Genomic DNA, 72,089 nt, shown 5'->3' with positions numbered 1-72,089 from the left:
ACTTTGTAACTAAGTTAAAATTGCAGGTAAAGGGCTGTGCTTATGCAAATTCCAAGAGACTGTGTTTGTGGGGGAGTGACGTCATCATCTCCCCTCCCATTCACCTCATTTCGCTCTGAGCTGAGCTCCGCAGCTAACGCAGTCTTACGGAAGCGACTTTGTGATGCTGCCACCAAATACTCACAGAAAAATCCACAAGTTAATACAAACGCTGTCTCTAGAGTTTCTCCACACTCTTAATCCTCCAGGCACTACTTACAAAAGGTTACATTGACAATCGTGTTACGTTATTTTTAAAATGTTTCCTTTTCTTAGCATAAGCACAGCTGAGAAGCTTCGATGCATGTGCTCCATAACTCGTTAAAAAATAACGCATTTAATCACACTTTGCATTCCAAGTAAAGGGGAACTTCTTTCAATGCATGATTTCCTGGTACACCAATTACATTGATCAGCGCTTCCTGATTCATTTTACCCTCGCACCCCCTTGGTTTGAGAAGAACTATGAAAAAATATGAGGTTAACACAGAAAAACAGATCACCAATTGAAGCTTTATGAATAATCAATACTTTATTCGCCATCAATAATTGTTTTTGTAAAGCCATACTCAGTGTAATCCTCCTTCCATTTTATAATTTTTCCGCCACTAGCCATGATTAAATGAACGGTAAAAAAGTAAGAGTGAAGCGAGGGTGACTTATTGAGGCAGGCAGGCGACAGCTTAATAGCTCGAATTTGGATATAAGTAGGTTCTATTTAGTCGCCAGAAATATCTTTGGTAGGAATGGAAGTTGAATTTAGTCTTTAAATTTCTATGGTGAAGAAAAATGTATACAATGATGACTAAATTTAACTATATAAAGTCAAAACTTGTATATATAAAGTCATTCAGAATATATAAAGTCAAAACTTGATTATATAAAGTCTCTGTCGGAATATTTAAAGTTAAAACTTGAATATATAAAGTCACGTCAGAATATATAAAGTAAGCGCTGGAATATATAAAGTCAAAACTTAAATATATAAAGTCAGCGTCGGAATATATAAAGTCAGCGCTGGAATATATAAAGTCAAATCTTGAATATATAAAGTCAGCATCGTAATATACAAAGTCAGTGCTGGAATATCCATCCATTTCCCAACCCGTTGAATCTGACCACAGGGTCACGGGGGTCTGCTGGAGCCAATCCCAGCCAACACTGGGCGCAAGGCAGGAACCAATCCACATGCATCATTTTCAAAACATTAACCGAACAGTGTTTTTTTAATTTCATTTTTCTGATTACGGTTTTGTTAACTTAGTTCAGTTCAGAGTCGTTTCAATCAATATATTTTGACTTTGACTTTATATATTCAGTAATGAGTTTATATACTCCGATGTTGACTTTATATAATCAGGAATGACTTTATAAATTCCGACGCTGACTTTATATATTCAAGTTTTGACTTTATATATACCGACGCTGACTTTATATATTCCAGTTTTGACTTTATATATTCTGACGCCAACTTTATATATTCAGAAAATCAATATATTTGCCTGTTTGGCACCCCATAGTATATGTGTGTGTGTATATATGTACACATGTATGTACAGTATATATATATATATTACATTGTCAATCATGTTACGTTATTATTAAAATGTTTCATTTTCTTTTTCATTACTTCTTTAACACACTACTCCGCTGCAACGCGCGGGTATTTTGCTAGTTAACTATATAGCTCTTCAGACCAGGCCTTCTGGTCTGAAAGGGTCTGAATAAAGATGTCAGTTCCACTGTGATTTATACCTTTGTTAACTTTGGAATGTATTAGGATTGAAAAATTGCCATGTTTTGAAATTACAGACTGCTTATATTTAGTTTTCATTTTTTTAAATCAACCAAATGAACAGAATTTACTGGACTCCTGAAGCAATTTAACTACTGGGCAATAAACATATTCCACTGACAGACTAAAGAGATCGTTCCTCCCCCACACTATGCGACTCTTCAATTCCACCCGGGGGAGTAAATGCTAACATTAATTTTATTTTAATTCTTTTCATTTTTATTACTATTTAATTTAATATTGTTTCTTTGTATCAGTATACTGCTGCTGGATTATGTGAATTTCCCCTTGGGATTAATAAAGTATCTATCTATCTATCTATCTATCTATCTATCTATCTATCTATCTATCTATCTATCTATCTATCTATCTATCTATCTACATTAAGAGTAAAGCTGCTGAACAATCACAGTTAATGCGTGTAGTTAACGTATTAAATATTTGTGTTTAATTTTTTTCAAAACAGTCCCTAAATGCATAAATTTAATCTGGTTAATTTGATTGCACTTCACACACTGATAATGAAGCAGCAACAGATGAATCCAGGTACATTATATGCTTCTTTCACCTTTGACTAGCCCTATACTGAAATCTTGCTACGCTTTAATAAACATGCACCATTATCAACTGATAAGGAACCTAGTTGCCCATTTCCTCACTCTATCATACATGCATGTATTCCTTTGTATAAGCAAGCTAACCTCTTGTCTGTGCACACTCACCTATTTAAGAGGGTGTGGCAGTACATGTCCCACAAATGTCTACTTCACAAAGCAGCAAAAGCACACTTTTAAAAACTTAGCTGGCGCTTCCCTTCTTAGCGCTTTTAATTTAGCGCCAGCAAGTAAGCTACTCTGAAAGAATTGAGAAGATGCCAGGCAACACATCTTCCTGGGTACCTTTGAGGAGAGACAGCCTCAACTCTGTGCAAAAACTCTCCATCCCAATGATACTAACATTGTTCTACACCCCTTCATTGACACCTGAAAGAATGCCATTTCATTGATCATTATTTTAGAAACAGGAAACTAAAATGTGATTAATCAAGATTAATGTTTTTAATCGAACAGTAGCACTTATTAAAAGCATTCCATCCTTGTGCCTGCTTCAAATATTGCACCAGCAACTTATAACTTACGTGCATCTGTTTCAGTTGGTTTATAATGCCATGCATAGGAAGCGATGTTAGAAAACAAGACACTTTTAAGAAAGAAAATAGACCATTTCATCTGAATATCTATGAATGTAATCTATACTTCAGACCTATTGCTTAATTAAAAAGTCACTCAGGACAACATACACCCTCGACACCCTTGAATTTTCAGTAAGCTTTTCTCAGACTACTCTAAACTTTTGCTATTTTATATTCTATCATACTTACCTCTACTGGTAATTTTATATTTTAATAAATACCACATTGCTTACACAATGTGTAAGCTTTGTCTTTTTATTTAGAGTGATTGAAGCAATAAAGTAAATGTTAGAGCACCTGCTTCAATGGGAGTTTCCATGTGGTCATGTTTGCAGGGTTATCAAGGCTGAGAAGCCACACCTCAATAGGTAGAACAAGTGTAGTAGAAATAAAACCCATAGATAGGTAAGTGGTATATAACTAAAAAGTGTTAAGCCTTTCCATTTTGCGAGGACACCCCTGTGTTTGTTAGTGCTTGTGATAGTAAGTCTCAATATAGTGTACTAAAAGTGACGGGCATTTGGCTTCACTCCCATATGTACTTATGTGAATGTAATTCAATGTCGAATATTAGAGAGTGACTCGTTGAGTTGTGTGGCTTAGATCTCTATGTGTGTATATGTGTGTACTTGTGTGTATAGTAATCTTCTATCATGGTGCAGGAGAAAGTCTACCTAGTAAACAGACTTGGATAGTTTTACAACAACATTTATTTATATAACACATTTTCATATATGTAATATATGAAATGTAGCTCAGGTTGCTTTACAAGATGACAAAGAGAAAGTTACAAGAAATGAAAAACAATTAAGATTAGGCAATAATATGAAAGAATAAGTAACAACAAAACAACGTAAGGTCAAATGGCTGGGAGGACAGAAAAACAAAAACAATTTCAGTTAGGCTGGAAAAAAAAAACAAAATCAGCAAGGGTTCTAAATCCTACAATAATACACAATGTAAAAGGGCGATTAGTGAAGCTGAATTTCTGCATCCTTTCTAAATCTGCTGTCTTAATGGGATTTGTGTGCCACTAAATAGCCTAGCAGAATAGGCAATGTCCGATTTGTCCTACACAAGTTTATGTCGCGAATGACATTTCCCTTTATTGTGTTTATAAAAATGACCACAGATTAGAGTCCTTATGAAAACAAAACCATTTATCCATCAATCACACATGCTCACATCCACAACGTTGCCCATTCATGCAGCTGGTCATTACATACATGCTCTTTTGCACTAGACAGGCCAGGTCAGGTTGCTGAACCACACAACGAAACAGCTCAGGATCCTGGTTGGCAAATCCCCCAGACAGACACATGGTCCAGTCCCAATTTTCAGAAATGCCACTCTATCTTCCACAGCCAGGTGTTACGAGGGCTTCTGCTTGGCCTGGTCCAGCCACTCAGGTCCTCAACATTGAGGATCCTGCGAGCCAGATCACCCACGTGGTGATGGCGCCACATGGCTGTAGTTCCGTAACTGACGCTCCCTCACAATGCAAGTAATGTGCCTCATTTGAGACTCTGTGAGCAACCGCTCATTTGACACAAAGTCAAACCAGCGGTACCCAAGGATTCTCCAAAGAGACACAGTACCAAAGGAGTCCAGTCTTCATGTCAGGTTGCTGAATAGTGTCCATGTCTCGCAATATATATAACAAGCAGCCTACTATTACATCCCCCCACCGCCGCAGAAAGGGTAAAAAGTTCTCCCAGTTCAAGCCTTGATTATCTGGGAGTCAGGTACCTAGAGTTGTATAGGGAAATAATACATCATTATTTGGAACACATGCATTTCATTTGTGTTCCATTTCTACAATAATCTGTGTGAACACATTGTTAAAACAGAAATGTTTTTCATGTTTTGGTAATAAATGACAAAATGTAGACATAAACTATATATCGTGTGAAGCCTGAAGGCCAAAGATCAAATAAACACTTTCATAACAGGTTCAAGGATGATAGAATAGCAACAATTAAAATGTTTACAGTTCCCACACACCTAAGGACCGTCCTTCCTACATTTACGTCATGTGTACCTGTTGCAATGTACACACTTCTCTCTATGCTGTGGTTACTATTGCAATGAAGGGGCACCTGACACTGACTGAGTTTGCTTTTTTGGAGGTAATTTATGTTAGGTAGAATGCCTAGAGGGGGCTGGGTGGTCTTGTGCCCTGGAAACCCTGCAGTTTTTGTTTTCTTCTCCAGCCGTCTGGAGTTTTTTTTGTTTTTTATGTCCTCCCTGGTCATCGGATCTTACTTTTATTCTATGTTAATTAATGTTCCCTTATTTTAATTCTTATTTACTTTGTCTTTTTTCTCTTTCTTCATCATGTAAAGCACTTTGAGCTGCATTATTTGTATGAAAATGTGCTATATAAATAAATCTTGTTGTTGTTGTCACTTCTTATAAGAAAAGGCTTTAGGAAAAACAAAAGAGGATGCAATATCGACAAGCTTCTGTTACAAGACAGCCGCTTCCCCCAGGAAAACAAAATCAGCCAGTGTCAGGTGCCAAGTGTGTACATTGCAACAGGTACAGATGTCATAAATGTAGGAAGGACAGTCCTTGGGTGTGTGGCAACTGTTAACATTTGAATTTGATGATTGCATACAGTGTGGAACTGACCTCTCTGTACTATTCTTTACCCATGCATCAAAATGTGGAAACTGGGCAAGATCAGAAAAAAAAAAATACGTGGTTACTGATTAGAACAGTAAGCAGGAAGGCATGAGAATAAATATGAATAATATGAATGATATTGCATTTGTGCCACAGTGTTTTCGGAAATGTACTAAACAGGTCATAAAATGAATGATTTCAAAAATCATATATAACTATGTCTCTATTTTTTGTCAGTGCGGCTTTGACATCATGGACCATAAGTTGCATGCTAATTCAGCGTGAGCAGGAACACTCAATAAGACTGAATAAAAAAAGTGACAATGAGATACGAAGAAGGCAGATTCACCAGCGTTTGTATGTCAGCTTTTATCCATCCAGATTACAGAATTTCCAGTTCCATTGTCTCAAAACACCACTCACATCTACAGTTATTCCAGTTATGGGGGGGCGGTAGTATGTATCGTGATCGTGACTGAAAGGATAAAAGTTAAAAAAAAGCTAACTTTTACAAGTACTATAAATTTACAGACGCAAACCAAATGTATGTTTTAATTGTATAATATTAACAATAAGAGCAGCTCACTACTCAAAATGGTAAATTTGTGCAGCACCCAGGATCGATTCCATGGCCTCTTGATTACAAGTCAGCAATTTTTTTTTTTTTTTTTTTATTTATTAATTTTATTACAATCAATACATAGCAATCAATTTTTACAAAAAAAAAAAGAGAATTATGCTAAGAACAGATCGATCCCCACCCTTGAGAGAGAGAGCAAGCTAAATGGTGTAAAATTTAAGGCTTGTAAAAATACCTAAATCAACAAATTCTCTGTGCTTTATAAAATCATTTCAAAATATTACTGATTAGATCCTGCCATGTTTTGAAAAAAGTCTGCACAGATCCTCTAACTGAGTATTTGATTTTTTCCAATTTTAAATAATATAACACATCAGTTTCCCACTGACTTAAAAGAGGAGATTTTGGGTTCTTCCAGTTTATCAGAATAAGTCTGCGTGCCAACAGTGTAGTGAATGCAATCACAATTTGTTTGTCCTTCTCCACTTTAAGACCCTCTGGAAGAACCCCAAACACAGCTGTTAATGGGTTAGGAGGGATTGTGAGTCCCAGGCTGTCTGAGAGGTAATTAAAAATTTTTGTCCAGAATAATGTTAATTTTGTGCAGGCCCAGAACATGTGACCCAGTGAGGCTGGGACTTGGTTGCAACGTTCGCAGGTTGGATCATGTCCTGGAAACATTTTGGAGTTTTAGTCGAGACAGATGTGCTCGATATATAATTTTGAGTTGTATAATTGTATGCTTTGCATATGGAGCTTGAGTGAATTCTCTGCATTGCTACTTTCCACTCCTTTTCTGATATATTAATTGAGAGGTCATTTTCCCAGTGTCCTCTTGGATCTTTGAAAGGAAGGGATTGTAAAAGGATTTTATATATTGTAGAGATGGAGTCTAATTCCTCAAAATTGAGCAATATTTTTTCCAGCGTGGATGAGGGTGCAAGATGAGGAAAATCTGGAAGGTTCTGTTTAACAAAGTTCCTGATTTGAAGATAGTGAAAGAAATGTGTAGCTGGAATGTTAAATTTGGAATGTAATTGTTCATAGGATGCAAAACGTTGTCTATATAAAGATCTCTAAGCAAGTTAATTCCAAATTTTTTCCAGATATTAAAAACTGCATATGTTTGTGAGGGTTGAAAGAGGTGGTTCTTTTGCAGGGGTGCCACAGAAAGAAGCTTCTCCGTCTTAAAATGCTTTCTACATTGGTTCCAGATTCTAAGTGAGTGGAGCACAATTGGGTTATTAGTGTATTGCCGATAACGTGTGTTTGTTGGAGCACAGAGCAGGGAATACAAAGAAGTACTGCAGGATTTTACTTCTATTGCGGTCCATGCCTGTATATGTTCTTCTATTTGTGTCCAGGTTCTTATCGACTGTATATTTGCCGCCCAGTAATAAAACTGGAAGTTAGGTAGAGCCATGCCGCCTTCTGCCTTTTGTCTTTGTAGGGTCGCTCTTTTGATGCGTGGATGTTTAGAATTCCAAATAAATGAGGTTATTGTTGAATCTAATTGCTTAAAGAACGATTTATTAATGTATATTGGTATGTTTTGAAATAAAAAAAGGAGCTTAGGAAGAATATTCATCTTAACAGTGTTAATTCTTCCAGCTAGTGTGAGATGAAGGGTTGACCATCTATACAAGTCTTGTTTCATTTTTTCCATGCAGACGACGAAATTTTGTTGATATAGAGATTTATGTTTACTTGTGATGTTTACACAAGTCAGCAATTCTTACCACTGCGCCACAGAAGCTGTTGTATCATTCTTGAACCTTTTGTGAAAGTGTTTATTTGATCTTTGGACTTCAGGCTTCACACATTATATAGTACTAGCAAAATACCCGCGCTTCGCAGCGGAGAAGTAGTGTGTTAAAGAAGCAATGAAAAAGAAAAGGAAACATTTTGAAAATAACGTAACATGATTGTCAATGTAATTGTTTTGTCACTGTTGTGAGTGATGAGTGTTGCTGTCATATATATATATATATATAAATATAAATACATATATATATCTACATATATATATACATACATATACATACACACATAAATACATACACACACATATATACACACAAATACATATATATATATACATACATACATACACACACACATATATAAACATATATATACATATACATACATATCTACATATATACACACACAGCTATTTCGTATCAGTGCAATACGCTGTTTGTTAAAACGGATGACACCCGCTCTTACATGCAAGTCTGTGTGGATATTATGAACTATCGTATTTGTTCAAGTTCTATTTAAATTTTAAATAGAAGGAATTTTTATTTAGTCGACAGAAATATCTTTGGTAGGAATGGTAAAAACAGACAGGAATATTATTCCTGAATAAATCAACTCAAACCTTAAACAACTTATAATATTTTGCTCTCCATAAAAATATATCCTGTCTAAATTATACAAGTTAGAAATAAAGTAAACATTAAAAGAACAAACATTCAAATTTCTTTACTCTTATGTAATTTTATATTTTATAAAAAATAAACTTAGATTTTAAATATCCCAAAAGCTTTTGCTCTCCATAAAAAAATATCCTGTCAAAATTATACAAATTCAAATATGAACATGCTGCATAACAAAACCTGGAAATATAAATAAAATGTGTTCCTTTCAGCAATAACAAATCAAATCATTCAGTTGTCTTTACTCATATGTCATTTTAGAGCTGGACGCCTGGCATCTTTTTTTGGCAACAGGTTCGTTTATGTTTGGTGTGAGGTTCTGTGTTGTGGAGATTCTCAGGATGGATTGCAGGTGCTCATCAGTGAGGCGACTCCTGTGTGCTGTTTTGTTAGTCTTTATCACTGAGAAGAGCTTCTCACACAGATATGTGCTACCAAACATACACAAGGTTCAAGCCGCATGTAAACGGACTATTTTTGTTCTTCAAAGTCACCAAAGCGCCGTGCAAACTCAGTGCGCTCAGTTTATCAGCAAAGTGCGTATTTGGGAACACCGTAGTGACGACTTGGTTTAACATTACTTGGTAACAGGGAAAGTGGGGCAAGTGGTTGTGTCTCCCATAAAAGCAGCCTCAATTGAAATCACTTTGTGATTGTGCAGGTGTAAAAACGTCCGCTGAAGTGTCAGATTCTTATTTAATTCTTCTGCTTTCTGTATCTTCTGCATTGCATTCAGGTCTTTCAGGTTACCCTGATGTTTTGTTTTATAGTGCCGTCTTAGATTAAATTCTGTAATTACAGCCACATTAGCTCCACAAATGAGACACACGGGTTCAGTAAACATATACTCAGCCTCCCATCGGTTTTTAAAGGCTCTATTTTCAGAATCAACTTTTCTCTTCAGCATCGTGTGAGCTAGCTTCGCAATAACTTGCAGCATCATAAGGTAGACTTGATTAACGCGGTAAGTGTTTGGCAAGGCAGCTGAAGCGCTGCATTATGGGATCTGTAGTTTATTGTGTTACCAGCGCTTCATATACCCGGCTTTAATAACAATAATACAGTATATAATACATATCTAATGAATACACTGAGTATGGCTTTACCAAAACAATCATTGATGGCGAATAAAGTATCCATTATTCGAGTATGTAGATTGGGTTATATATATATACATATATATATACCCGCGTATTGCAGCGGAGAAGTAGTGTGTTAAAAAAGCTAGAAAAAGAAAAGGGAACATTTTAAAAATAACGTAACATGACTGTCAATATACAGTATTTGTTTTGTAAGTGTTACTAAATGTTGCTGTCATCAAGGATTTGATTATCATTATTTCTTTCAATCAGGTTCGTATTTGTAGGATGTGTTGTGTTCAAGTTACATTCTGTGTTTGTCAATCGTTGTAAAGATGACAGGTTTCATTCATCGATTCGTTTCTTACTGCATCAATAAACAGCTCGTCTTCTTCTTTATCTGAGACCTGACACACTGCATGCACGGGTTTTTTTTACACTGTCTTCCTTTAGCGGGACATTGACTTTTTCCAACGTGTGCTTTGTTTCCGCAGTAGTTGGATTTATGAATATGCTTGTATGTATGAGACGCTTCATATTTTTTGCTGCCTTTTCAATTGTGTAATTCAGTTTTGTTCAGCTCTTTGGAACTGTTGCCTTTTATCTGTGCACTGTGTCAGTTCACGTGAGCCACTCGGTGTACATGCATCGAAGGTTCCCAGCTGTGCTGGTGCCATCTCCTGCTATGTCCATGGCTGTATTTAATGTTACCTTAGTCCTGGCACTTAAAACTTTCTCTCGCAGTTTCGCTGAGTTTGTGTCAAACACCACCCTGACCATCTCATCTTCTTCTCCATAAGCACAGTCCTTCACCCGTGAATATTTACCCGTGGCAGTTTGCTATTGGATTGCCGCTGACGGACGGCCTTATATGGGCAGGCACTAAATTACAAACACCAGCGGCAGCCTGTCTATGAACTTAATTTAAAGTGTAGGTTTACATCGTGCTTTGTTTCCGAAGTAGCAGAACTCATGAATATGGTAGTATATGTCACTCGCTCGCTTCTTATTGTTTCGCTGCCTTCTCAATTATATAATGCATGTTTTCTTCAGCGCTTTTTTGAGGTCTTCCTGGTTTTTTATGTACTGCGTGATTACGTAGGAGGCGTGATGATGTCACACGAAACTCCGCCCCCACGGCGTTGAAGCTCATCTCCATTACAATAAATGGAGAAAAACAGCTTCCAGTTATGACCATTACGCGTAGAATTTCGATATAAAACCTGCCCAACTTTTGTAAGGAAGCTGTAAGGAATGAACCTGCCAAATTTCAGCCTTCCACCCACACGGGAAGTTGGAGAATTAGTGATGAGTAAGTGAGTGAGTGAGTGAGTGAGTGAGTGAGTGAGTGAGGGCTTTGCCTTTTATTAGTATAGATATGTCTAAATTTTTTCATTTATTACTAAAATATGAAAAATGTTTCTGTTTTATTGATGTGTTTACACAGATTATTATTATTGAAATGCATGTGTTCCAAATAACAATCTATTATTTCCCTATACAACAAGATAATCAAGGCTTGAACTGGGAGAACTTTTTGCCCATTCTGCTGCGGTGGGGGGATGTAATAGTAGGCTGCTTGTTGCTTGTCTTGATCGGCACATTTACAAGACAAAAGATGCTGACGGTGAGGTGTGAAGGGATTTAAGGTGGGCCGGGTTTACGAGTTTTTTCGTAGGCTTTGGTAATTCTTGTGCTAGGGCTTACATTCCCGTTTTCCTGCTTCCATTAATCATGTACCGGCTCTCTCATGCCTGCCCTTCTTTTTAAATCTTTAAATCCCCTTAACGCGCACATGTACCGGTCCCGGGACATAACAGCGTTTTAAAAACGTTACAGTAATGTGTGCATGTCCATCTGCCATGCATCTCGACATACTACCCATCAAATGAAACTTCAAAGTCTCGTCTTACCGATGATATAAACCATTTTGACACACAACAACCACAGCACTGACACTAAAGCCTTTTTTACAGAGAAGTACATACTTTTAAGAGTTGACTTTCCCTACCTTTGAAGACCCCCTGCAAGTCAAACATCAATATTTCCGAGCAGTATTGATCCCATTCTGTCCGTAAGGCTCCAGCGAATATAATCCAGTAAAACGATTTAGGTCCAAAACACACGATATATCCTCAAAGGGACAAAAACTCCAGAAAACGTTTCATAACTTGAGACCACCTACATAATTTTTTTTCATTTATATTGATCATATCAGACGTAATTTGTTTCTGTCGGTGATAACCATGCTACCGCATGAAACACGGAAGTGTTAGCTTCTGATCGACACCTAAGTTGGCCAATTACGACGGGTCTGGGGTTGACTGGCACCTCGTATAGCCAACGAGTGTCACAGACAGCTGAAGGATGACGTAAACTCCAAACGCTGGTAGAATCTACCAGTTTGATTGGACACTGTGACTGACACTCAAAACTTACAGCCAATGAGCAGCCGAGCATTTTGATATGTAACTTGCCATACTAACTTGTAAACAAAGCGATCGGAGCTGCGTGAAGGTGGCATTTGTGCCAGTCTGCAGAGTTGGTGCGTGGTTGTTTATTGTGATTTCGCCAAGTTTTTTCGTATTTTAAATATGAATAAACGTATCAATAAATGTAAATAAATGCTCGATTAAATAATAGATGCATGTACGTTGTGAAAGTATTCAACCGCCCAGGGACGTCTAATGGCAGAGAGCGACATGTGCCACGCCTTGTGCTTTCTGCTTGCTAGTGATTGCTGCCATCAAGTGGCACATGGAAAACGCTGAGCTGTGTTGTAACAGTTTGTAAAAGAAATGTATATAGTTTGTGTGCATTTTATAAAAAAAGTAAAAATAAAAATATAAATATATTTTTGGCCCATAAGACTTGTATTGACTATTTTTACATAGAAATGTGTATTTTTTATTGTTTTTATTATTTTTATAACTAATAGAGTGACACTGTGTGTAGATATAGATTCCTTTAGGTGTAAGCTTTCAGTAGAGCCCTCATTGATATATGTGGGTTGAAGCATTCAAAAGTTTCCATATGTTCCAAAATGTGGATAATGGTCCCTCTAAAAAGCCCCTGGGCATGCCCACATAAAAACTGGTGTAAAAAATGTCATTTTTACAGGTATTCTTTTCAAATTTGAAATGTGAGTAGTCAACAAGTTATTCTGTTGGTACATAGTGTGTTTCTGTCCCCACCTACCTACTGCAGCTTTATTTTCCTTTATTTTCATAAAAAAAACTTAGGCGAGAACAAAAAAAATCGTTTGTTTTGTGAGTTCTAATGTGCATAACTTTTGATCAGTCACACCTACAGTGATTCTGACTACTAAGGGTGAAACTAGAGAATGTTACCTTTACAAAGAGACCAAACATGTGTTTATACTCCAGATAGTTCAATAATAGCAATGATTCTAATTTGGAGAGGTCGAATTACAAGCGATTTAGCAAAAATGACCCCGCTTGATAAGGGCTCCATTCTCTTTTGTTCCTTTTCCTCTCATCCCCCTTCCATCCCTTGTAATCTCCTTTTAACGCTGCTGCCTAATTGGGTGCAGGTGCAAGGAGCCATCTTCTCCGCGGCCCAATTGGGGCACCTGACTGATCCACAATCCTATGCACGTGTGTGGCGTGATCAGCCTGTACCTCAATTAACCACCGATCGAAATTCACTTCCACACACCTGCACCCAATTGGAGTCCTGTACCACAAATAGGTCCTTTAACCTGTCCTGAACTTTACAGTTGGTAAGCACAATGTAGATGTTCCTTTTAATACTGTGTTCTATTTATATTCTTCAACATACAATATATTCTTCAATACATATTCATATACAAATATAAATACAAATACCTCCACACTTCAATAAAAATGTAGTCACTATATTTGTATCTGTTTTGTATGTTGATATGACCTCCACCCATTTGAAAAACATATCCATCAATCAATCAATCAATCAATCAATCAACATTTATTTATATAGCACATATTCATACAAAAAAATGTAGCTCAAAGTGCTTTACATAATGAATAGAAAAATAGAAGACACAATAAAAAATAAACATAAGTCAACATTAATTAACATAGAATAAGTAAGGTCCGATGGCCAGGGTGGACAGAAAAAACAAAAAAAAAAACTCCAAAAGCTGGAGAAAAAAAATAAAATCTGTAGGGGTTCCAGACTACGAGACCGCCCAGTCCCCTCTGGGCAATCTACCTAACATAAATCAAACAGTCCTCTTTGTATTTAGGGTTTTAATGGAAGGACTTGATGATGATGGTCACGTAGACTTCTGGCTTTCAGTCCATCAATGTTGGTGCATCATGATGCTTTGAGTAGGTGGTGGTGGCGCAGGCCGCCACCACAAAGAAACCTGAAAAAGAAACAGAAGAGAGAATTGGGGTCAGTATGGATTTTAGAGCCACTATGAATAGTTATTGTGATGAATTGAACATACAGAGTATCAGGATTAAGTTAAAGTGAAGTTGTGAGAAGGCCATGTTAAAGTAATGTGTTTTCAGCCGTGTTTTAAAGTGCTCAACATAAATACTAGTAGTATCTGAACAAAGCCAATCTGAATATATACTAAAGGGCATTTAGCTGGCTTCACGACATTCAAGCTGTTGGCATGTTTCTTTGCTGATATGAAGGTGAACACTAGGGTGAACTAATCTTCTTTTACTACATCATGATATCAGTCATTCGCCCCATTCGACATCTGTGTCAGTTTTGCTATAGGTTTCAGAGACTGATATGTATGGTTGAAAAACATGGTGTATACAAGGTTTGCACTTTCATTTTTGAACTTTATTGTCTGCTTTGGTGTGTTTTTCATTAATTTGCATCTACTGAATTAATGTTTTAGTGCCTTTGTATCTAATTTGTGATTTTTATTATTACATTGAAAAGTACTTGGCTTGGTGACCATAGTCACATTTACAGATTTTACATTTAGATTTTTATATTTATATTTAGATTTACAGATTTTACATTCAGAGTTACAGATTTACATTTAGACTTACAGCTTTATTAATTACATTTACAGATAATATTTCTTTCTTTCAAAAGTTAAACTATGTGTGATGCAGCTGTATTTTTTATCAGGTAGCTTTTTATCATTCAGTACATAATGAATCAGTAAGACATAAATGTAAAGCTGTGACTAAGTCTCACTCATGGCTGCTTCCTACAAAGTTACACTCTGCTCCTGGCCACTCCCAACAAAATAAATCCTGTTTTCTCCTGCTTCTGCATGTTTTTTTTCTACTCCTGCAAAAATTCCATCATGTTCCTGGCTGCATTCCTATTTTACCCTCTAAATGGCATATGAATGGGGCACCTAGCCTAATTGGATCTACAAGGGGCAGAATCTACAACAGGGGAGAGAAAGGAAATCAATATTTCAATAAGTAATAACTATTGTACATCTTAAGCTGCAGAGCATATTCACCGCAATTCATTTGAAAATTCAGTTATAAAAAAACAGATGCCTCCATCGTATAGGAGTGCACAAGGTATTATTTTCTTCTTTTTCAATTGCATTCACTTTTCCTGTGAAATAATATTGATCAGAATACTGAAGATAGTTTAATTTGTTTACTTTCAAGAAGCAATTTTCTCAGAAGATAGCTTACACTGTGATAACCTGTTTCTGATCACATGAATAAAGTCTAATTGTCCATATCTGTTTACAACTCTTCCATTTAAGTTCTTAACAGCAGAGTCTTAAGTTTTGGCCTGAGTTGCAATACCTCAAGTCAGGTCCTGAGGGTTCCATGGGTTTTCGGCAGGAATGCAGGCCTCTTGCTCGGACTATTGCCTACTGATGGTATCCTTCCTATAATAAAGAATTAGTTATTCCAGTATTATATTAGGTCTAATGTCTTGATCGCTGTAAGCTTTTTTATAATTTGTCCTTCATACTTAATAATTTTAAGACAAAGTTCCCCCTGTTCACAATTGTTCATGAAATGTGTTGTTCATCTGCTGCCTGTAGTGCTTCTTTCTGCCAGAAATCTCCTTACAGTGTTTAGAAGAGGACACTGTTGCTACTTCACAATGCAACTTTCACTTTACCATGCTGAGGAAACTACTGTAGTATTTGCAGTAAAGTGAAGCTTCAGCATCACCTACTCTATAAATATAAAAGATAATCAGCCACTATGTTTAAATATGTGCCTCTAACCCATATATGTACCACAGCTTCATTTCTTAATATTCTGTGGAGTGATATTTGACCTCATATGATAGATCTTAATCCAGTTCTGTTCCTAGCTAGGGCATGTCCTATTTATAAGCAATGTCAATTTTCAGACAAAACTATCACAAATGGTTTTTAAGATTCAAGTTCATATCTTTGCTGATTTTTTTTATTTTTTTTACTTTAGCAATGTGATATTTTAGTTCCATTCTACTAAACTTCTATCTAAATACATATCAGACATGGCACCTTTGCCCAGTTCTATGAGAAGGATGGCCCTGTTTAAATGCTATGTAAAAATAACATCATACAATTGTGACACATTAGTTTTGTGTCACCCAGAATCTTGGCATCTTGCTGAGCTGTATGAAACATGACTTGATGCTGTACTGTATTTAACATTTTATTTTATGGTAAAAAGCAGATTGGCTTTTTTTTAAAAGAAAACCACATGCAATCATATTTTCATAAAGTGCTAATGTGCTTTTGCACATCCTCTGGGAAGTCTAGGAATGTGAAATTAGCTCTCTTTGTAACAAGCAAACCACAGGACTCCATCATTGCCACTAGTAAGTGCTCTGAATAAGAAAGTGTGTGCTCCAAATAAGGTTGGAGATCAGAAGTGTTTACAATTCTTAATTACTTACAATTTCTCAGGTAATCTTATGAGCATCTCCCCCAAATACCTGGTGTCAATGAGGTGTAGGATTTGTTGTGTTAGGATTACTGCTGAATGAAAATGCCAGTAGATATGACAATCATATTTGTGTCTCATATGTTTGGTCTGCTGACCTCTGACTATAAAACTGACTGCATATACATGAAAGGCAGTGTGGTAAACTAAAATGAATACCTAATGATTAATGTTCTGTGAAAAAGGATGTTTTCAGCCATGTTGTACAGTAATTTATGGAGTCACAGTTTTTCAGTCACTTTTGTTCACCTTGTGGAAGACCCTTCAGTACTGAAGAATATGGTAAAAAAACAAATAAAGAAGACATCAGCAGCACTTTTTAAGCTTTTCTGTGAGTGTTTTTTATCCTTATTCTTTATTAGGTGCTTATTTCCTTATATTTCATTTTTATTACTGTATTTTTATTTGATCATAATAAAACCTTTAAAATAATTTTGGGACAAAGAAGTCAGGGATTTTAAATGTGTGGTAATCACAGTCGGTCCTGTCAGGTTTCTCTGCAGTTACAGTTCTGGAAGCAATGAACTGATGCCTGCTGCAAATTAGTTTAATTCAATATCAGGCAGTTTATACTTGTGATGCCAAATGAGTAAAACCTCATACCTTTAAGTATGCAATCATGCCATCAGAAGACTTTGCCCCCCCAGTGTTTAGCCTAAATTACTAATATAAATATTTTTCCTTCCTTAATGAAATATTTTGTCAACTGTTTCTCTTTGTTTTGTTATATTTGTTAAATTCAAGGTGCATTCTAATGAGCGTTATAGGTATAATTTATTCACAATTAATTTTCCGATTAAATTAATAGGACAAAAAAGAAATAAGAAAATTGTGCTAATCTAGACACATTCTTAGAGAGAAACCATGTCAGGACATTGACGCTTGGGCCCCCAGGCACTATGAAGCCCTGCCGACTTGGTGGGAGTGTCTCTTTAAGAAGCACTCTTCAGCTAGAATGCAGGCAGGAGGAGGTGCAGTGGTTTCCTGAGATAAAGTGTGGCGTGGGAGGGTCAAAACTGCTACCTATAAGACCCTCAGCCTAAAGTCAGACGCACCCAAGAGCTCAACTGTGAAGAAAGGTACCAGTCAGTCTTGAAAGCGTGTTTACCACATTCAGCATGGAAAGACAAAAGCGTTTCCTGGCCTGGATGGGGCAGATGTTCCACATCAAGAATAAACTTTTAAGGCAATCACTTGCTGAGTGTTTGGGCACCCTAATCTTGGTGGTGAGTGCCAAGTCAACTAACATATATATATATATATATATATATATATATATATATATATATATATATCACTTTTTATATGTTAAAGCAATATATGTTAATATGCAATTTGCTAACACCTAAAACTTATTTTAAGTAAATATTATAAATATTATATAAATATTAAAAAAGTATTGTGTTTTATATATTCAGACAAAAAATATTAAATAAACCTTAGGGTGCAAGACTATGTTACTTCAAGATGTGCATACACTGCTTAAAAATGTATAATTTTAAGACCTGTTCAAGTTAAAAAAAGCAATAAACGTTGAAACTTTAAGTGTAATTCTTATCAAAGCTCAGGGTGCATTTTTAATACTCTTACTGTTGCTTAAAATAGAAAGGAAATAGAAATGGAAAGAAAAAGCAACCTCCTAAACTTTAATGAGTAAACAATGTTTAAGTGGACCTATTTCCACATATAGGTTTGAACAGCTCACTTGTGGGTAAGTTTTTATTTGCACTTATAGTTGTTATTTTAAATGTGATTATGTTTTTCTGATTCTATTAAACACAGTGGGGGTGCATGGTTGTTGTGGGATCAACTTGCCTCTGAGGTCCTCCCAACTGAAAGGAATAGAATATCAATTAAGAAACGCATGTATTATATGAAGGTGTGTTTTCCGAGATACACTCGATTGATATTATTCAGAGGAATGTAGTTTAGCGGGAATAACTTATTGTCATTGTGACAAATTAAATTATCATTACACAATGGGAATCTTAATGTACCTGACAGGCGATTGAAAATCTGGACATTCTAATACGACCGACTGACTGTTTTAATGTTACTTTTATTTTTTCATTTTTTTTAAAGCATGAACTCAAGTTGTAGGCAGGTGTCTAGGCGTTGCACTATTATTTATACTGCACAAGGAAGCCACCTTAGGTTGATAAGGTTGATCTAGTTAGTTTAACAATGTCACATTAGATGCCTACTACGTTTAGAAAATACCATACCTTGAAATAAAAGAAATAACTCTTTTCTACATAGCGGCGCATGTTTACAGGCTGTGGAAGCTCAGAACGACAATTTGCGTACTGTATTATACACTGGGCGCGATTCCTATGCCAAATATGTGAAAAAGTTCGCGCTGCAGAATGACTGTATTGAATATTCATTCAAGGGTAGATTAAAACCTTCACCGCTCCAGCACGTCAGCCTCTAGGAGTTTTAAGGGCGCGATTAATCGTACAATTTACCGAGTGGGCTGAAAATTTTTGGGTTGCTGTTTTTGGGGTGTGTAGTCAGAGTATCAAGCGCGATGCTGATCGTTTAATCGTTCTTTATACCGAAAGGGTTTCGTATAGAAACGACTCTTTGGCCACAAGGACCCCGGGGGGTAAACCCAGGTTGCCTTGATGGTAGATCCCGCTATATAGGCTACTCTCTAGAGGTAAAGGTAAACTCTTCTGATATAAAACGAAAAATGTCTATCGTTCATTAAGCCATATCTCATTGGTTCTCCATGTTCAGAAATACATAAAATTGTTATTTACATTTGTAACAAATAAAAGAAAAAACACAATTTTTGGTAAGAAATTATAGATAACCTCGATAATTAATTTCTTATCCTCATTTTATAAACATGTTTTTTAAATTTTGTTCTGGTTTGTGTACAAAAAATTCCCAGCTATATATATATATGCTGTTGACATAAGCGCAAACAGTCTGAAAGCAGTGTCTTATCTTAAAGTGACGGCTTTAAATAAATATTTAGAAATGCTAACGTTAGTAAGATTAATCCGCAGGGTACAAAGCACAAAGCACGCACATTTTTTCTTTATTTCAAAAAAAGAAGAAGTTGGAATAAAAATTAGTGACATTAAGAATTGGGAAATATTGGTCAGGTTACTACCGTTTAATACTGTTTATATTGGTGTTCATGGTGTTAATGCTGTGAATATTTGCACACATTTATACTTGTTCTGGTTATTTTTTTTCAAATTCTAAACTGTGTAATGTGCAAGATATCATTTTAAAATAAAAAAGGATTCAGTTAACCTTTACATAACATTCTAATCTGATCTTTCAGAACTGAACATGATAATCATGCCAAGGAGCTGAACATGCCATTTTATTAAAATACCAGTGGGGACGGTCATTACAAAGCACTTTACAGTTTCCCTCTCATCTAACATCTACATTTATTGGTTTCAGCATGAAATTCTACATGTTATTGGAGGGTGAATAGAGCTAGTTAGCTTAAACTACACAAGTACATAAATAATATGAACATCCATCTGTTTTTGAATTCAGATAATAAAATTGTAGGGTTTCATGAGAAATTAATAGTTCACAGAACTCCAGTCAGGCTGAGTCCGACTCGCTTGCATTATCAACACGATGAAGAAATGCTAACTATATAGTTACAGTACGCTGAGTTTTCCTCAGTGTTTTTTTCACAGGGTTTCAGAACATGGGAAAATGAAAGGAATAAGGAGTACATCAGGTAAGTTGAGTTGTGTTTTCTGTTAGGTCAGTTTTGATGGTGATATTGTGGTGGAGTGTTTAGAGCCACTGCTTCGTGGATCCAACATTCTGGATTTGAATCCAGAGGAGTTTGATGTTCTAATCATATTCTAATTCTAATTCAAATATCATGTTATAACTTGGGCTTAAAGAGCAGCAGTATATTAAAAAAAAATTGAAATTTCTAGCCAAAATGGCAGCTGCTGCAAAATGATTAGCTTGGCAAACAGACATGGTTAAATATCATGAGTAAGAGAATTTCATATTTTTAAAACTAAACATGTTTAATTATATAACATTAAGCTGCAGGCATCTCAACAACATTTATTTCTTTTTACTGTGTCAGTTTATCTTCCTTGGTCTTGAAATAATCAAGATTCAATGGCCTACATTAGAAATCATAAAATATTGAATGTGTGGTCTACCCCATAAAATATACATAGCTACAGGAAAAACTGTGCATTATAGGTAAAATTTGTCTGTGTTGTGGTCGGTAGTATCACACTGTATATCAATCAATGAAAATCATTATCAGCATACTAGAAACTCAACATTTAGACAATGTCAAAAATTTTAGAAAGCAATATACATTGCATTCTCATAACAATGAACTTCAGGAACAAGGAACAAAAAAAATTAATATGTACTTTTTATTTTTGTAAAAAAAGAATTACAAGATTAGCTTAAAAATAACAAAATGTAAAATAAAAATATAAAGAGAAATATATCAGTAAATGGAAATGTAATGCAATTCGTATAAAAGTGCTCACACATGTACTAGTCAATCAGAGCAACCTAGCACCTGACTGAGGCTCGGGGCTTTTCTATCTTTTAGTTGACCGGCTGTTAACAACATTTTAAAAAAGGATCAAATGCATTTGTGATCAGTTCGATTTAACCACATACAGAGATGGCCAGGAATGAAAAGCAGCACCCTGTGCAACTAACAATCTAACCCTTTACTCTTATACAGCAAGAGTGTTGAGAACAGATGGGTAGTCCTCTCAATGTAATTTATCTTAGGCAAAATAAGGACACTTTAGGCATGTTAACTACAACACTATGCTGCATAAGTTAAACAAACAATGAAAAATTAACATTATTAACAGATATTTATAAGCCCAAAGAGAGTAGACAGCTTGAAGCATTAGTACTAAATAACCTTCCCAAAACTAACATGTAACATTAGCTTGGTTGGTAGAATTAATTGCATGTTATACATCTGCTTAATCTGTCACAGCAAATAGCTTTGCAAAGCAGACAATATCTTTGCCAGAAATATAATAAAGTGTAAGGCACAGAGAGTATATAACATGCTCCTACACACCTCTGTATCAGGTTAGGTCAGGTTAGAGGGTATTCACTGGTACAGCACATTGCCACAACCACCACACGACAAATCAACTTGGGATCTTGATTGGCAACCTCCTACAGGCAGACACGTGGTCCAGTTCCACCTTCCGGAAATGATCATCTATCTACCACAGCCAGGTGTTACGTGGCTTGGTCAAGCCACTTGGGTCCTCAACAATGAGGGTCCTGAGAGCCGGATCACCCTTGGGGAATCAAGCCACTTGGCTGTAGTGCTGTATCTGCCGCTCCCTCACAATGCAGGTAATATGCCTCATTCAGGACTCAATGAACAGCCGCTCATTCTACACAAAGTCAAACCAGCGGAACCCAAGGATTCTCCATAGGGCACCGTACCAAAGGAGTCCAGTTTTCATCTCAGGTCACTGGGTAATGTTCATGTCTCGCAACCATATAGCAAGACAGGAAGCATCAGGACTCTAAAGACTTGAACTTTCGTCATTTTTGCATAGTTTTTGCCACACACTCCTTTCCAGCCACCTCATCACCCCATGTTTTCCAAATCTATCTACTGAGTTCATAGGAAGAGACATCAGAGACATGAATGTCACTGCCAAGATAAATAAACCTCTCAAGAAAGTCGACATCTCTGTAGATATATAATTAAAGTGAAGTGTACTTTGTCACTTGACACTGTTTCTCATATTTGAGGTAGATCCCTTAACTGCATTATTATTTTTCAGAGAGGTTCCTTAGGATCAACGTATAATAAAAAATCAGGAGTGGTCTCCCCTAGAATTTCTTGTATACTCAGATATGGGGATGGATATTTGAGGAGTGAACTACAAGACAATGATTATATTTATATGTACATTAAAGAACCATATACAACAAACTAAATCAAATTAATAAAATATTAAAAAATTATGATAAAAGTAAAGTTGAATAAATCTGACTCAGTTACATAAATAAAAGGTAAAGTACCACTTACTGTTAACAGAAATAGCCCAAAAGATGACAGAAATCTTACATTTTCTACTTAATACTTGGATGCAAAATTTGGCTGACCTAAGTGAAAGCGTACTCAAGTTATAGTGTATAATACACACACACACACACACAAATAGACATAATTCCAAAAATGGTATTTCCAGACTCAGGGAGGTCTAAAATGTCGAGATTCATCAAAATCTTGACATCGAATCTTTGGACAATTACAAATGCAAAGTATATGAGAAAGTAAAAAGGAAAATAGAAAATTGAAAAATGTAAACTGAACTTCTTAAATGATACATCATAATTCATCCGCAAGAAAAATCTGATTGAAGAATAATAACCTACACAAAAACACAATTGATACAATAAAACAAAAGAGAATTTAAATAAATAATAAAAAAATTAGACCCAAGATCTAACACTGGCCACACCATAACAATTGTGAAATTCAGTTTTTATTTTTGAGTACCTGTTTCTTCCGGAGTCTGACACCTAATGATTTGATGAGTGAGCTTATGAACTTTCTTTAAGATGACTTCTAAAGTTTCTGGCAATGACATTTAAAGAAGCTTTCTGCCTCTTGTAACTTCACTATGTTTTCCTTTATCTTGAGCTTACATAGTAATCCATGTATATGCTTACCACACTGTGTCTAGAACATATTCATTGTCATTCTTGTAATACAGTTATGGGTATACATTTTATAAAGAGTCAGAGCCTCCTCCTCAGGTGTGAGTGAAAGTAAGGAACCCAACCCCCACGGTTGTGCTTGCCTTGGTATGTGAAAGGAAACTGAAAAACTCCAAGAAAACCACATATGAGCCTGAACACTTTGTACTATATGGCATTAATTTGTCAGTATTTTGCTACAATTAAGAGAACAAACTTTACAGGAAAAAATAATGAAAAAGAAAATGACAAAGTTAAGCATTTAAATATATGGTAAAGAATTAAAAATATTTCTTATTTTTTTTATAAATGTAAACCTAGAACTAAATGATTTTGCTGAATACAAAATAAGAGAACAAGTTAAAAGGAACAGCTATTTTAATAGGATGTTATGTAATCTTGCCCAAATAAAAGACGACATGACTGAACTGTTTTAAGTTATGAAGGAATCCAGGTTTTGACTTTAAAATTACTTCTTCAACATGAACACAAGGGCATAGATGGAAATGCATTAGGGATGTTAGAAAGTTTTTTTTCACAGAGAGAACCATAGAGACATGGAATAATTTACAGAATAGTATGATACATATACAGAAGTACTCTGCATGCCTTCAACACTCAGCTTGATGTCATGTTTGCTCCTAATGAGCAAATATAACCAAAACATAACCTTAACCATTATATGATATTATTGCATAGTATTCTATAATACTGTAATGTTGTTGAGAAAACCTGAAGTTCTTTCTTTAATTTAATTTATTGTTAGCAGTGATATTTACTTTGGAAGGTATTCATCTACTTTATTTGTCCCTAGCTGCTTTGTGTTTCAAAACTTTCATAACAGAGCAGCTTGGTTTGAGCCATTGTTTACTTTCATTTGCAAATGGATTGTACCACCACGTAATATGTAACCTTTGATAGCTGGACCATTCAAGTCTTAATTATTTTACCTTGACAGTACACTGCATAATGAAAAAGTCCCAATGATAGTAAAAGCATATGCTAAATCAAGGTTTATGGTAGGTTGTCACTGTTGAACATTCTTTTAAGAAAATTAGCATTCATTTTTATTATTTTCTTTGTGCATGTGTACTTGTTATTTTTGTGCTACAGTGCAATAGAACTCTCATTGTATCACCAAGTATCGCCAAAATGTGTTATTTTCCAAGTTATTATTAGTCATTTTATTGGTTTAAAAGCATAAAGCTATTCCCTAGTTGAACCAATAAATCAGAGGCTCCTGCAATGCAAGGATTATCTTTTTTCACTATGTCAAACTAAAGTACTTTACTTGCTTCCAACGGAATTGATCAATTCATGTAAGATTAGCAAAACTCTAAACTAATTCCATTGATGAAAATTGTAAAAATGTATGCACATTTTACAACTCTTACAAGGCATCATTCTGTGTACTTAATAGGATCAGGTATCAGAATTTCTACAGTTCCTTACACCAAAGCCCTGGAATTCAAGAGTTTTCAGTGCAGCACTAATTAATTGTGCAGTATTCACCCTCTTAGTTGCATAACCTGCAGGAAAAAATACACCAGTCCATTGCAGGACTTTAAAATCTCACCTCTAAACTAACTTATTCCAGGCTTTTAAGTCTCTGACTAACCAAAATTCACATCTTTGATATGTGGTAGGAAATTAGAGTTATACTTGAAAGTCCTGTGAAATGGTAACTAAGATGGAATTCTTCTCAACCCTTCAGAAGCTCTGTGGCAACTGTGCTCACCATTGAGCTAATGTATCATTGTACATTATTTGTTTTCAAAATCTCATACATTAATAATTTCTTTTCATATATTGTAAATATTCCATGCATAAACCATAACATATGTCTTCAGTGAGTGCTTCATAAACATTTTCTATGCAGGTGCACATAACAATTGATAATGCCCTGTGATCTCATTTGGCTTTAATAATAATAATAATGAAAGAAAAAAATGTAAAATGTTATCTTTCAAGAACAAAAATGACAAAGTCACCAGATGGAGCAGTGGCAAGTAAATCAAATATTTGTTTGCATGATGTAGTCACATTAAGTTCTAGAAAGCCAGTCTCTTTGTCATATAGTTTGCTAGTATTTTTTTCAGGATGCTTTTTAGTTCAATTCCTGTAATAAACACAGTCTTCCAAATTAATTTTCTCAGGAGCTTTTAATAATGCTCAACTGGTGTTCAATTTAGACTAGTCTGAATATATGTTTTCAGTAAATGCCTTTCTATTTGTGAAAGCAAAAATTAGAGATTTTAAAATGAATTTCATCAGCACTTTAGGCTAGAATGACATGTGTCTTTGAAGGGAAAAGGCACAAAATCCGATATATATAGAAAATAAAAAAAAATCTATATCGGAAAATTGGTGATTCCAAATTTTGTCCTGGTTGAATGTGAATGTGGATATGCATACTCTGTTCAGTACTGTTTTCTTCCCTGCACCCTATACTGTTGGTCTTCAACTCAATGTGATTTTTGAACAGGATGAAATGGTTTTAGTAATGTTACAGAAGGATAATTTAGTAACTAGTAGTTTAACAGCACTGTTAGAAATGGTTATGTTGTAACTGGGAATACACAGTGTATTACACACTTTTGCAAAGGGTAATTTGAGCAAAATTATATAAGATATTTATGTTCTGAGATTTTTTTCTGGTAAAAAAGACAAATGTTTTGAGATAAGATTAATTACAATCAGCAGTCATTTACCAGGGGAGTGGGCATGGGTTACATGTTGATTAGCCTATGCAAGTAAGAATTTTATTGTACATTGGAACCTCGGTTCACGAACGTCTCTGGATTACGACCAAAACGTTCGCCAAACTTTTGCATCTGTTCACGACCACACAGTCCGTTGATAAAAAAGCCAGTTTCCCTTCTGGTTCATGCGCGGTGATGATTTCTGCATGTGTTCAGTCTCTCCCTGTACTGTACATTGTTCTCGGTGCATCACACAGAGGGACTCTCCCTCAAAACTGTAACCTCCTCTCAACCCAGCTTCCTCCTGTGGCATAGCGGGTCCACAGCTCCCATCAAAAGGGCCAGTTTAATAAATAATCACCGCAATCACGGCTTAGCGAGTTAACTTAGTTAACTTAGCGGTTCCTGAGGAGTTTGTAATGTGGGCGTTTCTCACCTAAGTGCACAGGTGAGAAGCGGTCTGCATCCGTAATTGTTCCCAGGAGCTGCTGATTGCCTTTCTACCACGCCTCTTCATAAATTGAAGCGCAAGTCGGCTAAAGGGAAAAAGTAGAGAGCAGGAAAGAACGGGAGGTTGCAGGAGAAGGCAGGAGTAGGAAGAGAAAGCCGGTGCAGGAGAGAGAGCGAGAGCGAGAGAGAGAGAGAGCGAGAGTGAGCACATGAGAGCGAGCGAGTGAGAGAGAGAGAGAAGTGCAGGCTCGTATGCAGCTGAGAGTGAGCGAGATGCTGAGCAGGGAGCCTGGGTGTTTGTCTCAGTGTTATTCAATATTTTTACATTTAGTTGACTATTACACTGTGCATTCTATGGTATAATTAACTATTTTTGTGCTTAAAAATCTTTAAAGAAAATATATTTAAATACAGTTTGTACTTCAGGTTATGACCAAATCAGGTTACGACCAGAGGTTTGGAACAAATTATGGTCCTGACCCGAGGTTCCACTGTACTCTGTACACTGACGATAATGCCCTTTTAAAACTATAGACCAAAAAAGAAATACTGGATGATTTGTTATATAAGCATGTTGACAGTAAGAGACTGGCTGATTTGTAGGCTTGCAGCTCTTTACCCTTAGACATTCCTCACTGTTATTCTTTGTATGGAAAAGCTGTAGGTAATGTGTTGTAGTGAAATTTGTCCTGTTTTTAAGTAACATCTCTTTGTTATTTCAAGTCCTTTATGCTTGTAAGGCACTGAACCTTTGACTTTTTTCCCTGTTCCATGTTATACCTTTGCTCTAGTTCTGCTCTCCATCTAATGTATGCTTTCATTTGCATGTTACCTCTCACCAAAACCCATGATTTTTTTTCTTTGATACTGCAAATAGAACCACAAACAAATAGCAATAGTAAAAGTCCTTAGCATATTATCATATTCTGCTTAATACTCAGCAAATTGCATGTATATTTTAATGTTATACAAAATCTGTAGTACTGTCCTATAATTTGCTCTGTGGTGAATAATGCAAATACAAGGATATAAATAGCTGATCCACATTTACAAGAAACAGCACAGATCTAGGGGCTCCATTCATAAAGAGAATGGTCCTTTCTGATGTAGATTGCCCTTCAATGAAACACTGCCAATAAGGAATAAATGAAATTAAGGTGTGGTTTTTGGTCAGTGATAAACTATTGTTTCATGGGTGAATAAAGGTATATACCATGGTTGCATTAGATGCCCTCTAATAACTCAGCCTTTGAAAAGAATCTGTCACAAGAGGGACTGGGAGAGAAAAAGGTGGGTGGAACAAGCCAGGGCAGGACAGATAAGGGCAGAGGATCTGTGTGAGTGTTTAATGAAAGAAAAGTGTGTTGGAATCAAGGGCCCCCGATCAAGATGGCTTATGAAATTAAAGATGCTCATCAGGTATATGCTTCTTGTTTAAAATATGCACAGTAGTGATAACATTGCTGAAGCAATGATGAAACTAAACTTAGGTGGCCCGCTGTGTCTGCCTGACACCAAACCAATGCATCTCAACCAATGTCTATGTATCATAAAGGACCCATATAAACCAGTTTTTATATATCTAATCCAATAAATATGTTAAAGGATGTTTTCAAACCAATGATTATATTCAAGCCAATGTATCTGAACCAATATACTGTATACCGGTATATCTGTCCCAATTTATGTGTTTTTTTTCTTGAATGATGCCTCATATGAATATGAAATGCATATATTTATATAATATTTAAAATGTAATGTGTGTGTATTTCTTTTCATTTTTACATAAAGCTAATACAAGATAAACAAAGGTCATTAGATACAAAATCAAGCATATGTCAAAAAAGTGTAAGCCAAAAAAAATTAATATTCATGCTATGCAAACTGAAGCATTACATACTGTAAAAAGACATTTAATATTTTATATTGGATGGGGTGGTACAGTGGCCCAGCACTGCTTCCTTGCAGTGAAGAGACCAGCATTCAAGACCCGTGTTCTCCCTGCATGGAGTTTGCATTTTCTCCTTGTGTCTGCATGGGCTTCCTCCAGGTGCTCCAGTTTCCTCCCAAAGTCCAAAGACATGCATGTTAGGTTGCCCTTTTGTGTGATTAGGGTGGTTGTATATTTGTGTTGTGTTGTGTGCTTATTCCTGCCTTGCGCCCTTTTCTGGCTGGGATAGGCTCCAGCAGACACCCACAACCCTGTTTAGGACAAAATGGGTTAGAAAATGACTGATTTTTTATATTGGAAAATAAAATTCTGAAGTAAAACTTTCAACAACATACTTCTGTTGTGTGTACCAATGGTTAGTTGGAAATGGATTCTAGTTAAAAGCAAGAAATAAAGATACACTAGAATTGTATTTTGCATACAGCAGAAAGGGCAGATTTGTTAATAATAATAGTAATAATAATAACTTTAATTTAAATTTAATTTAACTTTAAATAGCACCTTATCATACATTTACATGCAAGTCAAGGTGATTTTCATGGGTTAATCAACAAAAACAAAGATATGCCACATTTACCTGGATTTTTATCATTAATGAATACAATGATAATTTCTAATTAATGTAAGTACACTAAATACAAAATCAGATCTAATTAATCTATATATATATATATATATATATATATATATATATATATATATATATATATATATATATATATATATATATATATATATACATACAGTATATATCAACATTTTACCTAGGCATGTGTACATGGCAACCCATGAAGTTGAAACGGTTTAATGTTATTAAAATTAATTAAAATATACAACAGCAAATGAATCAGCCCATAGTGGTTTCAGTTTATTTAGGATGTAGATTAAGTTCTTAACTCCTAAATTATGTATTAGGCACTTTCTGCATACTTGACCTTTCCTGACTACTTTTAGTTGGTTCATTGCAGTAGGATGGCTGCCTATGTGCATTCTCTGCAGTTTTTAGATAGATGTTTGTGCCTTTTGTAAAGTATAGATAAGTTACAGAGAATTGATATCCACATTTTCTTTGCTGTGGGGTAGATAAGAGACCAGGTTTAGGGAGTTAACACTGCTAATAATACTGATATTTCTACATTTTCTTCTAATATTCAGTATTGACTAATGAAGAATATTTTTCAGGATTTTTTTTTTACTGTTACACTTAACATTCAGTAATGCCACACAGAAGGAAATAAGGTTTTTTATGTCTCAGAATGGCATACAGAATACTATGATTTGCCCACTTGTCAACATTGACTTTTTCCTCAGTGCTGAACTAGATAATAAAGTAAAGAAGATGGATTAGTGCATTCATCCGTCAGCAAATAACTTCAAATAGCTGATTTTTTTTTTTTTTTTACTTTTTGGGTATTCATTTGACATATTAATAGAATGCTTTCATAGGTGTTCCCAGTAAAACTATTTTCAAATCATGGGATTGCTTTTTCTTGAATATTCTTTCAATTGTGTTACTATGCTTAGTAAGATTAATAAAGTATGCAATTATATAGCACTTTCAAACCCAAATCGTTCTTATTCAACCAACACATTCCTTATTCGGTATTCCATCCATCCAATAAATTTTTCTCCACTTCATTTAAATTCTATATGGCTCTCTGGGTAGGGACAACTTACCTGTTTGGTTAAATGACATGGCAGCCACAGACAGCAGTGGTATGCTACACAAAGTAACAATGAGAATGTGATGTTTTGTCTTCATATTCTATTGTAATTATATACTATTTACACTTTTAGCTAGTATGTCTAGGAATGTAGATACACTTTAATAAGTTAGCATTCACTTTGTCTCATTGTTTGTCTTACTTTCTGTTAGCAATGGTTTTGAGTTATCAGGGCCTCCCTGTCATAGAGTCTGTGTTAGAGGTTAGGTTGTCAAAGTTCAGTAATCCACAGAACCTACCAATGGGGTTTGTCACCCTTTTTATTTACATAGATTTGGGATTAAATATGCATCTGATTTTAAAATCAACTGCAGTAAAGTACAGCAGTGAAGGGAGGCATATGGGCACTTCAGCTGGAGCATTCAAAGGCCAAGCTGCATATGAAGAGCAACCCACAATGGAGCCAGCCGTGCTGTTCTGCCTACAACCCTGGCCATCTTTCATGTAACAACCATCAGAACCAAACACATTTGATGCACCCAGCTGTGTCTGTGAGGCCCAACTTTGAGGAATCTGAAGAAACCAGCTGTCCTTATCTTTACTTATCCCTGGAGTGAATTTCTCACCAGTTTTCTCTAACAAGTAAATTAGCCATCCAGGCAGTTACAGTGGGTTAGAGTACTGCCTAGCTTGGTTACATGAGACAAAATATACGCATATGATATTTTTTGCATGATTTATGTCCACCTTTCCAGTGCTAGAGTATGAATCTTCAAGTTCTTATACAAACATACACTTTTTCTTATGTTTTTGCTGGACTTTATTCATTATATTCATTTCTTCATGCTGACGGTGTATGCACCCAAAAAGAAGAAGTCTGTCTGCATTTTCAGTACCATGCACCATAACATGGAGTACAGGCAAGATCAAAAAAAACATGTTGAAATGACAACTCATGTTCAAATGGCATAGCATTTCAAATAGTGACATGCATGAGAGAGGCAGAGACAGATTTGATCTCATTCAAGTGGTAACTGGAATATAAAATAAACACTTTTGCAAAGATATAATGAAACAAGTGTGTTTTTATTCAAGAATAAAACTGAATAACAAAAAATTCAAGTGACAACAAGATACCAAGAATACATGATTTAGTAGCATTTGTGTGTCTATTTATATCCTATCTATTTATATATTTTTCAAGTAGCACTGGCTGTTAGCCAGCAAAAATGCTGTGAAGCTTTCTGTTGTTACAGTTCTGCTTTTGTTCAGTCTGATTGCGGTATCAGGACATCATATCTTTGATTGCTGGTACAACAAATAATTCTGAGCAGACATCAACCACAGTACCAACTGTGGTCATCGCTGCTCTTGTGAAAAAAATCGTGATAAATGGCATTAACTCAGAAGGAGAGGCAAGTTCGTTGTACGAGGTGAATGTCACTGAAAGAATAAAAGTGAATAATAAAAAAAGGGCTAACTTTTACAAGTAGCCAAAATTTACACCGGGTGTTACAGACTCAAATCAAATGTATGTTTTTATTATATTATAGTTCAGACTTGCTTTTTTACCCAAATATACTGACCTATCTGTGTACATATTCTGTGCTATAATACAGGTGGCAATTATATTTAATTTGTTGTTGTGCTTTTCAAGATATGTTACAATGATTATGGCATCAACCCTTTGGTTTCTGTAAGACCACTTAAGATATGTCCTGTTATTGGGAAAGAAAATATAAAGGAAAGTGAAATGAGTTTATGCAATGGTCTAAAGTGTAATAAAATTATGATATAACTAGTCTGATAAGTTTTTTTTCCAATTCTTTATCACTCATCTGTGTTGTAAAGAATGTAATGGTGTAGTGTAGCGGGTCCACAGCTTTAAATGAATGGCCAGTTTTTAAATAATCCATTTGACCATGTCAGTCTCCGTGGGCATGATTGTTCAGCCGTTGGGAGTTAATGAGGTAATTGGGGCGAGTTGCACCTGCATGTGAGGGTACGATTGTTCTCAATTGCTTAATTGGCTTCCTGCGGTGCGTGATTGAGCTACTGTGCCCACAGAGCCGTAAAAGTACGGGCCGGCACAGGAGCTCGGTAGGAGAGATGAAAAAGAAAAGCAAAAGAGATTGTGAGAACGCCAGCTGATTATGTAGATGAGTGGGTTTGGGTGAGGTGGCATCCTTCCTAAAGATTGGGGGGTCAACTACATGTGCGAGAAGGAAGACGGGAGGACAACCGACCCTGTTGTCGCAGATGCTGAAGGAGGCAGCCAAGTAGGGGGTCGGTAGCTAGAGGATCGCAGCGGCTGGTCTGTCCAGCTGTGCGAACCATGGAAGGAGCTGTGCTTGGCTGATTTGCCTCAATGACGGCTGCAGGTTTGGTCCCGTTTTAGTCTTGTTTTTAACACTTGGACTTTTACCTTTTTATGGGTTGTTTATTGGAACTGCTTTGAGAACTGCACTATGGACGCTGTTTTGGTTTTGTTTTTGGTTTTAATAAAAGCGCTTTTTTGCTAACTCCTTGTTCAGTTTGATTTGTCTCCACCAGACCAGTTCATCTCTTAAATTATCGATGGTCTTGGGTTTGAGGGACTCGTAAAAGGGAAGTGGGAGTATGGCGCAGGACCCACACCATCACAAATGGCTGTGAATTTGTTATTTAGTCCTGGTTTAAAGCTGATGTTTAATATCTATCAAGAAGTCCAGTATCTAAGTTATGACTTTCTGAAAATGTTTCTCTAACTAAGCAAAACTTGAAAGCAATGCCATAAGTTTACTTGGTTTTCTAGAATGCATGTGGTGTTCAAGGCTTATTTCAACTTCAGTTGTGACCAGGTTACATTTATTAGACAAATAGGATTCTGTGCCTATAAGCCTCAAACAGTTATAATCTCTCTCGATACTTAGGTTTTTTATTTATACTCAGATGTGTGGTTTTTTTTTTTTTTTGCTTTGCAGTAGACTGTTTTTAATTGCAGTTTTTCTTCAACATATCAAAGATGTGTGTTTTTTGATGGTTCAAAAGTATGTGTGTTGTTGCTAATGGGGCAGGCAGCAGTCTCTCATGACTCCTAATTAGATTTAGTGCAAATATTACATCTGTATTGCATGTATAACAAATTACCACCTACTCTAAAGTTTAAGTTATCAATTCTGTTTTATAGGAGACTCTTATTTTTTCCTTTATCATCCGAAAGACATAAATGTTTAAATCGGTGACTCAGAATTGTCCCTGTATAAGAAAGATGAGTTTGTGCATCAGTGTGCTTTGTAATAGGACACGCCATTCATTATTGGCTCTAACCCTTGTGCTAAATGCTGCTTAGATGGGCTCTGCCTCACTAAAACATTTAAGCAGCTTCAGTCACTGGGATTTGAACCTTTTTGCATGAGTAGATTTTTAATGGATAAATTAACTGGAATTTAAGGGTTTTTGTTTTTTTTAAACAAAACATATTTCAGTTGTTTGTCTAGGTCTGTGTTTCAGGTGGTAGCGATTTAATATTAGAATATTGGAAGGCTGAGGAAAACTTTCTTGTATAAGTATCACACATTCTGTATGTTCCTTTTTTTCTATTTTGCAGATGTTTGGCTGTGGCTCTGTGGCTCAGTTGGTCCTTAGTGGCGGCACCCATGGCCAATTTCTTACAGTCAACTTTGCATTTGGTTTTGCAGTCACACTTGGCATTCTTATTTCTGGACAGGTGTCAGGTATGTTTTGTTCAGACCATTTAAATTTTGAAAAATATTAATTAGTTACTGCTTTGTTTATCAATGTTTTGATTCAAATTCAGCTTTGCAGTTTTGAACATTGCCATAAACAACAAAGAGAGAGAGAAATATAAGGGATATTAAAGGTTACAGTTCTAAAGTGGAAAGTTCTTTTTAACACTGACTAAATTGTTTGGTGTTTTAATTGGTGATGGGTTTAAATAGGTGATACAGTGCAGTGAACTTCAGATTAACCATTACACTTTGGTTTTGAATTGTGTCAATGTCAAAGGTCAGCCTGTTCTAGTTATCAAGTTTCCCAAAGAACGGAAGACACATTTAGCATTTTTGGGCCTGATTTTTGTAGTATAAAACTGGAGGGTATCTCACAGTTCCTGTCTGTTCAAGTGAATGTGCTGGGGAGGGGTGAGTTTCTTAAGCATTTGTGTTTATTGCATTTTGTGAGTTCATGCTCTGCTTTTGATCTTGTTTTTGGCCTGGCTTTTGTTCAGAGCATTTTTGCTTTAAATATTTTTATTGGTAAAGATTCTATTGGGCCCTCTATGATTAGCCAGGGCTTTTGGTTGGGTTTCCCCCTCTAGTGAGTATATTTGGAAGTTTTTGGGACTCCTACTCATAACAGCAAGGTGCCATTTTTGCCTAAATTTGGAGAAGCTGGATTCTTTTTCAGCTGATTAAATTCGGCTGTCTCACTCAAGTGGTCAAGATGTTTTCAGATATGGTAATTAAGCAATTATGTAAGCCCTTTCTATAAACACTATAAGGAGAAATTGTGAAAGATCCCACTATGTCATACAAAATGAACACCAAGAATTTTGGGGGATAATAGAGTTAAGTTTCAAGTTAAACTGTAAAATTTTTTATATTGTGCTGCTAGTTTATATGATGTTTGTTTTGTAGAAATTTTGAAATGTAAAACAAGCCACCATACAATAACTCCTACTAATAGTAATTTGATTATAAAGTAATATAAAGAACATTTACCTAAATGCAAGCTTAAGTCAGGTGGTATTAGACAAGATTTTAAAAATCACAGCATACATGGATTTATAATAAATTAGACCTTCTTGATTCACAGAAATTCTGCCTGAGATAGGTGATCTGAGTGGTGTGTTTCTGGAAGACTAAGAAACCGAAGCTCATGAATGTTCCTATAGGTCAAATGTAAAGTGAGCCCCACCTTGTCTTATCAATGCTGTGGTAACATTGTCATAATCTTAATTATGATTCATGAATCATGATTCTGCAGTTAAACTCAAGTTTTCTCATTAGCATTCTCTGTACACATTTCCTGACAACTTTCACAGCCTGTCTGTTCAGAAATATGATTTTTGTATAGTGTTCATATTTTACTAAAAAAATCACATTAAAAAGTCAAGCACAGAACTTGCTTCTTTACAAAATATTTTGCACACATGATTGTTCTAGTTTTCCTGTGTCTACTTTAATTCTTTGTTTTAACTGCGTGCTGAGAATTTTGTTTATTGGTTGAAGTAAGCAAGTATGTGGAAAGATCATGTCATTCTTGAGTATTTTAGAGACAACATCAGAAATATATAAATTAGCAGAACTTCACTTCTGCATGTTAAACTATCATCTGAAATTTCTTTAACACGACACTGTACAACTTAGTCACAATGTAGCCAAGCCATCAGGGTGCTTAGCAATATAATACTGCTACATAAAGCTACTATGTCTTTTTGCAATAGGCACATCTGTCATAAGTGCACTGTTACACAGGGAGCTTAAACAGTAACATAGAAAAAAGGTTATTTATATGAAAGTGATTTGTAGCTGCATGGTATTGGGATTCAGTAAATGAGTTGCTGGCTCCTTGGACAGTTCCTACATCCCACCAAAAATGTTCCCCTGAAAAATTTACTACACACATCAGCAATGCAATGCTGCTTCTGTTATCTATCTGGCTGTGTGCAGCACTGTACAAAAATGTTAGGACATCCAAGAAAACTATTAGTATGTTTTTTGATTCGGTTGTAAAAATACAGTGGCATACGAAAAGTCATTCCTTTAATCATCATTTATTGTAACAAAAGATTGTACACATAATTATTCAATATTGTATAGTGAACTCTTATACTGTAACAATACATTTCCAAAGTCAAAACTAAACCATTTTCTGTAGATATTGAACAGAAGAAAATCTCTAATGTTAATGTTCAAGTATTCAAGCCATATACTAATACTATGCCAAGAACTCTTTTGCTGCAATAACAGCCTTAATTTTTTTGGGGTAAGCATGTACCAGTTTTGCACATTGTTCAGGAGTGATTCTTCCCGACTCTTCTTGGCAGAATTCATAGAGATCCTTTAGGTTGGTGGGATGGTGCCACTGGACAGCAGATTTCAAATAGTGCCACAGATTCTCATTAGGGTTAAGATAATGGCCTTGACTTGGTCATTCCAAAACATTCCCCTTTCTTTTTTTGAACCATTCCAGTATCACTTTGTCCTTATGCTGGGGGTCATTGGACAGAGGCAGTGGTGCAGTAAGAATTATGTTTCTGAAATTCTCTAGCGCCTTCAACACCATCCAACATCTGCTCCTTAGAGACAAGCTGACAGAGATGGGAGTAGATTCATACCTGGTGGCATGGATCGTGGACTATCTTACAGGCAGACCTCAGTATATGCGTCTCGAGAACTGCAGGTCTGACATCGTGGTCAACAACACAGGAGCACCGCAGGGGACTGTACTTTCTCCGGTCCTGTTCAGCCTATAAACATCGGACTTCCAATCCACTCAGAGTCCTGCCATGTTCAAAAGTTCGCTGACGACACTGCTATCATGGTCTGCATCAGGAGTGGGCAGGAGGAGGAATATAGGAACCTAATCAAAAACTTTGTTAAATGGTGCGACTCAAACCACTTACACCTGAAAACGAGCAAAACCAAGGAACTGGTGGTGGATTTTAGGAGGCCCAGGCCCCACATGGACACCGTGATTATCAGAGGTGACTGTGTGCAAAGGGTGCACCTGGGAGTGCACCTGGATGATAAATTGGACTGGACTGCCAATACTGATGCTCTGTGCAGTGCTGACTATACTTCCTTAGAAGGCTAGAATTCTTCAACATCTGCAATAAGATGCTGCAGGTGGTTGATGCGGTGATGTGCTGGGGAGGCAGCATAAAGGACGTCTCACACCTGGACAAACTGGTGAGGCTCTATTGTAGGCATAGAGCTGGACAGTTTGACATCTGTGGCAGAGCGACAGGCGATGAGCAGGCTCCTGTTAATCATGGAGAATCCACTAAACAGTATCATCTCCAGACAGAGAAGCAGCTTCAGCGACAGACTGCTGTCACTGTCCTACTCCACTGACAGACTGAGGAGATCGTTCCTCCCCCACACTATCCATCCATCCATCCATCGTCCAACCCGCTGAATCCGAATACAGGGTCATGGGGGTCTGCTGGAGCCAATCCCAGCCAACACAGGAACCAATCCTGGGCAGGGTGCCAACCCACCGCAGGACACACACAAACACCAAGCGGCCAATTTTAGAATCGCCAATTCACCTAACCTGCATGTCTTTGGATTGTGGGAGGAAACCGGAGTGCCCGGAGGAAACCCATGCAGACAGGGGGAGAACATGCAAACTCCACGCAGGGAGGACCCGGGAGGCGAACCCGGGTCACCTAACTGCGAGGCAGCAGCGCTACCACTGCGCCACCGTGCCGCCCCCCCCACACTATGCGACTCTTCAATTCCACTCGGGGTTAAACTTTAACATTATACAAGGTTATTGTCTGTTTTTACCTGCATTTTTAAAACTCTTTAATCTAATATTTTTTTATCAGTATGCTGCTGCTGGAGTATGAGAATTTCACCTTGGAATTAATAAAGTATCTATCTATTGTCATGTTGAAAGATGAATCTTCTCTTGAGCTATAGATTCATAGCAGACTGAAACAGGTTCTCCTGCAATATTGTGCTGTATTTTTGTCCATCCCTTGTCCCTTCAACTCTGACAAAATTCCTAGTCCCAGCACATGGAAAGCACCACCATATCATGATGTGACAGCCCCCATATTTCAGCGTATGTATGGTGTTTCCTGAAGCATGGGTAGTGTTACTTTACACCACACATCTCTTTAAAGTCTAGCCAAAAAGATCTATTTTGGTCTCATCTGGCCATAAAACCTTCTTCCACACCTTAACTGGGTGTTTCTCGTGTTTTGTAGCAAATGCCATACATGGTTTTATGTGGACCTTAAGGAATGGCTTCTTTCTTGCTACCGTCCTATATTGGCCTGTTTTATGGAGAGCTCTTGAAATTGTGAACCCATAAACCTTCACTCCAGTTTTACTCCAGAGTGTGAGAGTTGGATTTTTAGTAGCCTATCTCATCAGTCGACATCTTTTTCTGAGGGACGGCCTGTGCAGTAATGAACCTTTTACTTTCTGATGATGAATCTAACCATGCTTAATGGGACCTTCATACTCCAGTATTTTTTTGTAGTAGTTTCCTGACACAGGACTTTCTTCCACAGGTTGTTAACTACATACTTTTTGGTATATTACAAAGTTCAGTATGTTTCTGCAAGGATGTGTTCTTAAGGGTAATACACCCCACAGTACTTTTATTTCAAGATCTCTTTGAAAGTTTGAATTGTGCCTTGGTGACAGATGATTCATTTCCAGAGCAAGCACTTTATTGGATTACCTTTTGTCCTCTAAAGCAAATGACCTTTATTACAGTTGATGCAACACAGACAAGTGTCTGGGTTTTCCATGTTTTTATTTTTCTTTCAACTTACTTACTTTCTTAATTTCTTTATAAGGGCATCTTGAAAATTTGGTTTGGTGTTTTGTAGCCTTAAAGATACAAAACTATAATTTCATGTCTGCCAAAATGTGTTTTACTTGGCTATTTCCTAAGCTCTTTTTGAGCTTTTTGATTTAAATTAGGTGAGCTGTTGGTGGAACCTAAGGCAAAGAAATTTGCTGTGATGGCAAATGATATTGTCATTTAGCACTGCATTTCATGGCCATTGCCAATCTAATTCAGTGGGGCTGTGTATGTCTGACTTCAGAGCTCTGTGAATTAATGTACATTACATAACATTTCTTTTATTAATTGATATTACAAGTTGTACAGCATATGTTAAGGCAGTGCTGTGGTTGGAGCAAATGCCAGACTGAATATTTTTATACGCAAGTCTAGATTTTTTTTAGGCTGCAGTATACTTCAAGATTTTAACACTAGAATCCCTGAAGCATACAGAAAAAGTCGTAATCCCAGGCTACCTTAAATTCCTTTGCACCTTCCATCTGCATATATTGTTTTGCAAGTGTGTCAATCAGCAACTGCAGCAAGCAGCTTGCTCTCCCATCCCCCACAGAAGCAGCTGAAAGTCTCTCAGCTCAAGTCTCTTTATTTGGATGTGAGGTGCCTGAAGCTATATAGGGTACAGTAAATAATATATCGTTATTTGGAATACATTTCATGTATGTTCAGTGTCTACAACTATCTAGGTAAATGTAGGATGACAGGAAATGTTTGGCAAGAAATGCTGAGCACATAACTAAAAATACGTCATTATTACTATTATTATTATTAACATGGAAAAAGTTTGAAGTGTATAATGTGTGAAGACTTTAGTCCACATATCAAACATATTTTATTCAAGAATATAACCAAAGGGGAAAAAATTCTGTTTACATTTTGCTGTTAATAATTTAAAAACCCAAACTCAAATGTCAATCAACGGAAGGTTGATATGTTGTCTTGGATGGTGCAGCGGTAAGAACTGCTGCATTATAACCAAAATGTCGCATGTTAGAATCTGGATGCTCCTTGTTTTGAGAATAAAAATATTTGATTTGAGTTTGTAACACCCGGTGCAGATTTTGGCTACTTGTAAAAGTTAGCACTTTTTAAAATTCAATTTTATTCTGTCAGTGACATTCACATGGTGCAATGAACTTGCTTTTCCCTCTGAGTTGATGTTGTTTGTCTCCATTCTTTTCATCAGTAGTAATGACCACAGTTGGTGCTGTGGTTGATGAATGCTCAGAACTATTTATTGTACTGTTAATCAAAGACACAAAGCACTGTGACCATTATCAGACTATAATGCGGCATTTTGACAACAGACACCTGTGCAGAATGTATAAAAAAAGGACAGATTTGCACGTGCAATGCTACTCCTTATTTAGGAAAAAATCCCAGTCATTCCACTGGAGAAAGACTTTCCGAGACTGAAGTCATAAAACCATTTCTGGACAAAGGCAGAAGCATAACAGACAACTTCATGTTATAATAATATAATAATAAACTGCTGCACTGCAACACAACTCTGCTTGGCGCCCTAAAGTGGGACGGGAACTTCCACCTGCAGCTAAACTCAGTTCCATACACATGCAATTCTCCACGTTAGTGTTTAGATCTGGCAGTGCCATGCTGATGGTGTATACACCCAAAAGAAAGAAACCTAACTGGTTCTGTACCACCAGGGGGCTAATTTCCCCTGGAAAAACCTGCATTAAATTTATTAACACAGTACTTTTAATATTTTAAATGTTTCTGTCATTTTGTTATTACTGTATTCTAAATTTAGAAATCTGTTTTATATTGTGCCTTACACAGTGAACATCTTCAGAAAGTACCTTACATGTGCAGTAATGTATGCATAAATACACTTTAATACATAGTAAGCATACGTAATTGACTTAACTGTATTACGATTACATAATCGGGCAGAAGAGGACATTTTGAATTGTAGCCACTATGTGATGCTAACTACAAAACAGGGTGAGCACTTAATTATCATGACAGTCCTTTAATGTATTATAATGATTACACATTCCACTGCATGTTTCTACACATTATCCATGTGTCTGTTACAGTCATAGACACTCCTACATCGCCTGACAAAAACAAGACAAACCACTTTGCAAACAAGTCTTAAGCTTGTTTGAAACCTGGTCCAGGTTATTATGTTTGGTAGCTAAAAACATTTTGTTTTTAATTCTGAGATCAATCTTATTCATGTATCGGGACAATTCAGGAGAATACAGAAGATGAAAGAAGTATACCTTGCTCAGTCCCTCTGTCTGGCCAATCAGTGCAAGTGCTTTTCTACTTTCTTTGTGTCCAGCTTCTAATAAAGCTCGGCATGTGTCTTTTCCTTAACCTTCACTTGGTCTCTTCACTTTTAATGCTTCTCTTTGTTCTTCTGTCTGCTTTCATCATCTCTCTGGTTATCCCAGTTCTTTTATTGTTAACTTTTCCTCTTTATGCTTTCTTGTACTTCTTTATTCCACCACCAAGTCTATTTGTCTTTCTCTGTCCAGATCTCACACCAAGGACCTTCCTAGCTATAAACCTTACTAGCTAGAATCCTTTACCACTTCAGCTGTAGTGTTCCAATCGTCTATCATGTCTTCACCACCACACAGTGTCTGTGTCACTTCCTCACTGAATTTCACATAATGATCTTCCTCTTTCAGCTTCCACCACCTGATCCCTGGTTGCATTCTCACTCTCTTCCTCTTTTTCACCTTGAAATGCTATCTAGTTACATTACCCCTACCACGACCTTACAGTCTAATCTTTCACATTGCATCTCCTGCATAGGGCATAGTCCACTTGTGTGCACTTCCCTCCACTGTTATATATCACCTTGTCATCTTCCTTCTTAAAATATGTATTTACCTCTGCCATTCCATCCTTTTTGCAAAGTTGACCACCATCTACCCTTCAACATTTCTCTCATTAATGCTATACCTGCCCATCACCTCCTTGTCACCATTGTTCCCTTTGCCAACATGCCCATTAAAATCCCCTATGATCCCCACTCTTTCTTCTTTGGGTATACTCTCCACCATTTCATCTAACTCACTCCAGAAATCTCCTTTCTCTTCAATCTCACATTCTACTTGCAGAGCATATGCCCTGATGACATTTAAAATTACCCCTTCAATTTCCAACTTTATGCTCATCACTCAGTCAGACTTTCTCTTAACTTACATAATATTCTTAACATACTCTTCCTTTACAATTACTCCTTTTCCATTTTTCTTCCCATCCGCATCATGATAGAACAACTTTCACCCACCTGCAGTGCTGTTGGCCTTACACCCTTTCCACAGAACATACTGTATACCTTTCTCCGCTCTATCATATCAACCAGCTGTCTCCCTTTACCAGTCGTACTGCCAGCATTCAAAGTTCCGACTCTGAACTCCACAGTCTTTCACTTCCGCCTCAACAATTGTCTTTGAATTCGTTTCTGCCTCCTGTTCACCTTTGCCTTCTCTGCCACTGATGCCCTGCTGGACAGCAGCATCGGTGGTGGTTGTGGGTAACCCTGGCCTCGACTGATCTGTCATGGACGTTGTGTATTCTTATCCGCATGTTGGATTTGGCACAGGTTTTATGCAGTATGTCCTTCCTGATGCAACCCTCCCCAATTTAACCGGGCTTGGGATTGGCTCTAAGACTGCAATGGCTTGTGCAACCCTGATGGCTGGATTCAGCTGCACCTTGATACGTCATTGTTGTTATTGTTTACATCCCTCCTCATGCGGACGTGGAGATAGTGTATGACACTCCGCTTTTGCTAAACTTCAAACACAGCAACCCGAGGCACTTGTGTTAATCTCTGGAGACTGTGATCCTGGACAAAACATTACCTACCTTCTCCCAGTATGTGGATTATAACACCGAGGGAACTAGGATTATTGACCTACTGTATGCAAAAGTTAAGGACACATACAGTGCCACCACGCTGCCGGCGCTAGGGAAAGCAGACCATAACCTGGTTCTACTTTAGCCTCACTACAAACCAAGAGTGAGGGAGCTACCTACAACTACATGCTCATTCAGGAAGTGGTTCCCTGAGGCAGAGCATGCTCTGAGAGACTGCTTTGGAACTACGGACTGGGATATCCTGCAGGGGTCACATAGTGAGAAAATTGAGGAGGTTGTTGACTGCACTACTGACTACATCAACTTCTGTATGGACGTTGTAGTTCCAGTAAGAACAGTACGCTGCTATGCTAACAATAAACCATGGACTACAAGTGACATCAAGGGCCTTTTGAACCAGAAGAAAAGGGCTTTTAAATGCGGCGACCAGCATGAGCTCAAGCGCGTGCAGAATGAACTCCGAGTCCAGCTCAGGGTGGCGAAGGAGCAGTACAGGAGAAAACTGGAGCAAAAGTTGCAGAATAACAACATGAAGGAAGTGTGAGATGGGATGAAGATCATCACTGGCTGCAGCTCGAAGTGGGGTGCCTCCATCGAGAGAGACAGGGAGAAAGCAAACCTGATGAACAACTTTTTTAGCAGGTTTGACCACCCTAACCCACTCTCACTCTCACCTCAGAGTACTACTTCATCCACCCCTCCTTCTGCTGATACCAGCATAGGAGAGAGTTTCCCCCCACCCACAATTACAGCAGCCCAGGTAAGCAGTGAGCTGAGGACACTTCATGCCAGCAAAGCAGTAGGTCCTAATGGAGTATTGCCACCACTGTTGAAGGCCTGTGTATTGGAGCTGGGGAGTCCTCTACAGCACATCTTCAACCTGAGCCTGAAACAGGGGAGAGTCCCAAGGTTTTGGAAAACATTTTGCATCACCCCAGTCCCAAAGGTATCATGTTCTGATGAGCTGAATGACTTCAGTCCTGTTGCCCTGACATCACATGTCATGAAGACCATGGAGTGGCTGCTGCTTCACCACCTGAGGCCACAGGTCCGCCACACCCTTGACCCACTGCAGTTCGCATACCAGGAGAAGGTGGGAGCGGAGGATGCCATCATCTACATGCTACACCGATCCCTCTCCCACTTGAACAGAGGCAGTGGTGCAGTAAGAATTATGTTTCTGGACTTCTCTAGTGCCGTCAACACCATCCATCCTCTGCTCCTTAGGGACAAGCTGACAGAGATGGGAGAAGATTCATACCTGGTGGCATGGATCGTGAACTATCTTACAGACAGACCTCAGTATGTGCGTCTTGGGAACTGCAGGTCTGATATTGTGGTCAGCAGCACAGGAGCGCCGCAGGGGACTGTACTTTCTCCTGTCCTGTTCAGCCTATATACATCTGACTTCCAATACAACTCTAAGTCCTGCCATGTGCAAAAGTTTCCTGATGACACTGCTATTATGGGCTGCTTCAGGAGTGGGCAGAAGGAGGAGAATAGCAACCTAATCAAGGACTTTGTTAAATGGTGCGACTCAAACCACCTACAACCGAACACAAGCAAAACCAAAGAGCTGGTGGTGGATTTTAGGAGACCCAGACCCCTCATGGACCTAATGAAGCTTATTAGGGTACAGAGAAAAGAAAAAAAATAGGGACACAGTGGGGGAAAAAAAAAGCTCAATGTCAACTTTAATCTCAATTTCCACTTTAATCATGTAGTTCATTTTGTCATTTAAAGTAGATCGTCATTAAACTTAATTTTAAAATCTTTTAATTTACAAATCTCATCGTAACTAAAGTAGCATGTTAAATGCTTCATATTTTAAGTGTTCTATTTGCTCTATGTGTGTGAATCAGTATGTGCTTTTAAAACAAGATTTCTCTTACACCAACAGGACACAATACATTACATTCATGATATTACAGTACTCTGAACAATACCAATACCAATAAGTATACTTGATATCATTTTCATGATGAAATGAATTAAAGCATGTTTTAAATATGGGGCCACAGTGGCGCAATGGCAGCAATGAGCTGGCGTCCCATCCAGAGAGTGTTCCTGTCTCCTGCAAGATGCTTGCTGCGCCGTGCATGACCCTCGAAATTTGTTGCAGCAGTACTGTTTCTTTCAAAGGTACTATCCCCCAATTCCTGTCCTTCCTTTTCTTTCTCCAAGTAACCAATCGCCACATAATCACCTCTTTAACAATTGTCAAGCTATCTGTAAACTTGGAAGGAACATTTAAATATTTCCATAGTACATTTTTAATTATTCCACGAAACTATTCATCCAGGGTTGCGCCATTCCCAGGAAGAATACAGCGCGAAGCAGGAACGATCCAATCCCTGAACAGGGTGCCAGTTCATCACTACCACTGTCCACATGTTTAATAACAGTATACATTATTTAAATGATGTTAAAAATTATCTGTATTATGTTTTATATATATATATATATATATATATATATATATATATATATATATATACAGTATATGTATACACTTTACTACATTTCATCTGAAAAAAGATATCAAGAGCTCCAAGAAGGTAGCGCCTGGAAATCTAAATCAACTTAGAAGCCAGTCGTCATCATCTGTAAATCTCTTATTGAGTTAAATTGAATTCTTTTATTGTTATTGTATGGTACAATGAGATTCAATATGCAAATCCTCCATAAACCTATTTTCCTATAAAATGGTAAAATAACAACAACAAAAACAATAATACGCTAAAAAAAATGGAAAAATATACAATATGAAGGCATAAGTGGCTCAGGTTATGCAATGTTACAACTGTAATCCAAGTTTTCAGTGAGGTAATTGTTCTTGTAAGTACAAACAGTGAGCCGTCACCTTATCGTGGTGGAGGGGTTTGCGTGTCCCAATGATCCTAAGAGCTATGTTGTCCGGGGCTTTATGCCTGGTAGAACCACCAAGGCAAACTGGTCCTAGGTGAGGGATGAGACAAAGAAGGTTCCAAACCTCCAATGAAGAATAAAACTGTGGACGCGTTTTCCCTTGCCGGACGCTGGTCACGGGCCCCCTCTGGAGCCAGGCCTGGAGGTGGGGCTCGATGGCGGCGCCTGGTGGCGGGCCTGCACCCATGGGGCTCGGCGGGCACAGCCGAAGAGGTAACGTGGGTCCTCCTCCCATGGGCTCACCACCTATGGGAGGGGCCAAGGAGGTTGGGTGCAGTGTGAGTTGGGTGGTGGCCGGAGGAAGGGACCTTGGTGGTCTGATCCTCGGCTACAGAAACTGGCTCTTGGGACGTGGAATGTCACCTCTCTGAAGGGAAGGAGCCTGAGCTGTGTGCGAGGTGAGAGGTTCGGCTAGATATAGTCGGACTCACCTCGGCGCACAGCTTGGACTCTGGAACCAATCTCCTTGAGAGGGGCTGGACTCTCTACCACTCTGGAGTTGCCCCGGTGAGAGGCGCCGAGCAGGTGTGGGCATACTTATTGCCCCCACTTGGAGCCTGTGCATTGGGGTTTACCCGGTGGGCGAGAGGGTGGCCTCCCTCCGCCGGGTGGGGAAGGGTCCTGACTGTTGTTTGTGCGTATGCGCGAACAGCAGTTTGGAGTATCCACCCTTTTGGAGTCTCTGGAGGGTTGCTAGAGGGCATACCTTCTGGGGATTCCCTCGTTTTGCTGGGAGACTTCAATGCTCCGTGGGCAATGACAGTGAGACCTGGAAGGGCGTGATTGGGAGGAATGGCCCCGATCTGAACCCGGCGGTGTTTTGTTATTGGACTTCTGTGCTCGCCACGGATTGTCCATAACGAACACCATGTTCAAGCATAAGGGTGTTCATATGTGCACTTGGCACCAGGACACCCTAGGCCTCAGGTCGATGATCGACTTTGTGGTTGTGTCGTGGACTTGCGGCCATATGTCTTGGACACTTTCGGGTGAAGAGAGGGCGGAGCTGTCAACTGATCACCACCTGGTGGTGAGTTGGCTTCGATGGTGGGGAAGATGCGGTCAGACCTGGTAGGCCCAAGCGTGTTGTGAGGGTCTGCTGGGAACGGCTGGCAGAGTCCCCTGTCAGAAGTAGCTTCAACTCCCACCTCGGCAGAACTTCAACCCGTCCGAGGGAGGTGGGGACATTGAGTCGAATGGGCCATGTTCCGTGCCTCTATTGTTGAGGCGGCTGACGGAGCTGTGGCGCAGGGTGGTGGTGCCTGTCGCGGCGGCAATCCCGAACCCGTTGGTGGACACGGCGGTGAGGATGCCGTCAAGCTGAAGAAGGAGTCCTATAGGACTTTTTGTCCTGTGGGTCTCTGGAGGCAGCTGATAGGTACCGGCAGGCCAAGCGGAATCGGCTTGGTTGTTGCTGAGGCAAAACTTCGGGCATGGGAGGAGTTTGGAGAGCCATGGAGAGCGACTTTGGACGGCCGAGGAGATTCTGGTCCACCGTCCGGCGTCTCAGGAGGGAAGCAGTGCAGTGTCAACACTGTATATGGTGGGGATGGTGTGCTGCTGACCTCGACTTCGGGCGTTGTGGGTGGTGGGGGAGTACTTGAAGACCTCCTCAATCCCACTAACATGCCTTCCAATGAGGAAGCAGAGCCTGGGGACTCTGAGGTGGGCTCTCCCATCTCTGGGACTGAAGTCACCGAGGTGGTCAAAAACTCCTTGGTGGCAGGGCCCGGGGTGGATGAGATCGCCGAGTTCCTTAAGGCTCTGGATGTTGTAGGACTGTCTTGGTTGACACGTCTCTGCAACATCGCATGGACATCGAGGACAGTGCCTCTGGATTGGCAGACCGGGGTGGTGGTCCCCTCTTTAAAAGGGGACGGAGGGTGTGTTCCAACTATAGAGGGATCACACTCCTCAGCCTCCCTGGAAAAGTCTATTCGGGGTTCTGGAGAGGAGGGTCCGTCGGATAGTGAACCTCGGATTCAGGAGGAACAGTGTGGTTTTAGTCCTGGTCGCGAACAGTGGACCAGCTCTTCACCCTTAGCAGGTCCTGGAGGGTGCATGGGAGTTTGCCCACCAGTCTACATGTGTTTTGTGGACTTGGAAAAGGCGTTCGACCGTGTTCCTCGGGGAATCCTGTGGGCGGTGCTCCGGGAGTATGGGGTACTGGACCCCCTGATAAGAGCTGTTCTGTCCCTGTACAACCGGTGCCGGCAGTAAGTCGAGCCCGTTTCCAGTGAGAGTTGGACTCCGCCAGGGCTGCCCTTTGTCACTGATTCTGTTCATAACTTTTATGGACAGAATTTCTAGGGCAGCCAGGGTGTTGAAGGGGTCGGTTTGGTGGACTCAGGATTGGGTCACTGCTTTTGCAGATGATGTTGTCCTGTTTGCTTCATCAGGCCGTGATCTTCAGCTCTCTCTGGATCGGTTCGCAGCTGAGTGTGAAGCGGCTGGGATGAGAATCAGCACCTCCAAATCCGAGACATGGTCCTCAGCGGAAAAGGGTGGAGTGCCCTCTCAGGGTTGGGGAGATCCTGCCCCAAGTGGAGGAGTTCAAGTATCTCGGGGTCTTGTTCACGAGTGAGGGAAGAATGGAGCGTGAGATTGACAGGCGGATCGGTGCGGCATCCGCAGTGATGTGGGCTCTACATCGGTCTGTCATGGTGAAAAAAGAGCTGAGCCGTAAGGCAAAGCTCTCAATTTACCAGTCGATCTACGTTCCTACCCTCACCTATGGTCATGAGCTATGGGTAGTGACCGAAAGAACGAGATCACGAATAAAAGCGGCTGAAATGAGTTTCCTTCGCAGGGTGTCTGGGCTTTCCCTTAAGGATAGGGTGAGGAGCTCAGTCATCCGGGAGGGGCTTAGAGTAGAGCTGCTGCTCCTCCGCATCGAGAGGAGTCAGATGAGGTGGCTCGGGCATCTGATCAGGATGCCTCCTGGACGCCTCCCTGGTGAGGTGTTCCGGGCACGTCCAACCAGGAGGAGGCCCCAGGGAAGACCCAGGACACGCTGGAGGGACTATGTCTCCCGGCTGGCCTGGGGACGCCTTTGGGATTCTCCGGAAGAGCTGAAAGAAGTGGCCGAGGAGAGAGAAGTCTGGGTTTCTCTGCTTAAGCTGCTACTCCCGTGACCCGACCTTGGATAAGCGGAAGAGGATGGATGGAGGATAAGTACAAACAGTTCTACCGGGAGCACTTGATGGACTGATTGAGTGTGTTTATATCTCTTGGGATTAAACTGTTTCTGAACCTCAAGTTTCATGAAGGAAAGGCTCTGAAGCATTTGCCGAATTGGAGAAGTTCCAATAGACTGTGTGCATGGCTCAGGCAGCGTGTGCTATAAGCCATACACCTATGATACTCTCCTCTCCTGACACAATCTGCGGTAGAGCTTTCCGATCAGCTGCTGTAGAGCTGTGATTCCATACTCGGATACAGTGGGTTAAAATACTTTGTGATGCACTGAGAGTAACAATGCTAAAGCAGCTATAGTATTTGGAATATTTTGGCCATTCCGTGCACTATTATATGGTTACAGGTTCATTACAATCGGATGCCTTAAACTAAAAAAAGATATGCTGTTAATGTCAGTGTATTTGATAAAGCCACGTCGGGGATTTGAATCTAAAAAATAAAGGGAAGCCACCCAGGAATAGTAGCACTGCTTTGATCCTGGGTGCTGCCAGTTTGCAAAACTGAGCCGAAAACTTGTGTACGTTATGGTTTGAACTGGCGTGCCAAGTTTAGTTTTTATACAACGCGATGTGAGTATGGAAATAGATGTACACAACATTTTTAATCCACTAATGAAATCACTTGTGAAGTACTGAATAGTTCTCTTCACCACACTAGAGCAACCAAGTGCATCTCAGAGCTAAAGAGTTTGTCCTACTTTGACAGGCATAGCTAGTTAAACCTCTTTAGTCTAAACCAGAAAAGTTCCATGTGGGAATCTAAATTCTCAAAGGCATTGATTAAATTTGGACCTGTTGAATTATTTTGATTAAGTACTAAATTACACCACAACATTAGAAATCGAAGGACATTGTAAACCAAAACTTGCTGACATCATCCCAATGTGTAGAAGTGCTGCGAGAATGGGGAGAATATTACAGGAGCTTAAAGGACCAGAAGGAGTAAAATAACTGCAGCAGTTCTTTTGATCTAACTTTTTAGATTCAGTTTTTTTAGTTTTACAATTTAAGTTAAAATATTTATATTTAATGAAAAAAAGTTGAGCAGTTTTAGTAATCCAAAGTCACATTTTAATAATGAGACCAGTGCAATGCAAGTTCTGTTGGAAGTTGGACTTTTTGGAGTATGTCTTGGAAGAGTCAGTATTTCATGAAGATTACATCTGCAGGAGATGCCACTTGATCCGATCCCTGAACTGAGGAGGAGGTGGCTAGTCTACGTTATAATAAGTCATTGGAGGAACTGGCCAAGGTGTCCTTTGGAGAGAGAGTGCATTCCTAAAGGGGTGTGGGAGGAGACCCCAGACCAGACAGGTATTGGTGGGTCATGGTCACAAAGGGTTCACACTGTTTGGTGGCATCAATTTGAGAATTGGATGAGTTTTCTTGTCTTCTTTGTGAGTCCAGTTTTTGGAGCTGTCAAAAAACAGAACCTGTTAAATCCCATTGAGGCATTCTGTGTGAGATTTTGGGCTATACAATAAACTGTTGTTGCTGTAATTAGCCAGGTTTCTGTTATCTCAATGATATAATTAATTATGCTACATACAAATCCAACTCACTTGCTTTATTTTTGATACTCCTACCATTAAAGCAAACAATTTTTAATGTATTGCTTTATTTTACTTTGGCTGATTTTACTTTGAACTTTTTATTTTGAATATTTGTTTTTACACTACTGTTCACCCCATCATGTGAAGTTATAAACCTGGCCTGTCATAAACTTCTTAACAACAACCCCTTTAAACTAGTTAAAAAAAGCCTTGAATAACCCCTCATATGCCTTCCCAAATCATTGGCACTGCCTCAGTTCAAATGTAACCTAGTCACAGGACAAGAAATCCCATCTGCCCCAGAAGGAGTTCCAATGCACCCTAAACCGATGTTCTTCTCTATCATACACCTGAGTGTAGAGGAGCCACATGTTAAACCAAATATGCCTAAATATACTTAGACTTGTGCCTGGCACAGGCAGAATCTTGGAGAATAACACTTGTTCAGTTCCTCATTTTGCCACCTATCTCTTTTAATTTGGACTACAAAACTGACAGCCTGCCCTTACATATATGGTATTGTTTGTTTGTTTGTGCTTTACTCTTGTTCTATCTATCAATCTATCTACCTGATTCAGTTCATGTTTATAACCCCTCAAAGGAACTGTTTCTGGGAGGAAGTAGGTTAAGTAGAGACATTTATTGTACCTTTCTAAAGTGTGTTTTTAACTCCACTAGGATAAAAATGTGTTTATCTTTATTGTTAGCTAAATTATAAGGTCATGAAAGCTTCTAAAATGCATTTGTGTATTCAATAGGCGAGGGAGAAAAATTAAACACAAGTGCAAATGTTTTGTGCATTGTGTTTTTCCTTTTCAATTTTTATTTTTGTGTTCTCAGAAAAATTGTGGATCAATACTTCTTTAAGCATTTTGGATTATTTACACCAAATAAAATCCTGGATTATTCAGACATTACAATATGAATACCACTCTATCATAAATCTGGTACCATGGACAAATACTCTTTTGTTGTTATTCAAATTATTCAGGTCTACCAATTGATTCAACAGTATGTATAGGGTATTGGAGGTGTGAATTTGCAAGCACCAGTGTTAACAAAAACTTAAAAACTGTATAGCATTGATTAATGCTGCATATGTAGAAATAAATAAATAATATCGAGTGGTCTCCCCTACGCTTTTTCGTATACTCAGATATGGAGATGAATATCTGAGGTGTAAACCACAAGACAATGACTAGATTTAAATTAATAATTTATTGAACAATTATAATAAAAGTAAAATACCACTTCCGGTTAATGGAAATAGCCCAAAAGTTGATAGAAGTCTATGTTTTGTACCTAATATTTGTATGCAAAATTTGGTTGACCTAAGTGAAGGTGTATTTAAGTTATTGTGTTTACATACACACAAACACACAGGCATAATTTCAAAAATGGTATTTTTGGACTCAGGGAGGTCTAAAACGTCAAGATTCATTAAAATCTCAACATCAAATCTTTTGATGATTACAATAATAGGGCTGGTTTATAGTTAATGTTTGGAACGAGCAAGCTTCATAGCTGCCCACCATTTATTTGACACGTCCTCAGAGCACATCCTCGGAAATTAACGCAACGTGTGCACAAGTGCAGCACCAGCAAAAAGTTGGGGAGTGCAGTGCAATCAAGTCATAACATCAAGTCTTGATGTTAGAATCTCTGTTTACTATCTACAAACAGATTAATGTGTGATGAATGTGACAGATCGATGTGTGATGAATGGTTCAGTGTGGTGAAGCAAAATGCCAACATACAAATGCATTCGTGGTGCTTTTATATTCAAGCATCATATATTCCCCAACGTAATAAAGTCTCACTTGTGTGTTGTCCTTCTTTTTTTGCCACCTTCACAACAGCATCAGAACGTACGGTAGCTTATTAGACACAGTGGACACAGTGAAATGGTCTGTTTTGTGGTTAAAGTGGAAATTTCGGCTTAAATCTCAAAATGTCTACTTTAACCTTGTAGTTTATCATTAAAGTAGACTGTCGTAATTGTCATCTTAATAATCGCAGTTGTTAATCTCCCAGCCTAACTTTGAAATTTTCGCCTTACTTCTTTTATTATAACTGTTTTAACAAAAGCCTAAAGATTATGTAATAAATATGCTGTCTTTCTAGGTGGACATCTCAACCCTGCTGTGACCTTTTCTCTTTGCCTTCTGGGACGTGAGCCTTGGATCAAGCTCCCAGTATACTTTCTGGCCCAGACCCTAGGATCCTTCCTTGGGGCTGGAATAATCTTTGGACTGTACTTTGGTGAGTGATAAGTTTTTTGTCTTTGATATATCCAGTAATTTCTGAATCATGCCTTATTTCTATTCTTTTATAAAGGCCAATGTGATCCTGGCCTCATATATTGACAAAACAAAATACTATATAAACTGGAAATCCATCGAGTGAATTATTTACACAGAAGCCAAGAAAAAAAATCTTAACTTGAAGATTGACCATTGTGCTTGAGGCTACCAAAGAAACATTAAACAAAAGCTGAGGTTCTGGAATTCAGAAAATCCCTGGGATGCTGTCAACATCTGTAGAATTGTTTCTGCCGGTGAAGATGCATGTTGAATCAAGTCTTAAGGATTATATCTCCCCTCTGCATTCTTTTTATCTATGCACAATACATAGGGCCTTTATTTAGTGCAGTTGCTTCACAGCTGTTAAATGTAATTGCAACCCTCTGGTTAAGGTTATGTGTAACAGACAATAGGTAACTACCTGTGGGCAGTCACAATATCCTACTTCCCAAATATGCACTGTGGCAAAAATGAACTGACCAAAATGCCAAAAGCAGAAGAGATCTTAAGTCTTTTACCACTTTACTGCTGAAACTGAAACTAAGATTGTAAGTAGAAAATTAAGCTAGGCTAAAGTGGCATAAAAGAAAATGAGTGTACTGTAAAAATAAAATAATGAATTAGTGCATAACCTCTCAGTCTGTTTAGATTAAGTGCACTGAATGCTAATAAACAGTGTCTAGTTCTTGAGAGCTGAATTAACAGACAGACATTATTAACACAGAGTATATATTACCATTTCTTTGACATTCGAGACTTCAGATATGCAACTTTGTCATTTATATTACTTGAAGTTGATCTTGTATAGATGGTTAGAAAATAGCAATTTGCTATGTGAGATTGTAAGCACCTTGGCTCCTGAAGCTATGCGTTACATCTTCCATAAAGCCTGTTTCTGAGTTAGTTCTTCAGTGTTAGCTATTCAGAACCTTTTTGACATATTAAAGATTCATAAATAAACTTTTAAGCTATGTCTGAAAGATTGTTGTTCATTCAATTTATGTTCACTTTCTAGATGCCCTTTGGGCCTATGGAGGTAATCATCTCCTTGTGACTGGGTTAAACGCCACTGCAGGAATCTTTGCTACCTTCCCTTCAGAGCATCTTACTCTTGTAAATGGTTTTTTTGACCAGGTAAAACCAATGCCAAGGGTTTTTTTTAAGACTAAGAGACATGTATTGTCACTCTCAAAAAAGTGAAATGATGGAAGTTGAGTCTAAGACTGATTTTTTTAAATGATAGAACTTAAAGTATAGTAAAAGCTGAGAAGGACTGTCAGTGCCACTTCTTACTGAAACAAACAAGATGTAAATAGATCCAAATATATGTGCTTGTGTGAAGGTCTTGTTTTGGTTCTGTACTTACCTCTAAAGCTGCTGGAATAGACCTGTGCTAATTCACTGTGTGGATAAATGGGTTAAACTATTAATATGTTTATAGATAACATGTAGAAAGGTGGTTTATTTACATAAAGGGTCAATGATTTTATTCAAATACACAATGTTGCATGTGAAATTCATCCACTAACAAGAAGCAAATAAATACCTTATAAATCTCAATTACAATAATGTTCATAAAAATAGCTTTTTAACTTATGTGGTTTGTAAATCTTCTTGGTTCACTCCGTCTGGCATCTTAAAACTGCCTTTATAACTTCATTCCATATGTTAGAACACTAACAGTATGCATGTTTATCGGATTTAAAATGTATTTAGCTTAATGCAACTAACAAAGAGTGAGCCACTAATCCTACTAGTTATGCCCTATCATCCTTGAAAATACTTGGCTTCTGAAGTGAGGCTCTGCAGTTTGAGAATTTTACCATTTTTGCTCTCAAAAGTCAACATTTCTGTATTGCTTCACATTTTTCTTTTGTTTATTGGATGAGCTTCTGAAATCCACTTATTTAGCTATTTCACACAAGCATATGCATCTAATAAGGAGACATATAATCAGGAAATATATGATATTGAGATGGTGGACATATAGTGGGTCAAAGAGTTTCATGTCACAGCAATGTTACTCCCTCTTGTTGTCAAAACAAAGGTTGTGAGTTTTGAGTAGAAAACTTAGATGTGAGTTCTACTCTTGTTTAGGGGAAAAAAACTGTCATGGGTGTTTTTATGGAAAACCAATTAAACCTGAAATTTTTCTGTTTTGCATTTCTTGCATAAGTTAACTGAACAGTCAGACAATAAAATATGTATATGGTGAAAGTAATAGTGCATAATACCTGTTTTTGTTTCTGCAGTTCATTGGCACTGCTGCTCTTATTGTGTGTATCTTGGCAATTGTTGACCCATACAACAACCCCATTCCACAAGGCCTGGAGGCCTTCACTGTGGGTTTTGTAGTTCTTGTTATTGGACTTTCAATGGGCTTCAACTCTGGATATGCAGTTAACCCTGCCAGGGACTTTGGGCCAAGACTTTTCACTTCAATTGCAGGCTGGGGTTCTGAGGTCTTCACGTAAGTCATTTATTGTGATTTTCTGTTTTTGTAACCTTCAAAACTAAGAAAATAGACTTCACCCAAGGATCAAACATAACAAAACACTGTAGTTCTGAGGATAAAAATGATTTGCTTTCTCCTCAGTTAGGCATCTCTCCCTTTAACTCCCCATCTTTAAACACATTTGATTTAAGTTCCTCACTTATTAGCCCTGCTTTCCTTCAAACCAGTTCTGATTGCCCGTAATTGTAATTTTTCAGCTCTGATTTTGGATATCACATTTTGAGGTCTAAATTGAAAGTAAGATTGAGGACATCATTGTTAGGATGGTAGAAAACAAACAAACAAACAAAAATAGTAGTATCATTTATACATTCATTCCCTAAATTCAACTTTTAATTAGGGTAGCTCTGAAAGTACATTTTAGTTAATTGAGTACTGGTCTATCAAACATGTAATGATAAAAAGTTGTTTTGGAGTACATGAGAATTTCTGTTCTTTAATCATTTTGAGCGTAAGCAGTGATCACAAAGATGGGATGTTCACAGAAGTATACTGGGGCATTATATGTTATTCTGACATTTAATGGAACCTCACCTTCTTTGAAGGGATGAGTTTATGGGTGTAGCAACCAGATGGTGAATAAGGAATATGAAGCAAATGTTGAAGAAACTAAGATAAAAAGACTGAATTAAGATAACTAATTACTGACTATTCAATGAACACTGTTGAGAAAAATGGTGTGAAATGACAGGAAACTGACAGTGTTGGCTAATATATGTGAAACAAAATGTTCCGAAAAGCTTAGCAAAGAGGTATAGTATAATGGGAGTAGAGCAAATCAGATCATCATGAGATCCTCATGCCGGAATATAAACAGTTTCATTCATGAAGCTCTTGTCACGAGGAGGTGAAGTGCAGGTCTGCCCAATCAGAAGCCATGCTGCAGGACGTGCTTGATAACGTAGACTGGGACATGTTCCAGACATGTGCAGATAACATCAACGAGTTTGCGGAAGCAGTAGTTAACTTTCTTAGTATGCTTGCTGATGAAGTTGTCCCCACAGTGAGAGTTAAATCTTTTCCCAACCAGAAACCGTGGGTTGATAGATCGATCTGCACGGCAGTAAATGCTCGAATCCCTGATTATAATGCTGGACTCACTACTGCCGATATGAGTGCCTACAAAGTGGCTTCATACAGCGTTTGACATGCGGTGAAAGTCGCCAAATGCCAGTATCAGGATCGAATAAAGCTGCATTTTCAACACGGCGACATACGGAGCATGTGGCACGGACTGCATACCATCACGGACTATAAAGGAAAATCTCACGTGACGGTAAGCACAGACTCTGCCTTTGCATTTGCTAACGAACTCAACGCGTTTTATGCCCGTTTTGAGGCTAATTGCGCAGCTAGTGCTAACTACTGCCTGACTACAGAGGACGGTGACATCATCAGCATTGCAGAACACGATGTGCGTACAGCACTGAAGCAAGTAAACATCAGGAAGGCGACAGAACCAGATGGCATCTCTGGATGCCTGTTGCATTGCTGCACTGACTAACTAGCTGGCGTACTCACCACCATCTTCAACGAGTCTCTAGCGTTGTGGTTCCTATGTGCTTTAAAAGATCCACAATCATTCCTGTTCAAAAGAACAATAAGCCTACATGCCTGAATGACTACCGACCTGTTGCACTGACATCAATAGTCATGAAGGTGTTCAAGAGGCTACTGAAAGACATCATCTCATCTTCCATCCCAAGCACCGTTGACCCACTCCAGTTCACCTACCGTCCTAACAGATCGACGGAGGATGCCATTTCCCACATACTGCACACCACCCTCAGCCATGTGGACAAGAAACAGGGAAACTAGGTGAGATTGTTGTTCATTGACTATAGTTCAGCATTCAATACAATAATACCCGGTAGGCTATTTGTGAAACTGAGGGACTTAGAACTCAACAACCGCTTGTGTATGTGGGTGCTGGACTTCCTCACAGGGAGAACACAGGCAGTGAGGGTTGTAAATGTGTTTCCAACACCACCACCATCAACACAGGAGCTCCACAAGGGTGTGTTCTTAGCCCCATGCTGTACTCCCTCTACACCCATGACTGCACGTCCACGCATTCCTCCAACATTATCGTGAAGTTTGCAGATGACACGGTGTACTGGGCTTCATCGCGAACAACGATGAGACGGCCTACATGGATGAAGTTGCAAACCTGACATTGTGGCGTCAGGAAAACTGCCTCCAGCTCAACATCAGCAAAACCAAGGAGCTGGTGGTGGACTTCAGCAGGAGACAGCAGCGGGACTATAAGCCCCTCATCATTAATGGAACTCCAGTGGAAAGAGTGAACAGATTTAAATACCTGGGGGTTCACATCTCTGAGGACCTGACATGATCTGAACACATTCAAGTTCAGAGCAAAAGGGAAAAGCGGAGACTCTACCATCTCAGACAGCTTAGGAAGTTTGGGGTCTCTTCAGGGATTCTAAAGACTTTCTACTCTGGCGCTGTGGAAAGTATCCTGACACAGAACATTACATCCTTTTTTGGAAACTGCTGTGTTCAGGACCGTAAAGGCCTACAGAGAGTGATCCGTGCAGTGAAACGCTGCTGCAGGTCAGCTCTACCATCTATGCAAGGACATTTACACCAGAAGATGCAGGACCAGAGCTCTCATCCCAGCAATAGCCTGTTTCATCTGTTAAAATCAGGCAAAAGGTTTTGTAGTATCATGGCCAGGACAGAGAGACTCAGAAGGAGTTTCCATCCTCAAGCCATAAGACTGTTAAATCAGAACATGGCATCTCATCCATGACCCTCCACATACTTAGACTTAACTGTAAGTTGTACTGTGCAGTCTACTCTTAACTTATTTTGGAATTTGTCTGTCATTTAACTATGCACCTGTCTAAATTTGGTTTTGCACATTAATCACTGCACTATTGCACCTTAACACTTAATTCTACTTTATTCACTTAATTTTACTTATTTATTATGTTCTATTATACTGTTATCTTTCAATCTAGGACTTTTTGTTAATCTCACTGATATTTTTCTAACTTTGCACAGTTTTGATAAACGGATCAGAATGCATTTCACTGCGTGTTGTCCTGTATAACTATGCATGTGACAAATAAAGAATCTTGATCTTGATCTTGATCAAAAGAGAGGCCAAAGACCTGGTGAATGGGTAAATATAGCTTATGAATAGTGCTGTAATCTAACAAGTTTCTTGCTATGTCAAAAATATGGAAGAAAGGAATTTGAAATAGCAACTGACCTACCTTATTAAACCCAATTAAAAGATATTAAACTGATTGCTTATTTATTTCTGGATCATGTTTTTGATAGAAAACATGGTGTGAGTTGAATAAAACATTTAAAAGGAATTATCATAACATAATTGGAAATAACTCAAATATGATATAGATAGATAGATAGAACTTTACTATTCAATTGGGGGAAATCTGGCATTTTACAGAAGCTCTACAAATACATAAATAAATTATATTATGATAAACAACAAACTCCCCTCAAATATACACCTGAATGACTAAAAAGAAAAAACAACAATGAAAAAAAAACTCACAAAGGAGCTCCTTTCTTGACACATTTTTGCTGAATAATTCTTTGGCTGAAAGTACTATGTGTTACTCATAAAAGATTTTTTTTTGTAAAAACCCTCGGGTCATAAATCAGTTTTCTTCTGTTAGGTACTTACCTCATGAGACACGAATGCTATCTAGTGACCTGAGACAAAGACTGGACTCCTTCAGTATTGTGTCTCTTTGGAGAATCCTTGGGTACCGCTGGTTTTATTTTTGATTTTTGTGTTGAATGAGCGGTTGGTTACAGAGTCCTGAATGAGACTTATTACTTGCATTGTGAGGTAATTTCAGTTATGGCATTATGCCCATGTGGCTCACAGGATCCTCATTGCTGAGGACTCCTATGTAACACCTGGCCACTGGGACTGGATTGTGTGTCTGCCCCTTTACTAAAAAGGATCCCAAGCTGTTTCATCATGTGGTAGATGCAGCAACACAGTCATGTCTTGCAAACATGTAGCAAGACAGAAAGCACCAGGACTAAAGACTTAGACCTTTGTCCTTTTGCTAAGATATGGGGAGTCCCACGCATCCCTTTCTAGTGACCGTATGACCACCCCCATGCTCTCCTAATCCATCTATTGACTTCATAGGAAGAGTCACCAGAGACATGAATGTCACTGCCGAGGTAATGAAACAAGGTCAACACTCTCTCCGCAGACAGACACACTAATGAGCTCTTAGGCGCAGCCATCAGCAAAGTAATTAATTAATGCACATTTAAATTAATATACAGCTGAATTATTTCTTTGGGTCTTGTTAAGAATGTTGGAATATGCATAATTCATAATGCATAATTACATTTATTTGCTGCATTTAATGATTATGGGACCAAAAACAAATTATATAAATTAATATATATATGCAAAGAATTTGCAAAATTCCACTGGTTATTATGGCATTGTGTCTGAAAGAAATTAAAATAGGCTGTGGTGTGCAGGCTTATTCTGTTCATTGAATCATTCCAGTTTTGCTTTTCTTTATGGTGGCCCCCAAAGGGTGAGAGGCAGAGAACCTAAACGCACAAAATAAGACATGACAAGCACAATTTAAACAAGTGACACTCACAAGACCTGCCACGCACTAAATAAGACATGAGGTGTTGTGCACAGATTGAGTGTATTGAAAAGTAGGTACGAATTCAAAATAAAAAAAAAATGCTGGTTGGTGGCAAGGACTGTCAATTACAACTTTTTGTAATTGAATTTTACTGAATATTTAAAGAGAGAGGAGTCAGATGAGGGCCTCTGGTCAGGATGCCTCCTGGACACCTCCCTGGTGAGGTGTTCCGGGCACGTCCAACCGGGAGGAGGCCACGTGGAAGACCCAGGACATTCCCGGAAGAGCTAGAAGAAGTGGCCGGGGAGAGGGAAGTCTGGGCCTCTCTGCTCAAGCTGCTGCCCCCGTGACCCGACCTCAGATAAGCAGAAGAGGATGGATGGATGTATATAGCAGTCAGAGCCTATGTGAATAAAAGAGTATGTCTTCAAAATTTGCCTTCAGCTCCAATGCAGCAATTCAAAATTAATAAAATAAAACCTAAGAGTCATAATCTTCTGAAACCTTACAAGATTGCATGCATGCACAGTGAGACAGACTCAATCATTATTGTAGTAGTATCCTATATGTGAAAGGCCAGAGGATTAGCAAGAGCGCATCGCCTTTCACTCTGTATCTCTCTGCAGACCCCTTTGTCATTTTGCGGAGACTTCTGACACATCTCCAAGTTCACCAAAACATGTTCCGCAATGTAAGAATTGGACTCAGGGAGTATGTTCTGGATCTCCCAAGTAGGTTTCCGCCCATTTGATGATCCCCAACAAAGAGACCATGCTGTGATAGGATTGTTCCCAGGTCAGCTGGGTGAGTTTATTAGGTAGAGCCTTTATTAGTAAGGCGCAGGCCATATGTTCGACTGTTTGTCAGGCATTCATTTTATTTGGCTTTAGCCAACATCCGACTTTATACCAAAGTGCATGGGCCTCTTCTTGGAGGGGTTTTCCTGGGTTAAATTCCCAAGTCATGTCCCTCGCCTGCCAACCTGAGGCATCCCCCCTCCTTTATCAAAGGAGTTTTCCTTTGTGGGGTTTTTGGGATTGGTCCCCTTCCTTATGAGCCTATAATAAGGCCCCTCTGCGTTCCTTTCTGAACCCGGCCCTCGTGTGTAGGTCCCTTGCCTCTTTAGAGGTTTCTGGGTTGGAACATACCCCAGATTCCTCGGACATTGTCGGACCCCAACTTGGTAACTCCGGAATGGTACTCTCCTACCTGAAAGGTCTTCAGTTGGTTGGGATGATCATGTGTTGAGACTTTGTTTTGTGTTGGCTTCCAGTTGCAATAGTATGCCATGATCCTGCCAACTACCCCACTGTTAAAAAAGTTGTCGCAACAAAGGATAAAGGTTTGGGGCAGCCACCTGTATGCTGCCCCTGACTGTAAAAGGGTATAGAAAACAAGAATGATGTGCTTTAGGTTGGGTTCCAAGACTGAACTGATGAGGTTTTGAAAAGATGGCGGCATTATAAGGCAGAAAGCAGAAGTGATGTCATTTGGCTGGAACCCGGAAGTGACATCAGTCTGAGCACCGGAACCAGAAGTGATGTTAAATTAGGCAGGTTTACCCGTATTTGGCCTGCAGAGATAACAGAGGTAGGTTTAGTGCACTCTGTCACCCCCTGGCCTGGTGGATAATTACCTCCACTTGGTCCACTCAACTCCTTCCTAGTCGGCTGTGTTTGACCACATATTTAGTTATTCAGTCATCTCACATACAAACCATAATTGACAAGAGAGCATTTGTGTGGTTGTCAAATCTATCATAAAATAATCACACTTTAATACACTGGAACAGTGTGACTACTCATAATTGTTTACTGCCTGAAATGTATTAGGACTGGTTATTAAAATGTGATGCTTCCATGACTACAGTCTGGTTATATTATTTTAGAAGCTGAACCTTGGCCATTTAAGGCTTTATATGTAAGAAGAAGGATTTTGATATCAGCCCTAACCTTATCTGGAAGTTAATGTAAAGTCTTAAGAACAGGAGTTATGTGGTTGTACTTCCTTTAAATTAACTGAAAGCTGCATATACTGTATGGTTTGAATAGCCTGTGAATAATGTATTGCAGTAGTCAGTCCTACTAGATACAACAACAAACAATAAAATGACAAAATAATATAAAGAAGAACAAGTACAGGTTGATGATGCCTTACTGAATATTAAATATATTAAATCACCCTTTGCAGTCTTAAGCTGACTAACGCTAGTGAAAAAGCATCTTTAACCACTATCTGTATAATATGTTTTGACCTTATATCTGTAGGTAATTTTGTGTGCAAAACTAATTTCTGTTTTGATTTTGTTTGTTTGTTTTCTGTTCATTTTAGGGCTGGAAATAATTGGTGGTGGGTACCAATTCTTGCCCCCTTCTTCGGAGCCTTCGCTGGGGTAATTGTGTATCAGTTCATGGTTGGCTTTCATGTGGAAGGGATGTCAAAGCAAAAGAAACAAAGTGAAGAGAACATCAAATTGTCCAATGCAAGTTCTAAAGATATGGCATAATTTGGTCAATCTCTTCATTAGCCATAGAAGTGACCTCCATCTCCTGTCAGAAGACTGATGCTCCAGTTAAATAAAAATACTGGAGAAGTATTGTAGGTTTTCATTTAATATTTTCCAAACTTTGCAGGCCAGTTGGGTAATATTTGTCATGAATTTTAAATTAAATTCTGCAGACATCCACATAATGCTATGTATACATCATTTAGTGGTCACAGGGGTATGAGGGTTAAATATCCAGTCTGATAAATGCAAAAAAAAAAACAAACCTTGTGATGGATCAGTTCTTCTCATGCAACATTGGTTTTGTTAAAACATTTTCCTTCCTTTTTGGCCATTTTCGTTGCTAATTCAACTGACCAACCCCAAATTAATATTTTTACTTTGTGTTCTATTTTTTACTTTTAGAAGCATTTTATTTCAGGCTTTTTTCATCTCTATTATGCACCTTAGTTCTTGTTGCTTATATTGATGAGGTAACATATTAGAAAGGGTTGATTAAAGTCCTGGTAAGTTATAACAATGATACATGTTGTCTTCATTGTACAATCAAAGAAACAATCATCAAAACAAAAACATCTGCCTCCCTTCTGTCTTTCTGACTTAAACGGAAAGCATTTACTACAAAGTAAAACATTATCTCTAATGTAAAGATTTGGTAAAGAGTTCTTGGATTTTTAGACAATTGGACAATAATTACATATGCTTTATTTCAACTTTACAGCAACAAACCTCTTATGATTTTTTAAACTAAAACTTACACACATATAAATTAGGGACTTAAATGTGCACAGTTGTCCTAATTGTGCTTTCTGGTTACGTGGAAATTAGACATTTTCTAAGTCTGGACAAGCCTCTATAGCACTGGTAATGTGAGTTGGAGTTACAATTTGTGTTTTGATCTAGTCCTGGTAAATGAGGAGTGCCTTTCCCTGCCTTCAGGGATCCTTCTGACACTTATTTTTATTTCAGCTTCATAGTTATTATGCTATTCTATGGTTCCTGTTAAAGCCTAACTCTCAGAAATTAATCTGCTTTATTAGACTTGTATGCGTCTTGTGAACCTTGAATGACTTAATAATATGTTTTCCTCTCTTTAGCCTGTAGATCCAGTATGGATCCTAGGACTTTGTCTGAACTTTTTTTGAGTGGTGATATTAAGCTGTAAAATGTAGGATCTAATTGCCTGATAATATCTGATGCATTAGTTTTAAGAAGAACGTGCATTCTTCCACTTGCATACTATAGTGTAGTGTAGATTAGTGGTCTTTAACTTTTGTCCTGGTGGTATATAGTTCCTTAAATTGCTCTAATGCATGTGAATTAAAATTACCTAGCAGTATGAAATTTGAAAAAAGCATTTTGCTTGTAAGAGTACATTCACATTGTGAAATGCTTATTAAGATTTCTTAAATACACGGCTTCCAAAAAATATACTTTACGTTTAGCTGTATCTGACATAGTAGCAGTAAATCGCAGTAAATTCCCTAGTAATGTTGAATGTTATTTGTCATTTCTTTATTTTACTTTGATATTACCAGCAACTGCCAAATCATGCAAGGCTGATGTCAGGACTGCTGTCATTGTTACCAAGATAAACCCGTACCCCTACTCCTTATTTAATTCAAGGAGATCCAGAATTTGATGGATAGATAAAGTGTAAATGGATGAATAGGAAATTCCCACCTAAATCACTAAAAGAATTCCAAAACTTTTTTTCTGTGTGTAATTTTGCAGCTTAACTATTATAATGGATTGGCAGAATGGTTATCACTGCTGTGCTGTACAGGGACCTAGGTTCAGTTTGTTTTCTAATTATTTTTTTGGTTAAGTTTTCATGTCAATCTCCCTGTCTGTGTGAGTTTTTCTCTGGGTACTGTGGTTTCCCTCTATAACGAAAGATGTGAAGGTTAGGCTGATTCACAACTCTAAGCTACCCTTCTAAATGTAAGAATGTATATGACTGGTTTAGGGTTGTTTTTTGCCTTGAATGCCCCTGCACCCCTGTATTACAGTAAATGTGTTGAAATGAAGTAATGAATACATTTCAGTATTCATGCTAAGCATCTTTAAATCCAACTTAAGAATCAAGATAATATTGAATAACGAAAGCATCATTTGTGTGTCCCAACAAAATTAATAAGAAAAACTTTTGCAAAGATTTTTTTTAGTAAAAAAAGAAACTAGAAGTGTTATTTTGGTTAATGTAAATCTAAATCCGGTTGAATGTATTAGGAAGTGATAGAGGGCATCTGTAAATTAAATGATTTAATATCCTGTTCAAGTCTGTGCTACCCTTATGTATGTTTGTTCCAGGACATTGCTTTCTAAACTGTGCCCAATTTTTCCATTAAACTAAACTCTTACTTAAGTGTTTGGTTAATTCTGCTCTGAGCTATAGAACTTAAACAGTCCACAGTGTTTAATTTATACATTTAGAAATATGCTGGTGACTTTGCTTTAAGTACACGTAATCTATTACCCATTCTCAGTTCCTTTGTTTACTTTGTTTTTGTTCACTTTTTTTTATTTTCTCCCTTCCAGTTAACAATGTAGAGAAGCAAGTAACAGGAACATTTTATTTACTGTACCTCTCTTTCTCATTTATTATTAAGTGTTAACTCTAAAGATGCATATGACATTACACAATAAATAACCAGAAACATAGCTTACTGCCCCATGCATGTATGATGTCTGCCTTATGTTTAAACAGAAAAATAATTTTTTGAATTAAGATAGGAGTCAATGTTAAAGTTCAGTTAAGGAAAAGAATAATGAGGGATTAAGGCATTACACTCCAACACAGTGCTGTATGCACATTTCCTTTTTGCGTGTTGTTAATTAAAATTTTACAAAAATGTTTGAGCACTAGTAGGGCTATTATTATCCTGCTCAGAATGACCGAGAAGTCTTTTCCCCCATGTTTCTAAAGTCCTTTTTATGGTGACTGATTATGATGGACAGACTCTTGTCTGTCTCTCTCACTCTCTGTCTTGCATACAGACATGCAACAAAGCCATAGCTCATCAATTAAATAATTTTACTACAGTATTTGAAAGCATTATGAAATGGAAAATGAAAATAGCCTGATTTAATGTGACTTCACACATAAATATAAATGAGATTATTAATGTTGTAGAAAATATACAGTATAAGTACATAAACTTGAGCTATAAATTGTATGTTAAAAATTTTAGACAGCCAATTTTTCAGTTTGCAATGCTCAATGTGTTGGGCTCTTATAAAGTGCTGTGGTTTTAGTTTATACCTACAAAGCAATTTAATTCCTTGGAGCATCGTTTTGAAAAAACAAATCCTAAGAATCAGACTTAACATAAAGTAAACAAAAACAAATAAATATGCTAGTGTTTCTAATTATTAAAGACATTTTTAATAACTTTTCATTTCATGTATGCAGCTCATTTCTTTTATTCATCCTTTCCAATATGGTGGAAAGCGTGCAGTAATTCTAATTTTTTTAATTTTTAACATTCTGTTGATGCCACTGTGGTTTGAATACAAATTAAAACTTCAGGAGGTGATATGTTATTAAATGTAATTGATGGGATCCTCAAATATCTAATTTCTGTTGTATTTTTAAAGACATATAAACCAGTCAGGTGTGGTACCAAGGTGGTGAGATTTATTTAATTTTCTTTTACAACTGTCCAAAACCTTTTCCTTCATGTGCGAATAAAGTATATCTCATTTCACTGAGCCTTTAAAAATAATGATGAAGCTTTTGTGAGCAATGTATATTATTTTCTTTGTAACATGTGGCTTTTTTCTTTGATAAAACAGTGCTTCATTAAATCTGTCTACAATCCTTCTTGCTCCCCCTGGACCTACATAAATACTTGAGTATTATACATTTTCTGCCTAAATTGGCACAATTAAGCCTTTCTCACATGCTCACATTTCTCTCATGAATTGCTGCCCAATTAAGTCTCAGTCTGGTCACCTCCCAGCACTGGATTCAGTTGGCAAATAGAAAAGGGGCAATGATATCATCCTCACACTTGGTTTAATTACAGGCTGTGAAAAGATTAGACTTGACACACTTAAAAAGGTTTGGGACAGCCAGCTGGGTGGTTTGTCAAATGGGTTTGGTTTTTGACAGAAGTGTCTCTGTTGGAGTCCAGACATGAACTATGATGGTTTTTAAAGATGGTGGTTTTAAGTAGTCAGACCGGAAGTGACGTTGGGAAACTGGAAGTGACCTCCTTCTGATGTCAGTCAAGGTACCAGAACCGGAAGTGACATCATCCTAGGCCCCCCTAACAGAAAATGACATCTTCCTAGGCCCCATAACAGGAAGTGACGTCTTCCTAGGCCCCTAACAGGAAGTGGCGTCTTCCTATGCCCCAGAACTGGATGTGACACCATCAACATTGAGTCAGACAGGTTTTCCTGTGGCTGGTCTGCAGAGATAACAGGAGAAGGTTTAGTGCACACCGCCACCCATTTGCCTGGCATGGAATTACCTTCACTTGGTCCAAACAACGTCCTCCTACTCGCACGTGCGTGACAAGGCACTGAATCAAATGCACACATGAATACTTTTAGGGACCACATTTACAAGAACATTCAGGCTAAGTGCCCTCTGTTATAAGCAGGCACTTCTGTCAAGTCCATTGTGCCCCATCCAATTTACCAACCAGTCCCCCTTCTTCTGGAGTATTTGAGGTATACTCTTTGGAGTGCTCATTGCAGTGACTATTGTCTGGTTCTCTTCACAAACTCTGCATTTAAGGGCTGTTCCTAAGGAACGGTGTGGGATCCTATCCCTTTGATAAGTCCATATTAGAAACCTTTTCCTTTCTTGTGCTCTTGAGCTCACTACAACCTTCGACAATCTCCAAGTGTCACAAGTACAAAAATGTCTCAGTTCCCAGATAGTGGCTTGGTGAGCTTTTTAAAGAAGGCACAGATTCTTTGCCTAATCTGCTAGGTGAAAGTGCCAGTTCCTAAGATTAATAAAGTGTTAATAAAGTAGATGCCCAAGACTGCAACTAGCTTTGAGTAGGCAAGTCTAAAGTTCTTAAATATAGTCACCCTTTCATTGTTGCATGGATTAGGAATCATACAAATTGTTTACCTATGCTTCTGTTAAAGTGTATAAACCTATGTCAGAAGGGTGGCTTGAGAATAACCTTGTTTTGACTGGCACAAGTGATAAGTATTTTGCAGGTTACATAGCAAATTATTTCCATATTGATCAGTTTGGTCAGGAAGTCCATTATACCATTTTTTGAATAGTTCTTTGAGCATAAATATTTTTATAAGTTATCCCAAGCTACAGTTGACCATCTCTTGTCCAAGGGTGATTTCTGCTTCACACCCAATATCACTGTGGTAGACGGCAGCTGTCTGTGATCTTGTAATGGATTAAACAAATTTAAAAAAATGAATGGACGGACCATGAGTTGGCAATATTTTAAAACTTAAGAAACACTTAATAAAGAAATAACAACAACAATGCAGTTCTTGTATAGCTCAAAATCGCACAAGGAATGCCTCAATGGGCTTGAAGCGGCTGGAAGCGCTGTGCCTCTATAAAGACACAGTTCACATGCACTGTAGTGTGGGAGGGGGTGGGGTGATGAGTGGAGAGGCAACAGTTATGTATATAGTTTAAGCATGTTCAATCATAAAGTCAGTAGTTTTTGTCTGCATTGAGAAAATGTTGTTTGGCATGTTTTCTTCCCTCGCAGGGAGCTACAGTGGTGACCCCAATGCTCTTGGACAATGCCAGAGTTATGTTAGTCCTGTCTGCAAGTTACTGGAGTTTTGGGATCAGCAAGCTGCAGCATGGTTTGCCCAAGCAGAAGCACAGTTCGCATTGTGGGACATTAAGGCAGATGACACAGGGTACTACTATGTCGTTGCAGCTCTCAGCGACTCCACAATGCCCAGGGTGGTGGGTCGCTTGAAATGATAGCTTGAAAATCCCCCGGACACAGACAAATATGTAACCTTAAAGGCATACCTTTTTAGAGACATATGGTGGCTACTATCATTGCCAGGCTTCGGAGACACAAAACCCTCCACGTTAATCAATCAATCAATCAATCAACATTTATTTATATAGCACATATTCATACAAAAAAAATGTAGCTCAAAGTGCTTTACAAAATGAATAGAAAAATAGAAGACACAATAAAAAATAAACATAAGTCAACATTAATTAACATAGAATAAGTAAGGTCCGATGGCCAGGGTGGACAGAAAAAACAAAAAAAAAAACTCCAAGAGTTGGAGAAAAAAAATAATATTTATTAAATATTATTATTATTAATATTATTATATAAAAATAATATTGATGGACCACATGTTAGCTTTGCTAGGCAGCCATAAGCCCTGTTTTATATTTAGAGAGCTCTTTCGCCAACAGATGTCGGAACAAGTGTGCACTGCTCTGGCCAATGTGTCCATCATTGACTACCGAGAGTTAGCCAAGATTGCCAACAGCCTGCACTCTTCTTTGCAGAGCTCTCTTTCTCCTGCAACCCTCGGCAGCTCTTCTGCTGCTATTCCTCCTCCTGCCACGATCCTGACAACTGACCTGTGTTTTTGCCATGCCAGTTTGGCAAGAACACAAAGAAATGCCACCCTCCTTGTAAATTTAGCCCAACCAGGTCAGTCAACACTCAGCCGTAGATAACAGATGCCCAGTCCGGCTGCCGTTTTCTATGTGATACTGGTGCATAAGTGAGCGTGCTTCCTTCATCACCTATTGATGTGGCTTCAGGGAGAGAAGTGCTCATTCTGGAGGCTGCTAATGGCACTAGGATCCCCACCTATGGAACACAGCATACCATCTTATCTTTCAGTAGAAGACATTTTACTTGGAAATTTGTTTTGGTCAAGGTAGCCAGGCCACTACTGGGTGTGGACTTCCTGTGAGCAAATGGGTTGCTGGTTGATGTTAAGAATCATCGTCTTGTAGATGCAAAGGACTTTGTCACCCTTCCTTGCATACTCAGCAGTATCACTACTTCTGCCCTGTACAATATAATGGCTGCGACCTGCAACTTCACCTGCCTTCTCAAAGAATTCCCCCAGCTTTCAAAACCTACTTTTTCCACAGCAGAAACCAAGCATGGCATGGAACACTACATTTCTACTTCTGGTCCACCAGTCCATGCCCACTGGCGATTGTGAAGGCTTAATTTAAAAACATGGAACAACTATGGAATTGTGCGGTGATCAAAAAGCCGGTGGGTGTCATCCCTGCTTATGTTGCCCAAACCAGGTGGAAACTTCCGACCATGTGGGAATTACCGCCACCTGAACAATCACACTATCCCAGACTACTAACCAATTCCACACATACAGGATTTCTCAGCATGGCTCTCCAGGGAAGTAATCTTTTCAAAGGTGGACCTGGTCTGTGGCTACCACATTTTGACCATATTCACGTGGACATGGTAGGCCCCCTTCCTCCTTCACACAGTTTTACATACCTGCTCACTATTGTTGACAGGACCACCAGGTGGCCTGAAGCTTTGATGTCCACAACTGCAGCAGAAGTAGTGAAAGCTTTTAACAGCACTTGGGTTGCACAGTTTGGCACGCCTTACAACATCACATCCGATCGAAGTGCACAGTTCACTTCACAGCTCTAAGCTGTAATGGCACAAGACTTTGGGACGACCCTGCACCATATCACTTCTTACCACCCTCAAGCTAACGGTCTTTGTGAGTGAATTCACCGATCGCTAAAGTTAGCCCTCAAGATAGATACATAGATAGATAGATCTTTATTGTCATTGTCACTTTTACAAACGAACAACGAAATTGAAGGTGCAGTCAACTCAGTATGAGGCATAAGAGTTAAAAAGACAAGAAAAATAGTAACAGGCCGAATAGTAATAAAAGTATTTTACAAAATATACAAATTGCACTTGTTGACTTAAGGTCTATATTGCACATTGGGAGAATGATATGGAGCAATTTTATTCTGAGTTCAGGGCCATAATTGCATTTGGATAAAAGCTGTTTTTAAGGTGGCTTGTCCTGGTTTTCATTGCTCTGTATCTCATGCCCGATGGCAAAAGCTGGAAGAGGCAATGTCCTGGATGTGATGAATCCTGTGAAATGTCTATTGCTTTTTTGTGGCATCGGGAGGTGTAGATTTGTTCCAGAATGGGGAGGGTACAACCAATTGTTCTCTCCGCTGTCCTGATGACCCTGTGAAGCGCATTCCTTTCTGAGGAAGTGCAGCTGCCGTATCACACACACAGTCTGTACATGAGCACACTCTCGATGGAACAGTGATAAAAGGCAAGGAGCAGATTTTTGGGGAGATGGTTCTTTTTGAGGATTCTCAGAAAATACAGTCTCTGCTGCACCTTCTTCAGCAGCTCCTTGGTGTTGGCGCTCCAGCAGCCGAGGAGTTGCTGGATTTGTAGCCGGTGATGTGCTAGACACCCTGCCACACCTGCCTGGTGGTGTTGCTCCTTAGATGGTCCTCTATCCTTATTTTGTACAGTGCCTTGGCCTCTCGGATGCCTCTCTTCAGGTATGCTGTGGCTACACTGTAAACAGCCCCATCCCCAGACCTGAATGCAGTATTCCTAGCTTTCAGCAGACTCTGGACATCCCTCGTCATCCAGGGCTTCCTGTTAGGATAAATCCTTCTGTGTCTGTCCCTGGTGACGTTGTCTGTGCAGAACCTGATGTAATCCAGGACTGCCGTAGTGTGGTTCTCCAAGTCTTGATGATCAAAAACCTCCCAATCGGTTCTCTGGAAGCAGTCCTGCAACTGTTGGGAGGCCTCCTCAGGCCATATAGTAACAGTCCTGGTAATAGTGATAGCTTGTCTCCTGAGGGGAGTATATGCAGGGATCAGATGCTAGGACATGTGATCAGACTGGCCAAGGTGTGCTAGAGGTTTAGGCCTCCCTTGTCAACGACAGCTAGTTTGATTGTCTGTCGTGAGTGCTATTTTTTGTTATGTACAGCTCCGAAAGAGGATCTCTTCCGCTGAAACGTTGTCAGCCTCTCCGTGTGCCCGGGGATTTTATCCCTTAGAGTTCTGTCCCTTGGACTGCATCCTGACACTAATCTCTGTTCCTGGACACAACAGTCAACTTCCAGCCAGTACCTCCTGCCCAGCACGGCTCTCCTCACTCCTGGTTCCGAAGCCACCTGCAATCAGCAAAGTTTGTGTTTGTCCTGCACAAGGCACATCGCGGCCCACTGAAACCACTTTATGACGACTGTTTCCAAGTCCTGGATTGCAGAGACAAAATGTTTGTGCTTGACATTGGTGGCAAACAGCAGATGGTCTTGGTGGATTGCCTCAAGTCTGTACACATGGATTCCTGTAAGGTTTTTGACTCTTTTCTGGCACCTGTTGTAACCTGGACCCTGCTTTCCCTTACATACCTATACCTACTGGACATGCAGATATTAGTTCTCCGGGTCCAGTCACGACCATGCCTACCTGCACTCGGGCAAAGTGCATAGTGCATGCCCCAACAAAGTTAACGTAGCCCGTGCATGTGAATTCTGGGGGAGTCTGTGTAGCAGCTGGAAACACTTAGCCTCTATTAAGACACAATTCACACACATTGCAGTGTGGGAGTAGGCGTGATGAAGAGCGGAGAGGCAACAGTTATGTATATAGTTTAAGTACGTTCAATAATAAAGTCAGTATTTTTTGCCTGCATTGAGAAAGCGTCTGGTGTGTGGTGTTTTCTTCCCTCTCAGGGAGCTACAGGCTTTAACAGGGTCAGTTTTTGACAGACCACGAGCCTTGGCTCTCTAAGAAGACAAGAAAAAACTGCAAAAAAAGAGAAAACCTTGGGAAAGGTAATTCAAAGAAAGACCCCCTTTCAGGTAGGTTGGTGTGTCAAAAATATGGTAATTACAATATACAAAACAGTAATCCTTTTCACAGAGCTACATGGACAATCTAT

The 72,089-nt window shown here is 38.5% G+C and overlaps 1 protein-coding gene across 1 annotated transcript; it reads left to right on the top strand.

The window, feature by feature from the left end:
- Positions 1 to 17,631: 17,631 nt before the first annotated feature.
- Positions 17,632 to 65,976, top strand: aqp3b (aquaporin 3b). Its single transcript, XM_039759153.1, has 6 exons — positions 17,632 to 17,870; positions 33,715 to 33,841; positions 52,342 to 52,479; positions 53,536 to 53,654; positions 54,773 to 54,990; positions 61,992 to 65,976. The coding sequence occupies exons 1-6, from the start codon at positions 17,763 to 17,765 to the stop codon at positions 62,164 to 62,166; spliced, it is 885 nt and encodes a 294-aa protein (XP_039615087.1). The 5' UTR covers positions 17,632 to 17,762; the 3' UTR covers positions 62,167 to 65,976.
- The last annotated feature ends 6,113 nt before the right edge of the window (positions 65,977 to 72,089 follow it).

Source organism: Polypterus senegalus, chromosome 7, assembly GCF_016835505.1.
Source record: "Polypterus senegalus isolate Bchr_013 chromosome 7, ASM1683550v1, whole genome shotgun sequence".
Taxonomy (NCBI): domain Eukaryota; kingdom Metazoa; phylum Chordata; class Cladistia; order Polypteriformes; family Polypteridae; genus Polypterus; species Polypterus senegalus.
Note: the sequence above shows the minus strand (reverse complement) of the source record. Positions and strands in the feature narration are given on the sequence as shown.

Excerpts from the sequence above, each read along its gene's own strand:
- aqp3b (XM_039759153.1), top strand. The coding sequence starts at position 17,763 with ATGGAAAGACAAAAGCGTTTCCTGGCCTGGATGGGGCAGATGTTCCAC. Across the intron at positions 52,480-53,535 it reads AATCTTTGGACTGTACTTTG|ATGCCCTTTGGGCCTATGGA; the intron begins GTGAGTGATAAG and ends TTCACTTTCTAG. Across the intron at positions 53,655-54,772 it reads TAAATGGTTTTTTTGACCAG|TTCATTGGCACTGCTGCTCT; the intron begins GTAAAACCAATG and ends TTGTTTCTGCAG.